At 41.0% G+C, this 67,636-nt stretch overlaps 5 protein-coding genes across 6 annotated transcripts in view; 1 reads left to right on the forward strand and 4 right to left on the reverse strand.

Moving 5' to 3' along the window:
• Positions 1-7,002, reverse strand: part of LOC145391656 (cytochrome P450 2U1-like) — a 9,390-nt gene extending 2,388 nt beyond the window's left edge. The window contains exons 1-6 of the mRNA XM_080266204.1: positions 6,839-7,002; positions 3,274-3,437; positions 2,480-2,619; positions 1,082-1,272; positions 653-852; positions 273-435 (exon numbers count right to left, since the gene is read on the reverse strand). Of these exons, the coding sequence (XP_080122330.1) occupies positions 273-435; positions 653-852; positions 1,082-1,272; positions 2,480-2,619; positions 3,274-3,437; positions 6,839-7,002 (1,022 nt within the window). The remainder of the gene's footprint in view (positions 1-272; positions 436-652; positions 853-1,081; positions 1,273-2,479; positions 2,620-3,273; positions 3,438-6,838) is intronic.
• A 25,635-nt stretch (positions 7,003-32,637) lies between these two features.
• On the reverse strand, positions 32,638-38,120 carry LOC145391657 (ELMO domain-containing protein 3-like). Its single transcript, XM_080266205.1, has 9 exons — positions 38,000-38,120; positions 36,171-36,274; positions 35,763-35,832; positions 35,445-35,663; positions 34,915-35,038; positions 34,472-34,593; positions 33,537-33,745; positions 33,182-33,309; positions 32,638-32,859 (listed from the first exon to the last, which is right to left on the reverse strand). Exons 1-9 carry the CDS (start codon positions 38,000-38,002, stop codon positions 32,744-32,746), a joined length of 1,095 nt encoding a protein of 364 aa, XP_080122331.1. The 5' UTR covers positions 38,003-38,120; the 3' UTR covers positions 32,638-32,743.
• Positions 38,121-38,693: 573 nt separating this feature from the next.
• mRpS18C (mitochondrial ribosomal protein S18C) lies at positions 38,694-40,961 on the forward strand. Of its 2 annotated transcripts, none has more exons than XM_080266206.1 (4): positions 38,694-38,788; positions 39,096-39,295; positions 39,500-39,707; positions 40,411-40,961. In XM_080266206.1, the coding sequence occupies exons 1-4, from the start codon at positions 38,704-38,706 to the stop codon at positions 40,500-40,502; spliced, it is 585 nt and encodes a 194-aa protein (XP_080122332.1). In that variant the 5' UTR covers positions 38,694-38,703; the 3' UTR covers positions 40,503-40,961. The 2 variants fall into 2 exon arrangements, with proteins under 2 accessions (XP_080122332.1, XP_080122333.1); XM_080266207.1 differs by having other exon boundaries at positions 38,696-38,788; positions 39,099-39,295.
• Positions 40,962-42,683: 1,722 nt separating this feature from the next.
• LOC145391659 (ADP-ribosylation factor-like protein 16) lies at positions 42,684-60,527 on the reverse strand. Its single transcript, XM_080266208.1, has 3 exons — positions 60,347-60,527; positions 58,096-58,244; positions 42,684-42,952 (listed from the first exon to the last, which is right to left on the reverse strand). Exons 1-3 carry the CDS (start codon positions 60,522-60,524, stop codon positions 42,770-42,772), a joined length of 510 nt encoding a protein of 169 aa, XP_080122334.1. The 5' UTR covers positions 60,525-60,527; the 3' UTR covers positions 42,684-42,769.
• Positions 47,079-55,112, reverse strand: LOC145391600 (peroxisomal ATPase PEX1-like). The gene is made up of 6 exons (XM_080266143.1): positions 52,256-55,112; positions 51,671-51,906; positions 51,272-51,336; positions 50,461-50,666; positions 47,473-48,469; positions 47,079-47,418 (listed from the first exon to the last, which is right to left on the reverse strand). The coding sequence occupies exons 1-6, from the start codon at positions 55,110-55,112 to the stop codon at positions 47,079-47,081; spliced, it is 4,701 nt and encodes a 1,566-aa protein (XP_080122269.1).
• Positions 60,528-67,636: the final 7,109 nt, after the last annotated feature.

The following is a 67,636-nucleotide window of genomic DNA, read 5'->3' on the forward strand; positions in this document are numbered from 1 at the left end:
AAGAGCCTTGTAGTTACGAGGTGAGTCGCCTTGATTACTAGCCAAGTGGACTCTTCAATCTGACCATGTTTGGTGATCAACGAGGCTGAAAAGAATTAGGTATTTCTGTAAGGTTAAAAGATGCCTCAACCACCACAAATACCAGATAAACCAGAACAGTAACCATAACCACCATCACCATAACTATCACAATCACCACACCTACCACAACCACTAGCGCACCATAACCACAACCCCCACCACAGTACCACAGCTACCACCAATATACTCACGTAGGGAAGTTATCAGTCCCAATCGTGGCATCCAATTCGTCATGCAGTTTTTTTTGGATCTCCGGATGTCTGACGAGGAAGAGGAAGCACCAACGCAGTGTGGTAACGGTGGTGTCCAGACCAACGATAAACAGATCACTGACTAGCCACATGAGCTGGTTATCTGACGGGGGAGAGAGAGAGAGAGAGAGAGAGGAAGACGAGTGAAATATAGCCCTGTTGCCTTCACCCTGGTGCAGTTTATTTCACGTAGCTCAGTGGTAGAAAAAGACATTACTACAGTTCTACACCCTTTCCACAGCACTTCCTCGTGACTAGCACCCCATGCTGATGTGAAAGTATCGTTTACCTAAATATGATGGATATAAACAAACTCTCACCGGTAAAAATAGTGTCAGTCTTGCCCTGGCGCAGCTCCTCCCGCTGGTGGAGAAGGTACTGGTACATGAAGTCGAACTCGCGATCGGGACTGTCCAGGGTTTGTTTATGTTTTTCGATGAGGGAGGTGAAGTAGTCGAGGCGGTGCTTAACATTGTAGCCCACTTTGAAGGCCTTGGGTTTGAGGAAGGTACCCATGAATCTGAAATAAAAAGAACAGGAAAATAAGGAAAATGTTCACGTTCTTGTGCATCATGTTCTCTCTCTCTCTCTCTCTCTCTCTCTCTCTCTCTCTCTCGCCTTAACGTCACAAACTTAAAAATAAACATAAAACAAATATACCCAGGCATACATAATTATACGTAAAACATAATACAAAGACACACAGAAATCCACGCAAAAAAACACACACACACACAAGAAAAACTCACTGCAAAAACGGCGTATAGTTCAAAAATCCACCCTGTTCCACCAAAGTTAGGGACATTTCCAGGGAGTCTACGATCCACTTCAGGTTCTTGTCTCCCATTTCGAACCTCTCACCCACGAACATATGCCACACGATGTTCAGCACGGAGGTGGCCAGATCGTAGTGAAAGTTGTACGGCTGGCCAACCTTTTTCTGTGTGTGTGGAGGATGAAGAGGAGAGTAAGCGACAAGGATAAGTGCTCTAAATTTTAACGAGCAGATGGAACGTTGCAAACAAGGGAAACTACTCTAGACTATAACATGCAACCATCGAAGTTATATCTAGGTCCCCAGTGTCACACGATGCTCAACACTAGTGTCCAGGGCGGGTATTCTCGTTGATTAAGGAAGCCCCCTAATACCTTTTCCTAAGCGACTCTCCCAATCCTACCCCCAACGTTCACACTTCTCACTTTCCGCACCCACTGTCATCCCTCATCCTCTCCACATGCCCAAACCATCTCAATCTATCCCTCCTCATCTCAACATTGATATATTCCAGTCCCATTCTTTCTCTCTGCTTTTTAGTCGTAAATCAATCCCTCTAGGCCTCGCATTCAAGGACGCACTACACATTCATCAAATCACTGAACTTTCTGTACGTTTGAGCCTACGAATGTCTTCTTTTGCTGCCCAGGTCTCACTATCATACAGCAGTACACTCCTAACATATGCCGCATACAAAGATCCCAGAGCACAGAGGGAGAGCCCTCTCAATGTCAGGAGAGGGAACAGCTCCCTGAACTTCCTCTAACCACTCCTTACCCTAGGTACAGAGCTGGTTTCAGTCCCACCTGCAGCACATAATTTGTCCCCTAAAAAACGAAACTCTTCATACGCTCAAGAGGCTCACCAGCTAGAACAATTCGTTCACGCCTGACAATCTTTATATGCTCCCTGTATTACAGTATATCGCAGTCTGTCTCTAATAACACTCTATCTCTTATGCACCCAATTGTTACGAATACTGCCGTGGACACGCTGCTGAACAGAAGAACGGGAAAAGAAAAGAAAAAGAAAAATGGGAAAGAAAAGAACAAAAACGGGGAAGAAAAGAAAGAAAAAAAATGGAAAAAAAGGAAGCACTAAAATGGGGAAAAAAGGAAAAAGAAAAAATGGAAAAGAACGAAAAAGAAGAAGGTATGAAAAGGGGGTAAAACAAAAGAGAGGAAACAGAAAAAGGGAGAACGTAAAGAAAGAAAACGAGGGGAAAGCAAAGAAAAAGGGGAAACAGGGAAAGAAATGAAAGAAGGAAAATTTGAAAAAAAAAAAAAAAGGGGGGGGGAGAATGAAAAGAACAAGGAAGAAAATGAAAAAAAAAAAGGGGGAAAAGAACAGAGAAAAAAGCCTCATCACTAACCTGCGTCACCTCCATAAAATCATGAATCTCTCTGTTGACATAGGCCTCCACGGAACTCCTGCCCATACCAAAATCCCTGAGGACGTGCAGGGTAAAGCGTCGTGACTCCCTCCAGACGCGGTCCTCGGCGTCAGCGATGCCTGGAGGAGAGAAAGGGAACGTGACACTGATGATGGCAAAGTTACACACGTCTTCAAAATAGTATATACCTCTATGATTTGTAGATTAATAGCTACAGATGTATACAGAGAAATACGTACAATATATATTAGAAACAGAGGAAGACCTTCAAGTTAATGACAAGCCTAAAAACACACATAAAAAAGATATATTTAATCTGAATGACCTGCCAATGCGTCATGCTCATTTACACACACACACACACACACACACACACACACACACACACACAGCTTACATGACTGGCAGATATAAAAAAAACACACACATTTATTATTAGATACGAGGTGGGATCCCTGACATCACACTAGGTCAGTAAGTATCAGAGTGGAGGTTGTGTCATACAGCCTTCACAAAGAACGAAGTGTGTGTGTGTGTGTGTGTGTGTGTGTGTGATGGAGTAGGGTATGGGAGAGAGAGGGGAGGGGGGGGCATCGTTTTTCTTCCATACTTGAGTGAGAGGAACATGAGCAAACAGATAGAGAGACAGGCAGACAGACAGAAACGTGGATAAACAGATGGAGAGACAGAGATACAGAGAAGCAGCTTGACAGACAGACAAATAGGTAAATAGACAGACAGACAGATAGATAGATCCACAGAGGAGCACTTACCTTTCCCGCCCATGATAAAACTGAGCACCGTTCCCCTAGGCCTGTGGTTGAACATATCGCCTTGCCTCACGAACGCTTGTGTCAGCCATTGGGAGGAGTTTAGCACCACTACGCGCCTTAACCCCAACTGCACGCTGTACAGAGGCCCGTAGGTTTCTGCCAGTCTGTGTGGAAGAATGAGATTATGAAGGATGAGACGAAGAAGAATAAGAAGACGAAGAATATGAATAAGAATAGAAATAATAATAATAATAATAATAATAATAATAATAATAATAATAATAATAATAATAATCTATCTGTATATATACCTAGGCTGCCTCCCACAAAGAAAGGAGGGTAGCCGAGACAGGACGACACACTCCCAATTCACTCATCCACACACACACACACACACACACACACACACACACACACACACACACATATATTTATTCGTATCTTAGCCCCAAGGGGAGAAGGGACAGATCCTCACAGCACCACACCGCATAAGGGTCAACTGCTCAGTGCAATCAACGACATCCGCAGCAGGGCCCGACAGCAGAGCTGGCTTACCCCTGCCACATCATAGTGGACCCATCCCCTTACCCACACCTGACCTGATCAGCTGATCAGACCTAATGCAGGAGAATATCCCCTCAGGGCTGCGTCATCATTTATTCATTCGCAATTTCTCTCAAGTCATTCCTATCACGCGCAGCCATTCTTCCTTGCTCTACAGGCATCCCTCTTGCATCTAATGCTCTCTTCACACTGTCCATCCATCCTATTTGTGGTCTTGCTCTCAGCCTTACATCTCTAACATCCGAGCCAGTTACCTTTTTCACCAGTCGCTCTTCATCCATTCTCTCCATATGCCCAGACCATCGCAACACTCTGTTCAACTCGATCAGCCGTCTCCCGCATAACTCCAGTTCTCCTTTGCACTTAATTATTTCTCACTCGATCCATACTCGTCACTCCACACATGCTCCTCAGACACCTCATCTCCATTACATGCAGAGTTTTCCTCTCTGGTATTTTCTCTCTCTCTCTCTCTCCCTAATAAAATCTTTCCAATAAAAATATTAGATTGGTTTTTAATCTCATTTAACTAGCTAACATTCCCAGAAGCGCAAAAGGGGTCATTAGTGAGTGTACAATGACCGGGCTGGTGTTGGAGAGGGGCGCCTTCACGAGGAAGCACCGATATGACTGGGTGGTGGAGCTGCCCGATTATACAAACGTCCCTTAGTCCCCTCCCTATCCCCCAAGAGAAGGATGGTGAAGTGTGGAAGAAGAGCAGTTTCGTCTTGCAGTCCACTGGGTTCACATTCAGATGAGCCTGGTGCTGCAACTACTACTACTACCACTACTCCTACTACTACTACTACTACGACTATTACTACTACTACTACTACTACCCCAAAATAAATACCAAAGTGTACCCAGTAACAAGTGGAAGGTCAGATATAACTCATCCTTCAATCAATCAATCAGTGAATCAGATGTCTAGCCACGGCGATAACAGTACATGATAACTCTATTTGTAAACAGAGAGATAACCTCATTTTTAAACACGTTATCGGGCTGCATCTCTCACTCTTGGATGAATGAAACCGCCTCAACACATACTAAACACTAGAGTTGTCCCGATGATGAGAAGGTCAGTGATACCAGTGTTGACTCTTGAAGGCTCCTATGCCCACTCTGAATAAAACCGTCTGATCTCAAGTGGAATGTGCCAGAGCTGTTCCAACCATGAGAGGGTTAATGAACGCTGCATCTAATCCCCTTAATTTGAATAGTCTACCAAGATGTCAATAAACTAGTCATGAGATGGCAACTCTCTCTCTCTTTCTTTCTTTCTTTCTTTCTCTCTCTCTCTCTCTCTCTCTCTCTCTCTCTCTCTCTCTCTCTCTCTCACACACACACACACACACACACACACACACACACACACACACACACACACACACACACACACCTTCCACTCACATGCAAGAGTAACATTAATCTCTCTCTCTCTCTCTCTCTCTCTCACACACACACACACACACACACACACACACACACACACACACACACACACCTGCCACTCATACTCAATATGCGAGAATAGCAATAAAAAAACGTTCTCAGTCCATAAGATAGCAACATTCCTTATCTCGTACTGTAGATTAATAATTGTGTTTAAGTGACACTGGAGAGATAAAAGATAGTTTTGTATATATGATCGGTGCACCAGGTCATAACAAGGACAAGTGGATAAGAAACATAGTACTGTAGAGAGATTTCTTTGGGTAATAGTGGATTTTTTTTGTTCTTTTTCTCTGGCCTATCAACCATTGGGACCGAAGCCCCTGGTCATTAAGGCCGTATATATATATGTATATACATATAAACATATATACATATATATACAAACATATATATATACATACATCCACACACACACACACACACACACACACACACACACACACACACACACTTCCATGCATACATGCAGACACTCATGCACACGTACATACTGTATATATATAATAATTTTTATTTTATTTATCTATTTTTTTTCTTGGTTTTATATATTTTATACCTTATATTATAAAGAAAAACCTAATCTAAAGACCCTAAAACTAATCACCTAACAGACAAATCGCTAACCTATTCTAAATCCTACAGAGACAAATAGCTAGACCTACACTAACGGTAAAAATACCTCGACTAACAGAACACCATCGACTGCAGATATGTAATGCCTTTCTACCTTACATACCTGCACTCATCACCTGGTGACTGTCAGTCGAGGCACAACCTAATATAGGGGACATCAATATATGAAAGGGAACCAGACGAGTCAGGAACATTTCCATATACGTCAGCTGTCGGCCCTACTTAGAACAACTTAAGCAAGATGGTATAATATATTCACATAATATGTACACAAGTGAAGAACCTCGCCCAACAGACCACCATCGACTGCAAGTGCCCAATACCATTCTATATTGCACACTTGCACTCATCAGCTGGTGACTGTCAGTCGAGGAACGGGGTTTAATGTAGGGGACATCAATATTAGAAATAGATCAGTAGGAGGAGGAACTATTTCAAATATGTCAACTGTCAGCCCTAATTAATAGTACAATATACACATATTTACAGTCGGTAAAAACAAATACCGTATAGTAAAAAAATCATATCACTCTGATCAGTCCGGTCTCTCTCAAGAAGCCATCAATTTATCAGTCAGAATAGTGGAGTCGCAAGAGTACTAATTATATTATTAAGTCGAAAGAGTACTAATTATATTATTAAAACTGAGTACTCGAGGGTGTAAGAAAGCGCCTTATTTGTGGCTTTCTTGGCACACATTGATGTGTTATCTGAATCATATCCCTTAAAATCGAATAACAATGAAGGGTAATATGTGGACCTCCCTGTATATTAACCCTCTCAGGGGTGGGACGATTCTTGTATTCCATTTAATGCCAGAGTCTGATTTGCGTGCACACACACACACACACACACACACACACACACACACACACACACACACACACACACACACACACACACCACTTACCTGGCGAAATAAGTGATTGAATCCTCCCACAGAAGGTCGAAGAGGTTTCCAACAAGCGGAAGTCCCTTTGGGCCGGGCGGCATCCCTCGTGCATCTGGCTGATTGAAGGCTAAGTACACTAAAAACACCACCAGCCCCAGTAGTATTAGAGTCAGCCACGTCATTGTGTTGCTGAAACGAAAGAAGAATGAAAGTTATGTTATGAGTAGTGGAAACTTTAAGATTTGCTGTCTAAAAAGGGAGAATGGCTTATTGTCTTCTGTTTAGATAGGTACAGCAAGCTTATGGTTTCCTGCTTAAAATTATAAACACTGAACGCCATTAGACACAGCTTCCCAGGATTAACTACTTCACTGATGCTGAAAGGAATGAGTACAGAGGTTTATTATTTGCTGCTATGATATATACGCCAGGTTTAATTTCTTGCTGGAAACTCTAAAAACATTACCAGTCTCAGAGGTATTGGTGGTAGCCACGTAGCTGTCGTCGTAACAAAAAAGCACTGGACGTTATGCTATACAATATATATATATATATATATATATATATATATATATATATATATATATATATATATATATATATATATATATATATATATATATATATATATATATATTTATATACCTACAGTGTTGCTGATAGGGAAGGTTCCTATTAGTGTGTATAAATAATTATTTGAACATTATGGTAGATGCAAATTTTCAAACCCCTTGTGGTATTACATTCTAATGAAGGCCCATTGTCTTCCAAGTCGAGAACACTACAGATAAAATAAAAATCTGAGTACAGGCATTGAAAAAAAAAAAATGCTCAGAAGATCTAACGAGTTAATTAGCTTGTATAACAATGACGTCACCACTAGCTAAGAGGTAACATCTTTACTAAAGTGATGTCACTGCCATCGAAACATAAATAAAATGTGAAATTATAGTAAAAGTAGACAATTCTGGTCGCTGACAGGCATAGACTTCAAAAATATATCCAGTAAATCCAGCCACACCCAAAGTCATTGCAGGTAACGTGTTCAGAGAATTGTGAAATCAGGTCACGAAATTGTGGTATGTTTACTGAGTTCATCACATTACTGGTAAGCTGTTTACGGTATATTGTTGAAATGTCAATTGAAAATTATGGTGTGCGGGTTGATGGAGATGTTGCTAAATTCGGAAGAGGGAGATCATAATGTGCTGGTTGAAAACTTATGATTTGCTGTTTGATACACCGAAACTTCGTGGCCTGTATTCTCGACTAACACCTTTTCCTATTGTATTTTATTTATTTATTCATTATGCTTTGTGTCCTGTTCTGTGTTATCTAAGACCATCTAACACTGCCATACTCTACATAAATAACATACAAAAGGATATTAATCAGCCATATCCTACTATGAAACGATCAGGAATAGGTACTGGGGGGACTTCTTACCAAACGAGAATACAGGCCCACGATTCCTAGCATCATCAAAGACAGCCACGTTTTTCTGGGAGAGAGAGAGAGAGAGAGAGAGAGAGAGAGAGAGAGAGAGAGAGAGGTCAGGGTAATTCTACTGAAGTGATATGGGAAGGAGAGATGATTGATAAAACCAATGAGTTAGGTTCTTATCTCGAAGGTCAATGTTCAAAGTACGGTATCTAAAAAAAACATCGCTTATCTGAACGCCTTATTACCGACACTGACCTATGTCTTAACCCCTTCACTTCAAGTACCTGTTTTAAGAGGTGGAAGCATGTCTAGGGGCAGCTCAGTCCGTTTGTTTCTCACTAATGATTTTTCGGACTGAATGGTCTTTAGTCCTATAGACTTTAGTGACTTTACCACACCACACCACACCACACCACAGTACACTACACCACACCACACACACCACACCACACCACACCACATATTAAGGTTCATTAACCGAATGGGATAAACTCCTGTATCAAGTAATTTTATGTCATACTTATTATTCTAATCTTACCACCAAAGGACGGTATCATTCAACGATTTAATCCAACTTTAGTGAATAAGGGAATGAAGTGGGATATATCAAACCCCTTAACTGGAAAAAAAAGAAGCTTAAATTACATAAAAACATCTGAAAAAAAGCAAATAAATGAACATGCGTCATGGGAGTGAAGGGGAAAAAACTGAGTGGGCTAAGGTGTAAGGAAGACCCTAATTTGAGAGAGAGAGAGAGAGAGAGAGAGAGAGAGAGAGAGAGAGAGAGAGAGAGAGAGAGAGTTTACTTCCAGCTGACCACAGATTTCGATACTGTGTCCTTGAGAATCACCTCCACTCCCCACACTCACACATAGTCTAGCGCAACTACACACACACACACACACACACACACACATATCCCTAATTCTTTCATCCCCAACGAGTCTACACTTCTATAGCTGAATCAGTTCAACTTGGTGGAGATTATCAACCTCTTGTGAATTACTGAGAGAGAGAGAGAGAGAGAGGGGGGGAGGGGGGTCTGTAAATAGCGCTACGCCAAATACTCGCCTTCTATCTCACATATTACGGGAACGGCTCAGTCTGCTGGTGTGGGCGTGGGTGTGGCCGTGGACAAGAGATACATTAAACCGACCAAACCGTTCCCGCAACACACAATCGCCCTCCGGAGAGGCAGAGCAGCGATATATATGAACCACCCTCCCCACCCTGTCTAACTCACCACAACACAGGGGTACACAAACTGTCTCCCTCAGATCATCTAAAGGTGCAATCGAGACACAAGGGCAATGAACTTAGCCGCACGTGTGGCCGGGTCGAGAAACGCTAACCACGCAGCTGAGATAATAAGCGTAACAGCCTTCATCCACGAGTCTGGCCGGATCGTGAAAGGAAGACAAGTTATGGTTCCTTTACCTCAACTTGGTCTGGATTTTCGTCTTTAGCTTTTTTACTTATTCTTTATTTTTAACAGGGTACTTCCAGCGTGTTTAGACATGGTTGAAGATAGCAACAGTAGTAGTAGTAGTAGCAGTAGTACTAGTAGTAGTAGTAGTAGTAGTAGTAGTAGTAGTGGCAACCTCAGGCTCATCTGAAGGTGATTTCCTGGACTTAGAGGAGAACTATCCATTTCTGCAGTCCACAGCCCTCTTTTCGGTGGATAGGAAAGGGATTGACGTTTGTATTGACAGGGCAGCTCCCACCGACGATATTGATGCCACCACGTGAAGGCGTCCCTCTCCAGCACCATGGCTGGGTGTAAAATTCTGATACTATTTTCGAGGTCTAAATGCTTTAAGGGAACCCAGAGTGTCGTAACATCACGTTTTGATTATTCACCGAGAGCATGACGTCACGCCTTAGCCAGCAATGACGTCACATAGCAACTTGACGTCACCACTATATCAGCCAATCAGCGGTTGACTTGATATTTTAATTATCTATTTATTTATTTATTTATTTATTACATTTATTAATTTATTATCGCCTGAAAGATCGACATGAAAACGTGAAGCTGGAAATTTTCAAGAGGAATATTTGCAGATGGTTTAGTCACGAGAAGGGATGGAGAATGAGAGACTGACTGGGAGAGCATGTGAGTGAAATGAAAGGGGGAGAGGGAGGCGGAGACCAAGAAAGAGATTAGTAGCATGGGGGGAAGTATATGAGAGGTGGGGGGGGTGAGTTGGAGGAAGGGCACAGGGCAGAGGACAGGATACTGTGGGGGAATTTCGTTTGTTGCCACCCCTTACGAGATTATGGCGTCCGGAGATAGATAGATAGGTAGATAGGTAAATAGATAGATAGGTAGATAGATAAATAGATAGATAGGTAGATAGATAAATAGATAGATAGGTAGATAGATAAATAGATAGATAGATGGATGGATAGATACATAAAGATAGATAGTGTGTAATCAAGGAGGGTTTTAAAACTTGTATGTAGTCTGTTTGTTGCGTTGTTGTCAAGAAAAAATTGTTGGGCGTTCCCTTGTCACTCAGTTGCGTCCCCGTGAGAGAGAGAGAGAGAGAGAGAGAGAGAGAGAGAGAGAGATACCTTCACCCTTCTACCTTCCCTCCGGCTCACATACAAAACATCCACCCTGACACCACGTACGGTACAGACGGAACAAAAGTTTGCCTACTATTTCACCTCTCCACTCTTTCCTCTGCTGGTTAATACCTCTAAGCTGAGAGAGGTATAGTATATTAACCCTCTCATGGTCGGAGCAACTCTAGCATTCTTTTCCAGCCAACGCCAGACGATTTTTAAAAGCTGAGAGTGAGTCGTAGGAGCCTGATTGTTATTATTGTGCTGTTCGGGGTGAAAGTTAGCCTAATATTTCACCTTCTAATTCTATCCAACTGCTGGCTAAATTTCCTAGGTTGAGAGAGGCTTGCTATGTATCTTTGCCTGTGTTTCCTTGTCCATAGGTGTATATAGAGCTGAAGACAAAAGATTTCCTAATGTTTTTCACCTCTTCTGCTGGTCACATTCACCTCTTCCTTAGTTATTTATTTCTGAATTTGGTTGGTTAATATCCTTTTGTACGTTATTATATACAGAGTTTGGTGATACGGGAAGAATTATGTAACACAGACGAGGACAGACAGGTTTAATGGACAGAATAAATCGCTTAGGAAATGGCGTTAGGGAGCTTCCTCGACCGATGAGAGTACGGCCATAGTATGTGTCCCAGGTCATGGATACAAATAGCTCACCTACTTTCACCTCTCCTACTTGCCGCTTCCCTCTGCTGGCTAATGTTGCTAAGTAAAGAGAGGTTTGAAATGTTTTTCTGTCCATAGAGTGGTTCTGCCAGATAATTTAATATTGTTAGAGAGAGAGAGAGAGAGAGAGAGAGAGAGAGAGAGAGAGAGAGGGAGGGAGGGAGAGTTCCATGTCGGTCACCAGAGATCAAGGAATGCTGTCTGAAATCCTTAAATCATCCGTTCGAAAAATGTGACGTATTTTAAGCCAAATAAAAATCGTATGGAGGTAGTAAAATATAATATAAAGTAGCCATCAATATAGTGAGATCGAAGAGGTGCATCTGTTGGGGAAGCTGTAATGAAGATGTACAAGGTGGTCCACATATAACGCTCCTCTTTTACTCCGCCGGGATTTTTTTTTGTATTATCAGTGTCACGCCGGCAACATTTACTCACTTCCGACTCCCAGTGCCACACCCACATCAGCAGACTGAGCCGTGCCAGGTACAGGTAAGATACAGTCACGTGAGTTTCCAGTGGAGAGCTATTTACGGAGCAGCCTGTATGATACGTTTAGATCAGAAGAAGCCAGATATTTTTATCACCGTCTTCATCATCATCGTGACGCATTCTTTTTCCCTCGGCGTTGGAATGAAACACAAGAAAATAAGGAGTGTGAAGCATCTTTCATATCTGCATCCTATAGCATGCCTCATTACATCATGGGGGTCAGCCTCTAGTTAGCGGTAAGGGGGGTCAGTGTCAGGTGGGTCGGGTCTAATATTTCAAATGGGCATAAAATCGTCAATTTTCACCCGATTTACTCCAAATTTGATATGCGACATCTTTGACTAGATATCCTGTTGTGTTTATACGTCAGCACTAAAATGTCTGTCGGGAACGGGTTGGCCGTTCCCAGCACCGTTTCTTGTTGTAGTTTATTTCCTTGAGCTTACCGACGGAATAAAACACTACTACGGTCCAGCATCCTTCCCACAGACGTTTGTGGTGTAGCCAGAGGGGTGGCTGGGGTGGCCTGGCCTCCCCTGAAATATGCCTTCTCACCCCACTGGCCACTCCGATCTTTGAGGAAAATACATCAGCATACTCTAAAGTTTTCCTTCGGCCACCTTATATTCAGGCTTGGTACACATTCACCCTTTCACCACTGTATTTTCAAAATCTTAGCTACGTCCCTGTGTGTGTGGTTTAGAATTCTGTATTATGAGGGAGAGAGAGAGAGAGAGAGAGAGAGAGAGAGAGAGAGAGACCTAGACATCAGTGAAAGGCTACGTGTATGGTTTACATGACAACTGCCCTATTCTATTGTAAATGTCTAGTAACAACTCGGCATTCAAGAAGGAGAGATGCAGTATTACGTCTAACATGGTAAAAATGAGCAGAACATAACATATACACATTTAACCTATCCACAATCCTTCTCTCCACATAATCATGCCAGCTATCCACACACTATTCAATGCACTCTCAATAAACTACCATGCTCCACAGCTTTCGCTAAGCTCAGTATATCTCATCCCATTCTTTACGCACTCACATTCCTCACCCATTTCCATCTCCATTACTCATCTGACTTCTTTCCCACGCCATACCAAAACTTCCACACCCATACGTTAATAAAGAAGCTAACAGTGTCATGAAAGAATGGTTCAGAATAAAATACAATAAAACAGTGAGCGAGTGTCTTGTTATTGCGCTCCGATAACCATGTGAAAACAGATAGCATTCTTTTACGTAATGAAAATGGGTGCTTATATGCGGTTGATGTTGGCGCCAAATCATAAATAAAAACTTGCTCCCTTATCCTCTGAGCATAAATGAAAATCTACGCACGTCCTTGCCTTATTGGATGAATCTAATTGTGTGGATGCAAAATGAATCGAGTAGAATTATTGACGCCAAAAGAATAATTTGGCTATTATTCGATATCACACACACACACACACACACACACCCACCCACCCACCCACCCACCCACACACACAGTTAGAGTAGTAAACTGGCTAATATTCGACCTGGTTTGATTATGAGTTGGGTAATAGCGCGTATAAACGAAAATAAAAAAATAAATCGCACATACCTAACTGCTATGAAGAATTTCCGGGCAAGTTCGAGTAAGGTACGTCGGCGAGTCCCCAGGAAATATGGATTGACGAAGGATTTAAATGTACCTAGGCATTTTGCTCAGTTTAGGAAAATCCACACGTAACAGAGATTTATGGATTACGTAACCTCTCCAAATGGTAATAACACTTCTTGCTCTAATTAAAAACTAATGGTTGTTTCACGAATAAGGCAAAATAAACACGAAGGTACTAAGAGTAGAGATTCGTAGGTTGTAAGGTCAAATAAACAGGTAAAAGTAATGAAATAAAAATCTTACCCAGCAGCCTCTACGATCTTCCGTCCAGGTCAGCGATCAGTTGAGGATGGCGGGTCTGGAGGGAGTGTGGTTTTCTCGCACGAACAACGACCATCTCGGCTCCCGGGTGGTGGTTAATGGCAACCTACACTATCTCCCTCCCCCGCCTCCCCAGTTGCACCCATAAAATATTCCTACGACACCGAAGAGTTAGGAAATAAGACGATTCACTATGATCTTGAAGAATTTTTGTGAGTTTGAAAGACCCTCTCATATTTCCAATTGTATAGTGGTAAAGGCAACTTACACCGTCTCCCTTCGCTTTCCCCTCCCCATCTCTCTCACAAAAAAATTCCTATAACACCGAAGAGTCAGGAAATAAGACGATTAACTACGGTTTTGAAAATATAGGAACGTAATGGACAATCTTTTTATTTCCCTACCGTGTAAAGTTAGTAATAAATGACAACCATCGCCATCTTCCTTCCCCAACCCATCTCTTCCATAAAACATTCCCACAACACCAGGGTTACGAAACAAGGTGATTTAGGTGAAACTGGACATCATCTCCGTTCTTATTTATTTATTCATTGATTTATCTCCGTTTTCGTCAGGCCCTTAGACCGGTTTAGACCAGACCAAACCTCCCCAGTGGCTATATCGGTCCTTTATGCCTGAATCAGTGAAGTAGTAACGTTTGGGGAGAGGTGCTGAATTTGTGGCGTGTGTGTGTGTGTGTGTGTGTGTGTGTTTTCGCCAGGGAATGTTTCGTGTGTTGAGGACGGCTGTCAACTTCATCAGTGCCGTGCATCATTTATTCATTCCATACTCCCACTGCCACATCCACACCCACACCAGCAGACTGAGCCGTTCCCACCACACATGAGTTTCTAGTGGAGCGCTATTTTTGGACCATCCAGTACAGGGAATGATCGAGAGAGAGAGAGAGAGAGAGAGAGAGAGAGAGAGAGAGAGAGAGAGAGAGAGAGAACGGCTTTAGTATACCAAATTCCGCCAGATAAAAAAGATCGACAATAGTAACCAAGGAGACTGATTCCCACAATATAACGAAGGCTCATTGAATTTCACACTACCACATATTTGAGCAGAGGGAGTGGCCCAGTTTGTCAGGTGAAAATAAACAGACTATAGGCAATTTGTACTGATGGTGTTGCTGATCATTTGACCTTGGAGGCTGTCTGTCTAGCTGGGTGTACGGCAGTGGTTCCAGGAAGACTCGGTTGTATAACTCTCTCTCTCTCTCTCTCTCTCTCTCTCTCTCTCTCTCTCTCTCTTTCAAGCCCGCCCGTTAGCTGCACAAGTCGTGGTAAATTGTCATAAGATTTATAATTCTCTCTCTCTCTCTCTCTCTCTCTCTCTCTCTCTCTCTCTCTCTCTCTCATTCTTGCTTTTATCAGGCAAGCTACTTTACAGACCGGTTTAAGTTCGTGCGTATGTGGGTGTTGGTGTGTGCGTATATGTTTGGGGTACGTATGTGTGTGCGTGCTTGTGTGTGTGCGTATGTGTGTGTGTGTTTATGTGTGTGTGTGTGTGTGTGTGTGTGTGTGTGTAATATGCTTCTCAGACTCATTCTTACCTAGAAAAATTCTTTTGGAGTCAGCGGGAACAGATACTAGAGTTGTCTCTACCATGAGGGAGTTAACATATGTTAACACTGACGCAGTGGGAGTGACAGCCTTGCACTGGTAAAATCCCAAAGAGGTGGCAAGAGTTGTTCCTTTCATGCAATGCCATTAGGGGGAGGGGAGTAGGCTGGTCATCCACCCTTGTTGTTGTTGCTGTTGCTGTTGTTGTGGCCCCAGGTTCATCCGAAACGTGAACCCGGTGGACTACAGGCTGAAGTTACCCTCATTCTGTAGTGCACCATCGTCCTTTCGCGGCACGGAGGGTGAGGATGAGAGGCATTTCCATACCCGGGCAGCAGAATCCCCTGGTTATATTGATGCCACTACACGAAGGCGTCCCTCATCAGCACCAATCTACCCTTAAACATCTACCACACTACGTTATCCAAGCCCCAAGAGGTGACTGGAGGTTTTGGATTATGGAATGCGCTACCAAGGCGAGTAGTCAGGTCACATACCCCTAAAACAACGCCTCGAGCCTAGCCTGGGAGGGGGTAGTGGGAGTGACTTTAGCGGCATGATCTGGGATATGACTGGTTCTCTTAGCCCAGCATCTTAAGTGGCTTGGCAGATTACGTTTCATTTTTTCCTTAGCGATTCATTCTTCACAGTGGCGTAGGCAGGTGGTGATGCATGGAGAGGGAGGGGCAAGGTGGGGTGAAGCTCTGTTTTCGAGTGGGGAGGGGCACAATGCGACACACATATCCACACATTAAATAATCTGAAAATTCAAATGGGGGGCTAGTGGGGGCAGTGGGGGTTAGTGGGGGCAGTGGGGGAGTAGTGGGAGGCTGTGGGGGGCAGTGGGGGGGCAGTGGGGGGCTTAAAAGTCTGAGTGTACCCCCCAAGCTACGCCCGTGTTTACAATCCACCTCAATATCCTCTTCTATATTACTGATTCCATGTCGATATTAAAACGATATAAACAACGTACAAAGGAATGCTAAGCAGTAATATGCAAAGTAAATGTAAGTGGCTATGGAGATTTCCTAACACATTTTCCTTGCCGATTTACTTTGGGGTATGGCTAGTTGATATCCTTTTGAACGTTACTTACGCAGAGTAGGGTAATGCTGGAAGGATTTAGGTAATGGGATAGGATAGTAAAGTGTAGGAAGCAAAATAAACCGCTTAGGAGGAGGTGTTAGAGCGCTTCCTTAATAGACGATAATAAAGGCCAAGGATGGTACAAGAGAATTTTTAATAAGCAAAGTAAATAGCCAAAGAAAATGCGTTTGGGGCCTCCTGAAGACAGCCATTAGTGCATGACGTAAACAAAGGAGGATCTATATATATAAACAAGGCGTGCTGTTGGTGGCTCTGCTTTGGATGTCAAGCCTTCTTACTATAATGTTATTTTTTTGTTAGACATAATGATGGATCGACGAATATGACATCATTAGTAACCTTGGCCTTCCTCTCTCTCTCTCTCTCTCTCTCTCTCTCTCTCTCTCTCTCACACACACACACACACACACACACACACACACACACACACACACACACAAGGATGACAAGACACGCGAACCTGACTCAGTGCTAGAAAAACAGAATTAGATACCACTATGAACACACACACACACACACACACACACACACACACACACACACACACACACACACACACACACACACACACATACATACATACACACACACACACACACATACATACATACACACACACACACACACTGGAACCGTCTTTTTTCATCTATTTCCCTCTGCCTACGACCTCCACTTTCCATTTTTTTTTTTTTAGTTTGTCCGGGTGTCTTAATTAACTAATTTATTTTTTTTATTTTTTCGTGGTCTCTTAACCCTTTCAAATCGATGACGTATATTCCATCCATCTATTTATCTATCTATCTGTCTATTTATCTATCTAATTTTCTTTCTCCTTTTCTTCCGTGTTTCGTTGTTTTATTTCCTCCTTTCTTTCTTTCTTTTCCTTCCTTTCTTTCTCCTTTTACTTCTCTCCTTTTTCTATCAATTTTTTTCTCCTCACCAGAGATTTTTCGAATTGGTGGGGGGCAGATTCAGCCTTCCTTAATCCCTCCATTACCAAAAAAAGAATAAGAAAAAAAAAGTCTCCAAGCTTAAATCGAATCTTCTAGACACTGCATAAATAAATAAATAAATAAATAAATAAAGGTAAATAGATATACAGATACAAATAGATAGATATACAGGTAGATAAAACGCGTCATCAGAGCGAAGTGGTGGATAAGGGGCTGCTAAACCGGTCCTGAGGTGGTTCCAGGAATTCAGTTAATCGTCAGAGTCGTCCATAAATAGCGCTCCTCTATAGAAATCCTCCTGGTAGCATCTTGTGTGTCGCGGGAACGGCTCAGTCTGCTGGTGTGGGCGTGGGTGTGGCAGTGGGAGTAGGAAATTTATAAGTGATGCAGGATAGACGCTGATATCGTGGGTGTTCGGAGTATGGCTCATTCTGCTGGTGTGGGCGTGGATGTGGCAGTGGCAGGAGGAAATAAATGATGCAGGATAGACACTGATATCGTTGGTACTGGGAATACGGCTCATTCTGCTGGTGTGGGCGTGCATGTGGCAGGATAAACATTGATAATACTACTAAGCCGTCCCCGCAACACACGAGAAATGGCCCAGCGTAGTGGAAACGGGGTATACTGAATCGGTATGATGAAATGGGTATACTGAAATAGGGTATTCTAAAATGGAGTATGCTGAAATGGGATTATACTGAAATGGGTATACTGAAATGGGAGTATACTGAAATGGGGTATATTGAAAACGAAATATCGGACGGAAACTGCCCATGGATGCCTCTGAGTCTGACTTAAACGAAAATAAATAGCCTACTGTCAGACGTTTGGGGTGTTCTGCTCTAAATGAAGCACAAGATCGACTCTTTCAAACTAATTCGAAGATTAGTATCGTTTTCCCTCTACCTTGGCCTAAAACTGCCATCTCGCTATTGTGAATGCGAGTTGTAGCGATAGGTTAACACTAGACTATGATGCTAGTCACGAAGAAGTTCTGAAATATCGTCCTCTGTCACTGAGCTACGTGCAATTGGCAAAGGAAAAAATCTGGACGAAGGGCAGAGGGTACGGATTATCAGAGTACTTAATTTCTACCAGATTATGACTTAATGTTAAATGGTTGTATAGATGCTGCCCATTCATGTGAGATTCGGTGATAAGTAGGGCAGAAAGATTAAGTAATGGCAGGGGAAGCTTAATGTTGGTGTAGGCATGTGAGTCCTATCACGTCATCATCATCATCAGCCTTGTCATCACGTTCATTAGCATTGTCATCATCATCACAGTTATCATCATCCTCATCATCATAACCATCATCATCGTCGTCGCCGTCATCATCTTCGTCATTATTATCGTCAGTACTATCTTCGTCATCATATTATCCTGGTCATTATTTGTTTATTATGATAACTGCCATCTTCTTTATCATTATTATCATTGTATCATCGCGATCATCATCATCATCATCATCAGCAGCAGCAGCAGCACCATCTTTTTCTTCTTTATCATTTTCATCACCACGGTTATCATCATCATCATCATCATTATCGTCGTCATTATCATATATCATTATCTTCATCAATTTTATTACCTTCGGCATCATCATCATCATCATCACTGTAATCATTATCGTTATTATCATGAATCATTATAATTATTAAATTTTCATAACTTTTCTTGTGTTACCTTTTTCAGGCACGGATTGGGAGGGGTGGATGGGAGGACACACGAACATTACATCCTATTTATGGCAGACCAATGATTATTAAAAAAAGCAAAAAAAAAAAAAAAAGCAAAATGAACACACACAAAAAAAAGAACAATGTCAATTACCAAAACATATACAACACCTATCTCACCGCTCTTGCATTTTTCATATTCTTGTACTCCTGTGATTAACCTAAGTAAAATAAATGCGCATTTTGATTTTTTTTAAATTGCTCAAGTAGTAATGTTGCTGGGAATTACGACCCCCCTTTTTCCAACCTGCTGGATCCGGCTCTGCTTTTTCTTAATTTCTGGTGATGTCTGCTTCAATTTACTCTTTTTTTCCTCGAATATTAATTGATTTCTTATGAATCACTGGGGAAAGTATCGTGCCAGTCGCGTCCAGTGAATGCTTTAAGTCTTACCCTAATCCCCTCCTGCCCCGCATCCTCACTCACTCACTCACTCTCGCTGCTATGTCCTGTATTTCTTTCTTGCTGAATAATTTGTCTGGTTTTTATCCCTTGCATGAGAATGATGTGTTTTATTGGCTTAGGGCCAGAAGATAGATCCCTTCACGTGATGGCACCGACATGATCAGGTGGCTAGAGTGCTTGGTTATACAATGCCCCTCAGCTCCCACCCTATCCTTCGAAAGAGGGATGGTGGACTGTTGAAGGGTAAGCTAAGCCTGCGGTCCACTGGGTTCACGCTTCAGATGAGCCTGGGGCCACTGCAACACCAAATACATTCTTGCTTCTTATGGACATTCATTTTCCATCCTGACACACAAATACTGTGGGCAAAGAAACATACCAAGCCTCTCTCAGCTAAGGAATATTTATTACCGAGAACAGTGACAAGTAGAAGTGAAACATTAGGCTAAGTTTTGTTCTCATTTAAAATGTTTGGGTATTACATTACTTTCAACAAAACCATCTTCATAACCCTAGCCCAAACTATAATGCCGAGGATGGATGCCTTCACGTAGTGGCATTGGCAGGCTTGGTGCCCAGTAATACAAATGTCTCTGAACTCCCTCCCTATCCCCCCAAAAGGAGAATGGCGGATTGCAGTATATGGGCATCTTTAGCCTGTAATCCACCAAGTTTATGTCTAGATGAATATGGAGCAACTACAACAGCAGCAGCAGCAACTAAGGCAACTTAATTCAGCCTGCGGTCCACCAGGTTCTAGGCTCTCGTCTAGGTGAACCTGGGACAACATGAACAACAAAAATACAATAATAATAATTCCAACTTATTTTTGCCGTGTGACTGTGAAGCAATAAACCTATACTTAGTGACGGTGTGACCTGATTTCTTGGTAAGGGATTACTTATGCAGGAGCTGAGATAGCGTCACCGATTAGATGTACCGTCAGAGGGAAAAAATGCACCCAGAAAATAATCTCCTACCAATACACACACAAATGAATAAATCAATCAATTAATTAATAATGATTCCTACTTGAAAAGGGGGCATTCACGTGGTAGGTCAGATATACAGTACATGCAGCATATTACTCTATTTGCCACGCACCTCACAGGACGAATAGTTCTTCAACCTGCCTTCCACTAAAGGTGTCTAACATGGTCATGCTGGAACTGTCGTAGCTACGGGGAGAGGGGAGCTGGGGAATGGGCCAAGTCTCCCCCCCCCCTCCCACGCCAGACTTCTTCCCCATTCATTCGAAATTTTGGATGATGTAATTTGTAGTAGTGCGTCACTCCAGAAAAGGACTTGACCTCACCTTGGCTCAGGACCGGGTTTAAACATAGTGAGGCCCTAAGCTACGGGAAGCTGTAGAGGCCCTATTTGACAATTAATTATTAACAAAGAATTATGCTGTGTAACAACGGAGCTTGACAAGAATGTCGCCAAGATGCATAGCAAATTAAATATAAATTACAATAAAACTGTAACACCGTTTAAAAATCTGATTCTGAGAGACCCCTTCAGACAGTGAGGCCCAAAGCTGTAGCTTGTTTAGCGTATGTCTAAATCCGGCCGTGCCTTGGCCCCTTCCATTTGTGAGAACTTAGCTACGCCATTGAGCTGAAGGAAACTTGCCATGATCAGTTGGATTTAGGCTCGTATTAGTGGTCCTCCCGAGAAAGCCTTAAACTTAACTGCCTGGCTTTAGCTAGGGTGTCAAAACAGATGTTCTCAAGGTATCCTCTTCAGCTCAAAAACAAACGCAATTTAAAATGATGTCGTCGAATTGAAGGCTCTTACAAGAACAGACATAGTAATATTAACCTCTTCAATCCAGTGGCTTGCTTAAAATACTGTTCCCGTTACCCGAGATGATATTATTGCCAGTCCCTGTTAGAGGCAGAGACTGGCCTACTACCGCATTAGTTTCCGGGTCACGCGTTTTAACCAGGAGAGTTACTAAATATCGCCCGCCTTTACCAAGGCGGAACGATAATGTTTTTGACCGCCTGTGTGTGTGTGTGTGTGTGTGTGTGTGTGTGTGTGTGTGTGTGTGTGTGTGTGCTCCAATTATATCTCATGAACGGCTTGAGCTATCAACATGAAACCTTCAGGGTATCAAGATATGGCTAATGTCTTGGACGAGTTCGAAAATGGGCAGTCGGGATCAAGGTCACCAAAATGGCTGCCAAAGGTCAAGTAGTTTTTATCGACCGCTTTTAGCACCATTATATTTCATGAACGGCTTGAGCTATCAGCATGAAACCTTCATGATATCAAGATAAGTCCAAAATCTGCCGGCCCCCCAAGGGGGCCGCCGCCCCCTGGAGGGGTGGCCCCTAGGCCCCCGGCCCCCCCAGGGAGGGGGGCGCCATCCGTCCTACCCCGAGGGGGCTGGCCGCGTTTGTAACTTGTCCAACAGCATATTCTGGTAAGCGATTAGTATTCGGCTCCCGAATGCTTTTCTTTCATTTCTGGGAGAGAACTGGGCCACACTGGAGCCCCCAAGGCGGCTACAGCAATCTTTCCTGTGTCTAACCAGGTGCTAGGCGGTTTCCCTGGGACCATTTTCACAAAGGATTTTTAGTTGAGGATATTTATCAATTCATTACGATTCGTTATGAATACGAAGTCTAATTCATGTAATGACTTCTTTAGGATCATCTTAGGACCATTTTTCCTTTCTAAGCCAAGAGCCTCCAAGGGTCTCGCCAAAAAAAAAAAAAAAAAAAAAAAAAGCTTGTCTGTTCTAGTTCAGCTAAGGAGTGCACATTGGCGATGACAGTGTTAACGAAGGCAGTATCTACCCCTCTATAGTTCTCTCACCCTACCTTGGACCAGACTTCATCCTTTTGAATCCTAGTTCACGCAGATCAACGGCAGAATACGACCATGTGGTACTAGGGCTCTACAAACTCTCCATATCACTTCTGAATGACTAACACAATATTCTAGTGTTAGTCTACTGTTACAACTCAGCATTCAAGATGGAGAGCGGACAATATAAAGCCAAGCTGCAGTAAGACGGGTATAGCAAATAAAGTCTCTACCAGGTTGAATAAAATCGTCTTTAGCTAGTTTATTTTCTTCTGATAAAGATCCCTAGCCCCTCTCAGTTTGTGTGCAGTCAGACTGGAGGACTGATTTAACCAGTAACCAAGGAGACTCATTCCTACCTCACAACTATGGCTTGGTATTCAAGATGTGAGAGTAACCCAGCTTTATTAGACGAAAAGAAACTGTTAAAGTAAAGGACATAAAGGATTTAAAGTTTCAAGAATAGAATACAGGTAATAACTAACACATTTTGGATTTTTCAAAATTTCGAAATTACAAGCATCAACCTCCTATGTGGCCCTACAATCACACAAAATATGGGAAAATTCCAACAATAGGTTTCCGAGATACTGGGAGGAACGGACGAACAGACACACAGATGGACATGACCTAACCCAAGATTCCACTTCGTGAGGAACGATGTGAAATAAACAGTGCCTAATTATGCTGTAGGGGGAAACGATGGAGAATTAATTGTATGAGGGAATAAATCAAAGTCCATTAACACGGTGCCTGTGATGTTTTAATATAAAGGTGGAAAGATAGAAGTCCATGTGTTCTGTCATCGTGATTCATCCTGATATGACACAGTTACTATACTATGCCAACATGAAAAGACTGGCTTAAATATCTCCAAACACCAAAATTCCAACTATCTATATTGACTATAGTTCATTCACTTTAACTTGGTAGAGATTTTCATCCTTTTGCAGCTTATTTTCATTCAGTGTGAGGAACAAGAAAATACTAAGGCTCTACGTCCTTTTCAAAGCACTTGTCTGTGTCTAACACTATTTTCTAATATTTTGTTACAACTCAATTTTCAAGATGGAGATACCAATTTTTCACCTAGTTGATGTGAAATGAGTATAGTTACTTAAGATTTTCCAGTTTCAAAAATTTTGGATATTGTAATGAGACAGTGCAACCAGTGACCATTTTCTTTAAACTTTTTCATCTTCTAAACTTACTGAGGGCCAACAGCAAATACTGTTTTATACACCACTTGCAGTATTATGGCTGTTCAACTATTTCAACAGTCTAGCAGTTGAGACAAAATATATGAGCCTGTTTGTATTCCTGTCTACATCAGTAAGTGTAAACTTGGTGAAAACGTCAGTAATACACAAAACTATACACACAGCACATAAATCATCTGAACCTCATTCTGATAAACCAGTCTATGTATTTGTCTGTAGCCAGATGCCTTAAAATTTTTTAAGGAGGGGCCACAAATAAGTCACCTCCATGTCACCCTGTCTTCCATCAACAGCCTGCCCTCTCACCTACTCACATCCCCACCCCACTCTCTATAAAGCTTTTGTAAATTATGATACATTACTGCCTTTGCTCAAGCCCTTCAGTGCAATGGCCTTACTTTATTCTTCCATCTGTCACTCTGCTTTACCTATTGTGCTGAAGAGGGACACCTTCGCATGGTGGCACAAATAAGAATGGGTGGTGGAGTTGCCCAGTTATCATAAACAACCCTCATTTCCTACTTGCCCCCTTCAAGAAGGGTTGTAGATTGCAGAAGGGCAACTATTCCTTACAGTCCACCACATTCACAATCAGATGAACTTGAGGCTGCATCTACTGCTACTACTACTACTGCTGCACCACCTTTGTCTTACTTCAACTTAGGGGACCTCCACAAATTAAAAAGATTTGTCATGATCTCCATTAGCCTTTCCAGTACAGAGAGGTACTGAATATTTTATTGCAGGTATAGTTAGGGAAAAATGCGTGCCAAATACTTCACTTCTTCTACTTCTCACTTCCCTGTGCTAGCTGAAATTTGTTTACCAAGAAAAGCTTGATATGTTTCTCTGGCCACTAGTGATTCTTTTTCAAATAATGTGTCAAATACTTTACCTCATCTGCCTCTCACTTCTTTCTGATAGATTTCTAAACTGAGAGAAGCTCAGTATGTTTCTCTGCCCACTGATGATTCTTCTTAATATGATGCATCAGGGAGGAAAGCAACAGGCATGCAGTAAGTGTGAAGAAGACAAAGCAACAGAGTGGGTGACATTTTGTCCCTGACTACCATCATATGAAGGTGTTACCAGGAAAATCATTATGAATACATATGGATTCTCCTTGGTTATCTATGATAATTTTGAATTTATTCTGACAAACAGTAGTAGTACAATAATAGTAATTAGAGCCTCAGGTTCATCTGAAACGTGGATCCAGTGGATTGCAGACTGAAGCTGCCCTTCTCCAACCATCTACCATCCTCCATTGAAGGATTGGTAGGGAGTAGAGGCAGTGGAGTCACATGGTTACTGTATACTGGTGGCATTACATGAAGGCCTCCTCTCCAGCACCATTTTGGCAAGTATAGCTCAGATAAGCTATGGGCTCTGTGTACTGTATTTATAACATGAATACAACTTTAACAACACTCTACAAGTTATTAATATACTGTAGCTGTACAGAACTATCACAGCGAACGTTGCAACAGTGATAAAATTTGTTCACATCCAACACTCACAAGACATTAAGAATTTTCACACAGTACTAACAATGGCCCCATTTTAATAACAGCAAAATATTTAACTAAAGACAGCATCTCACAGCACTTACTACTTTGTGTATTCCCCACTTCATATCTGTTCATGAGTCACCTCACAGTGTGCAAGTATAAACATATAAGCAGTATTATTGTTCATGAGTCATCATACAATGTATACATGTGCCTAAGCAGTATTATCATATGGCCACTACATGATGTGAGCACACGACTGCACAACCAAATATATAGATGAACTCAACTGGTAACATGGTACACTAGAAAGCAACAATCGTTTATCCCTCAGCAACGCCAGGTCCAGTGAACAGTTCATTCATCATAAGGCAAAACAGATGCCAAAAGAGGGTGAGAGTTAGGCTGAGTTCAAAGTGAGATGGTGGGAAGATAGTAGAAGGTCTATCTCAGTTGATACCAAGATGCCTTAATCCTAAACAGGTGGCCACAGATAAAGTGCCCCCATGTCAGTCTGTATTTTGCCATCATGTTGCCCCCTCTCCATCTCACACCACCCTCTCTCATAGACCTCTGCACCCCATCCTTCCATCTCATCCTCAGTGACGGATAAATGTTTCATGACTTAAGGCTGCTGGAGAGTATATCAATTATTGCTTTTGTCTGTACCTAAATTATTCTTTTATCTATAACTGAATATCATTACAGAAACACAGGACAGTTAGCATTACTTTCATCAAACTAAGGAGCTACTTCAAATAAGGAAACATAAATTAAAAAACATACATAAGACTGTCTTTTCTTTATAGATTCAACACATGCCTTTCATTTCCAACACAAATTTGTCTTTTTATTTATTTACAAAACATGCGCCAATCTGTATAGTAAGACCCTTTACTTCAGCATCATAAGCCTCTCATAGTCAGGGCACCTTGTGTTCTACTCTAGCTAATGAAAGACACTTTTATTCAGCTGAGTCATAGAAGCCTGATAATAAACTCCCTCATGGTGGGGACAACTCTAGTATTGTATTCACGCTAATGCCAGATGACTATATTCAGGTGAGTCAAGGTAGCCTGAGTTAACAGTTCAGTATTTACCAGTAATTATTCATGCCTCCAATTGTTCCTGTTTCTCATTACTGTAGTACTGTTATTCCAGTATTTCAAGCTAGGTACTGTAGTTCTAAATTCTTATCCTTGAGGTAAAAAATACTGGAGAGGGATGCATTCATGTGGCAGCACCAACATACAAGAACTGGCTGGTTCTGCTACCTGGTTATATGAACATCCCTAAACTCCCTCCCTATCCCCAGAAAGGAGACTGATGGACTGCAGGAAAAGGGCAACTTTAGCTGGCAGTCTACAGAGTTCATGTGCAGATAAGTCTAGGGCTACAACAACAAACATAATAAACTAAATGAGTGGGAAGGAAAAAATATGATGGAAATAACAGGGTCTTACTACACTTAAAAGAGCCATTAATCACTAAAACAATGCTATACACCTTAAAAAGAGTGGTAAAGAATGCAATTGTACTAGCTAGGGTGAACGCCAACAACACAGAGGCAGCTGAGGAAAGCTTAATGTGTGTACAGCGAAGAACTTTGGTATGAGAAACGTAAGAATAGAACATTAACACTAACTGGGAGCATCTGTGGTTCTGTCGTACTAGGAGAGAGAAGAGGAGGCAAGGAAGAGTGAGGGAGAGGAGAGGAAAGGAAAGGAGAGGAGAGGAGAGGCAAGGGGAGGGGAGGAGAGAGGAGGAATGAGAGAGAAGAGGTGGGGGATGAAATAGGAAAAGAGAAAGGAAGATAAGTAGATGGGAGAGAGATTATAGCCTGTTACTAAATACCAGGAATATGAAAAACAGTGAACAAAATTCCCAACCTCAGTGTAACCAAACCACAGATACCCCCAAAAGTAACCCTGCACATATCATTCACTCCACTAACCTCACTCTACCACCATCGCCATTCATACATCACTCATTGTCATTGGTTATAATTCTAACCATTGGCTAGAATTAATGGTTTTAATCTAGCATCAATTTTAAACAAGATTCTTTTATATTATAGAAATAGTATTACCGTAATGGTCCCAGAGACAACACGAGCTAGCAATATAGTGTATTTCACATGTAAAATACCAGATAATTAAACTTACCATCAGTTTGTCCAAAATCCAAGTTTTATCTGCATTAATGACTAATAAAAACAAAGGACATAAAAATAATGCCAAATATACTGACATTAAAAGCCATAACCAAAAAGGAATAGTAGTAGTAATAATACTTGTAATAAAATAAAAATAATCCTGAATATTAATAAAAGCCCTCCTTTAGAAACTAAATGTGTTGCTCTGCACATGTTATGAAAAAGAAAGCTCTGATCACCTTAATTACAAAAATAATATCTGTATCAACCATAATTACAAAACAATTCAACAATGCATACTGGTAAATCCACACTGTTCTGCATTGAAAAAGGGAGAATCATTAGGTAGAAATTATCTGACATTTTAAACTAATTAAGTATGATCACGGGTAATATTATGCATTGTCAGTCTGGTGCTATTCAGATACAGCAACACTAATGAGATGTGAGAAAAGTGCTGGTAATATCTCTTTAGTTTGGCCACTGGATATACCATTTTATTTCACTCCTTCTTCCATCTACAGTCCATTTGTCTTCACCTGACAAAGCTCCTCAATGCCTTTCAACTATGACGATGGACAAGTGTAGTCAGACTGGAGGACTGATTAGACCAACAACCATGAAGACTCACTGAATTTTATGTAAACACAACTTACTATTCAAGTTGTGGAAGAAGCCCAATTTTGTCAGATGAAAACAAGCCAACAGATGCCTTTATACAGACGATAAAGAGTCCCCGATCTTACAACAGGATTCTAATACTATGCAGTCACAACATGGTTTCAATATCATAAAATAACAAAATTCTAACATCTGGGCATCCCATTACTTCAATCTATCAACATGATTGGGGACAACATAAAGAGATATTACTGTAAGCTATTAGTGACATGGGGGATAAGTACAGTGCAGCACCAGATGTAGCACAAATATAAGTACATTACCGTTTAAATATACAACAATTCACCAATGGGATGTAATGCATTGAGTATACTGAAAGAAAATATGAAAATGGAACTGCCTAAAAATAAACACGCGCGCACGCACGCGCCCACACACACACACACACACACAACTTCAAAATGCACTCCTTCCATATACTCGGCAGTTTATCACCTACACTCCTATGCCTATTCATATAGGAAATGTCTTATTGTACAGCATAAGTATAATCAAAATTGCTTCAGAAAAATTGTAAATGCCATTCCCATAACACACATTTTACATCACCATCATCATCATAACCTTTATTCCCACCTAATGATCAAAGTATAATTTGTAAATGCAACTCAAATCACAATCATCAAAACTGTCATCACTATCATCACCATCTTAACCCTTAACTAAGGATCATAAATTAGTTCACATACAGTATGTAACTCTCACACACATCTGCATCATTATCCATCTCACCTAATGATCAAAAACAAATTCATAAATACAACTCTTGCAGACATCGCAAACCATAATCATCATTTTCATAATCATTTTATCTTACTTAAGAATCAAACATTACTTTGTAAATATGGCTCTTGCAGATAATTCAATCATCATCATCATCCTGACCTTCTCTCTCTCTCTCTCCCTCTCTCTTCACCATAAGTCATGCAATAAATAGTCTGATACTTGCAGAAGGCTGAGATGGTACCATTATCAGTATCATCATCATAATGCTATGCAACTTACAAAACATTTTCCACATCTGATTAATGAAAGAAAAAAGTTAGGAAAAAAGGTCAGGATGAATATAAAAAAAAAGGCACACAAAAAGCACAAAGGAGTATTAACAAATCTAGTCATGCTAAAAATGCCCATACATATAAAAAATATCTACAACATTAGCCACAGAACTCAAAATGCAAAACTAGGGCTAAAATGAGTAGCTAACCATACTGAATTTGTAAATACTAAACATTAAGGTTGTACACACAGGCAGTAGCGATAGGGAGGTGGGTTGGTAAGAGATGGGGAGGGGGAGGGGGAGGGAGGGGAGGGGAGGGGAGGGGAGGGGAGGGGAGGGGAGGGGAGGGGAGGGGAGAGGAGAGGAGAGGAGAGAGAGAGAGAGAGAGAGAGAGAGAGAGAGAGAGAGGAGGGTGAGAGGAAAAGGCAGGAAAGGGTGAGGAAGAGAGCAAGAACTAGGGCAGAGGCGATAAAAAAAGAAGGTAAAAAGAGGTATGCGAGGTGTGGGAAGGGAAGACAAGCATAAAGGACAAGAGGTGGAATGGAGGAAGGGAGGTGAGGGAAGGAAGCATAAAAATGAGAAATAAAAGCAAGTAGATGTGAGGAGGGAGAGGGGTGAATGCAAACAGAAACACAGAATACAGAAAGGAAAGCATGCATATTGTACTATACCCAATACCATTCGTTTAACCACTACGACTAACACTTCATTCTAATACGGTATCTTTAACCCTGTGTCTCATACCATTTTCTTTAAATCACCATAAATACTACCATGCTATCTGTATATCAAGTCATTAAGAAAATCAAAATACAACACTTTTCCAACATACACCTTATTAAATGCTGTGTCTTGGATAAACATCTTTCACTCATTATATATAGTATCACCTTCACATTTAGTATCATGACATAGGAAATGTATGATCATCAAATCAATCAAGAAACAAAAACTTTTTCCAACATATATCTAACAACCTCACCCATTCAATCATTACAAACACTATCATCTTCATATTAAGTAATTGTGAAACAGAAAGTGTACAATCTTCAAATCAATGAAATACATTTAAATATTCATGTGTGTCTCGCTGAACATTTTCTTTCAACCATTATAATAAATAGTATCACCTCCTCTCACAAGCAAGTCACTAAAGAGACAATGTATCTGTGGAAATTTAAAATATTAGAGCATTATTATATCAATGTGCAAGGAGGAACAACAATACATGCTCTAGCTTGGTGATATGCATGAAATACCTCTGTGCAGAAAACAAAATATACAGATACCGGTGAAAACCTAAGATAATGACAAAAGCTCAGTGCAGTGATCAGTAATACCGGTAACTGTAATAAAGTACTTCTGGTGCATTGTTAAACTAAAAAAAAAATATTAGTTCAGTGCCTTCTTATACTAACACAATTAAGTCAGGTGCAACTAAAATAGAAACTGGTGAAAACACTCCAGCTGACTGATAAATAATGAACAAAAGTAGATACTGATAAAATTCTCTTGTAAACTGGAAAATAAGGAACAAAATTAGAAACCAATAAAACTCTCCTGTAGACTGGTAAATAATGAAGAGATTAGAAACAGATAAAATTCTCCTGTAGACTGGCAGAGAATGAATAAAGTCATGTGCAAAATTAAATTAGTGGTGGACTCAGTAATAACTAATCCCTTGTAATAAATAAAGTGGTAAACAAATTAATATGCACAGGACAGTAAGTACACAATTCAAGTAGAAGTGAACAAAATCTTATGTGCACAGTTGAGTACATTATCAGTAATAACAAATGTACAAATGAGTAAATTATTTCCCACACAGTTGCGTTAAGTATCTGGGATGAATGAACCCCTCCAGTCCATTGATGTACTTTTATTGCATTCTAGCTTTCTTCAGATGACTTTATTCATCTTCGCAGAGAGAAGTTAGACCCACGCACGTACGCATGCAAGCACGCACATGCACACACACACACACACAAAAGGAAGGATTCTTATAAGCTAGAATAAATATCACCTGGTGTCGGCAATCATAAACCAGCAAAAGACATCACTGAACTGAAGGGGATTAAACAAGACTGAGGACTGGAGGGGAAAAAAAAAAAAAGTTCTACTATACTGAAATTTAAGAATAACAAGTCCACTCTATTACTACAAATAATCTAGTTTTAGGTAACTGTCATCATACTATTTTTGTAAATAAGTTAAACCAAAAAATTCACAGGTACACAGTTCATTCTTGACTGTCTTTTCTGAGCATTATAGGATAAATAATGAAAATAAGCCTATCTACATAACAGAACAGAACACTGACAAACTATGGGTTGTATACTTTATCTCTTCCATGATGAAATTAGTTTATCTTATTCTGGATCCCAGTGGATGATTTTATTTAAGCTGGGAAAACTTTAGTAATGGAAAGCTATATCCAGCCTCTCCAATTTGAAAAGTCTCTCCTAAGGTGAATAAAACAATCTGGAGATATCTGTACCATCAGCAAAATACTGTAAAAAGTTGATAACCATGCTCTAGGGGGTTCAGTTTCATGATGGCTTATTGTTCCAACCAAAAGAGAGAGAATATATACAAATACTGTATGCACTTGCCCTTCACCAATATTGCACCAAGGTACACTTTTGCACTGTAAACTGAGCATAATATGAGTACAATTTGCACACAACCATCTAATTCTGAACTTCCATGCCAGATACCCTAACTTTTCTTCTATCACCAAATGCCTAATTCCACAGTTCATCACGGTTGGTCACGAGAACATAAAAAATGCAGAAAATAAAAATTGCAACACAGGATTCAGGACATGACAAAAACACAAAATGAATCACAAACCCCAACAATCAAATGAGAATGCTTAGTTACCATATTCTCCTCAGTTAAGAGGGTCTTCCGGCACCTCTTCCTTACTTAAATATTTCATCATATTGGTCGTTAACCCCTTACTCTCATGATGTATTTTTGTTTTATCTCAGGGCTGCTGCTTTCTAAAGCTTTTATTCAGCTTGGAAGAGGCTCAAACTGGAGTTCTTTTTAGCTTTCAATAACTTCTGTAGTGTATTTATGGGGTGAGTCTCCCAAGCTGAATAAAATTATCATGCAGTGGCAAGAATGAATTACACATGATGTCTTCAGAGAACAGGTATTGATATTCCCTGTTATGCAAACTGTCAATATTAAAGACACAAATAACATACAAGAGAGTGGTAAGAGATATTCGGCTAGTTGCTAAGAAAAGGTGCAAGAAAGTCCCCTAATGTCAAGAGTATATGGGCCTTAAGACACCATAACCTAAAAGTATGCTATATGAGATCCTTGGTAAATACACCTAAAGGGGAGTATATAACACAGCCAAAGGGGACTTGGGGGGTGCGGGAGGGGAGACAAGGAGAGGGATGGAGATGGTTGGGACTGGGAGGAGAAGGAGTAGCTATGGAGGGGAAGGAGGGGGGGGGGAGTATGGAAGTAGAGTAGGAGATGGAAAGGGGATGAAGAGGAAACTGGAAGAGGGAATTATGTAAAGAAGAGTATGGGAATGGGAGGGGAGAGAGTGAAAAAGGTTGAACAGGGAAAAGTGTGCAAAGAGGGACTGCGAGGGATCTGGTTTATGTGTGGGGTGAGGGAAGGGATAAGGGTGTTGGGTTAAGGTCACAGCATCTCTCCATCATCAAAAACATCATCCTGGTGAGGGTTGTACTTGCGAAGGTGGGCTTGAAGCTTCTGTAACACTGTCTTCACGTTGCGTTTGCAGTATGCCTCGGCATCTGAAAGAATTCCTATCTCAGGGCTTCAACATTGACAGACCTTGTGGTGCCTCTTTATTGGCAATTTATTTATTACAATAACATCTAATTCTTCCAGACATTTTCACTCAACACTAATATAACTGGGTAACTGGGTCACACAGTTATAGTAGTGCTATTACATGACAGCATCTCTCTTCAGTACCTACTAAGAATGGAAAAACTTAAAAGAGATACAATACTAAGCAAAGGAATACCTAAGCTTCCCCCCCTCCTAAGACACTGAAGAAAATGTATGATTATGCTCACAGCAAACACTGGAAAAGTACTGGTATTACTTTACCTTTAATAATGAAGCCAGAGTCCTTGATAGTCTTACACTCAGTCTTCCAGATCCAGAAGATGTGGAAGAGTACAGCAGTGAAGAACTGATTCAGGACGTGTCGTACATTGCCTCGACTATTGCACTCCCTGTTAATACAAATAAGTGGTAGGCTAATCATTAGTTTGCCAAGCAAAGACGATAATTCTATCACCAAGAATCTTTTAGTTCTTATATAACAGATATGACTAAAAAGTACTAAGATCCAAAGGGTGACTAAGGTTTCTGCCCATATAATGCCACTCAGAGATGGCCTTTTCCCCCGTGCTCTGAATTTTAATAACAGTACCTACAGCAGCTGTGTATCATGACTCACTTATTTAGGTGTCCTTCTCTAAGTGCCTGCAGTGATATGCGTGTGACATTGATGGAGAGGACCATGAGAGGAAACTGGCACGTGGGGTGGTGGCTGAGCTGGTAAACCTCTCGTGCAAAGGGCAAGAGAGGGTCGTGTGTGAGCAGGTACAGTGCTTGGACCAGGCCAAGTAGACCTGCACCTCGTAGGTCTGTCGCTGGGTCCGTTCCCTAGGTGAATACAAATATAACATTAGCAGACTGAGATTAGCAAGGTATGACAACAATAAAGAAAAAGTAGGCTAAATTTAGTACTGTAGTTCCATTTCACACTGTGTATACTGTACAGAACACCAACATCTAGTGTGTCTGTAGTATTAGTAATCTGCTCCATGGGGTGAAGAGAATGGAAAAAGAAATGTCATATTATTGGGTTTAAAGTCAGCAAAGTAGAGGAAGGAAGAGGGCGTGGGTAAGAAGTTACTGTACAGCATTTGAACCAGACCTAGTAAACCTATATTTTACACAGCTGTTGTTGGATCTGTTCCCTGGATGGCGACTGAGAAAAAAACATTAGCAGCTTGAGGTTAGCACGGTACAATCAATTTTTTACCCAAATGATGCCATGCATCCTCTTAAGGAAATCGTCTTCATTAAAAAAAAAAAATAAAATAAAAAAAAATAAAAATAATAATAATAATAATAATAAAATTCTGAAATTTTGGAATTTTCAGAGAAAATTCCACAAAGTTATGGCATCTTTCCTCTGTCTCTGTGCAAGGTGATATCATCTTAAAGAACTGAGACTAGCAAAGTACTATACATGAATGCAATAACTGAATATCCAGTAAATAACGAAGGGGGGAGGTTATTAAAGAAAAATGCTAAGACAGCCGAGCATAAATAAAAAAAAAAATAAAGCTAAAAAATTAATAATAATACAATGGTAATACACACCTGGAATCCTATAAGATCCCAGTGTGTGCCATAGCGAGGGCAGTCGATGGCAGTGGCGGTGAGGACCTTGTACACTGTCTGCAGCATCTGTAAGTGTAGTGGCTCCTCGTTTTTGAACTGACCTGTGTAGGGAAGTGAAAGTTAGATGTGCTCTGCAGAATGATAAAAGAAACTTTTATACTGTGCATAACCATCATTATCATCAACACATGCCTATGCATGCATAAGGGCACAAACATATGCCAGTTCACAGTTTACACACAACAGCTTGCTTGCCCTCTTACACTCTCTCTCTCTCTTTCTCTTGTTCTTACGTAGCTATACACAAAACCTTTTTCTCTCTCTCTTCATCACACATACTGTATACACATTCCTACATTCTCTCTCTCTTATTCACCCATAAACACATTCCCTCCTTCTCTCACACAAATGCATCAACTCACACTGAGCGATGGCAAAGAGTAGGTTGCGTTCCTCCACCAACTCAGCCTTGAGCTTCTTCGGCCCAAATATAGAACGCAGGAGTCCATTAACTCCCCGTGGCTCCACTGTTGGCTTGATTGAACCCTAAGGTGGTTGGAAATTAGGTTAGTTTCAGGAAATGTTTCATTTATATACCGGTATACAGCGTCACTGTCATGAGTGTGAGGAGTGGAAGAACTAGACTATCTAGGAGGAAAATGTGAAGACACAAATGAGGAAGTTATACAGTTTTGTGGTGCTGATATGAATGTGCTGGAAAGCATCTGCACATTGTCTGACCATGTAAAAAGAATGGAGGATGAGGGATTACTTAACAGAGTTCATGTGAGTGATATGAGGGTTGAAGATAGAAGATAGGGTGAAACAAGAGCAACCTGTATGTGGCCACCCCTTCTAGGATTAATGTCTCTGGCCGTAGACAGCAAGACTGACGCAAAGGCTCTACTTTACCCATAAAAACAGTCCGACCCAAATCAAGTCAAGAACTCACCATAACATCGCTCATATCCTGACGGGTGAAGAAGTCCCACACCTCATCAAAGTCTGTGTGTGGGGTGATTCGCACGCCTGGTGGAGGGTGTAAGGGCGGGAGGTGCGCCTTAGGGTGCGGAGGCTGTTTACAAGGGGGGGACTTAGCGGGAGATGACGACGAACTGTTGATGAGGTGTTTCTTGGGGCTCAAGCATGGATCATCCTTCAGGGGGGAGCGGTAGGAGTTGTCCTTGTGCGGGGAATGGTAGGAAGGGTCTTCTTTGTGTGGGGAGCGGTAGGAAGGGTCGGCTTTTGGGGGGGAGCGTAGCGGGGAGGACAATATGGGCTCCACACATTGCACTGAATCCCAAGCTTCTCTTGCTGCTGCTAACTCTTCCTCATGGCTGCTTGGGACAACAATAATATTATTAGTAGTAGCACTATATTTCTCATATATTTAAGGAATAAGGGACATAAGATGCTTGAAGGCAGGTACAATAATAAATCCCCTCAACAGTGTACACCAGAAAGCAAACAGCACTCAGGCCTAATGGTCCATTAAGGGATGTCTGTTACAGAAATGACTACAACTAGCCATGGCATCTAATTCTAGAGCTAGAGATAAGGACACACAGAGATACGGTAAAGGTATTTATCTGTCTCACTGTGTATAATGCATGTCAAAGCAGACAAAATCTACCATAATTCTGACAACCCACCCCTTCGACCTCTACACCCCTCCCACACTGACCTGAGCCGCCGCAGACCATGTGTCTGGTTCTTGCGGTTCCTCTCTGCCACGTCCACAAACTCAGAGGGCGGGTCCTTCTGCTGCACACTCTCCAGCATCTGACCAAGGTTGGAAAAGATTGCTGATTTAAAAAATAAATAAAAATAATAATAATAATAATAATAATTGAATTATTACGATTTAAATCAATTTTTTTTTTCACTTTCATGAAGACATTTTCTTGTACTAAACCTTTGCCAATGATAAGCAAAATCATATTTTGGTTGCTATCAATTTTGGGATTTCTATCAAAAGAGTAGCTACCATACTGGGTCTTTTTTCCTTCCATTTGTTGCAATGCGTCCATCAGGTACCGGTATGATTATACACAGTACAGTATATCAAAGTTCAAATAAACAAACTTGCAAACTTATAAAATAATAATGTGAATCGGAAGTGGGGGTAAGCAAATGCACCACAGGCTAGCACTCCTTGGTATTGAGGAGGTTACTCATGCTGCTGCATCACTGTGTGTCAGATACTGATGAACGCTGCCAACTTGTCTTTTACATTTTGTCAAATCTGCATCGCAATCATTAGACTGAATCATGTTACTGTGTATTCAAAGAAGAGCTGAGCTCATTATGTCAACATTGAACAAAATCACATTTATTACTATCAACAAAAGAGCCTTCTTTCCTGTGTTAAACTTCTGAATATTTGCCTTATAACAGAAGGCAGCGGTTCACTGGTGCCTGACTTGATACAGGATCAATACAAGAAGAGTGCAGGACAAGCAGACTTGTTGAATCTGTACAATACACAATGATCACATTCTCTAACTTCTTCCTTATTACTGTATTTACAAAAAAAAAATCCATTTTAATGTAAATCATTGTTTTTTGTTCTGATTTAAATAAAATTAATCACATTATTTAAATCAAAACAACACTGCATCTGATTACAATCACAATACTATAGTCACTGTCAAAAGATCCATTACATGGTGTCCAAAATGTGTAAATCCTTTACAGCGCTCAAATGAGGAAATTTTTAAATCACTTACACAATGCAGCCACAGTTTTAATCCCATTAACTGAGGGAGTCTCTCTCTTTTTCCTTACATATTTAGATGAATTTAAGGTCAATTTTCCGTTCATCAACATATGGGAGACCTTTTGTAAAATTTATATCTTTTAATGAATTGTCCACTACAAAGGTATACCGTACCTTTGTAATCCTGGATGAACGCCATCAGGTACCTGGCAACAGAGCAAAAGAAACTATCATGACAACTCTGTAATCTTCCTTAATGCCACCCTAGATGATCTCTGGAATTAGGTGTCTGGCAACAAATCAAAATATGAGGCAGGCAGATAAGTTGCTGTAAAGGAAGGTTATCATGGGAACATTCAGCCGTGTCTCAATTATCACCATATCTTTTAATTTACACAACTGACTGGTCTATCCCCAAACCTAAATATGCTCTGGAGGGAATATAAATAGAACCAATATATACCGCATATATATATATATATATATATATATATATATATATATATATATATATATATATATACTGTATATAGATCAGTATAAATACTGTACAGTATCTGAGCGATATCATTAAAGCTCATTGACATTTCGCCTCTCACTCCCCACCATAACTCTGCTTTACAGAAGTGACGGGTTCATCCTCAGTCCTAAGAAAACTGTGCGGGTGGGAAAAGGTAATAGATAAATAAAACAAGACATGCACGAATGATAAACATGTAGGGAAGATGAAATGTATGGGATGATACTGTACCATTTAAGCTCTGGTCGTTTCGCCTCTCATTCCTTACCATAGCTCTGATTTACACAACTGACGGGTCCATCCTCATCCCTGGGCCTCCTTGCTGGTGGTGGGCGTGGGCGTGAGGGCTGGCGGGGGACGTGAGGGAGAGGAGGGAGGGCGGCATTGACAAACCTCCTCCTTCCCTTCAAACCACAGAAACGCTACTAGAGTTAACTGAACCCAATGCACGAAGGGATGGTAAAAATTCACCCTTAGTTATACCATTATTACAATTCTGCACATCACTACCGCTAAATTGCATACTTTTTCACAAAGAGCTTATTAAAGAAAAGATAATTTTTTCAATATTATGTACCGGAGTATCCACAGAAACATAGGAAAGGCAATAGTTTTTGAGGTAATAATAGTGACATTTGTCATTGAGGTAACTGAGCTTTGTTTTGGTAATATTACAACCGAGTCAAATGAGCTCTAACACTGTTGATTTTCTAAATAAATCGAAGGATAATGAAAGAATAATTGACGATCCTTTTTAGGAAATTTGGTCAATGATCGTGTACACAGATAGGAAATTCCTTTAAGTATATAAAATTCCTGCAGGAAATAAATCCTAACTTCAGTATTTCTCGTAACAGATAATATTAATTCAATAATATTTATAATTTACACGTAAAACGGCCTACGTATGAAAGTTTATCTTATGTTTCAAATAACATTATACTTGTAAACAAACTGGGCTACGGTAGCGTGATGGCGGTGTGCAGACGAATTTTACTTTCGGCGAATAAAACCCTGATACAATCTTTTGTCTCTCCTGGGAGGCTGAATGGAATGCGTAAGATCATTTTTATTACGTAACTAAGAAATACGAGTGTCAGAAGTGACCGTATATTATTTGACACGTGCCTAGAGTGTAATGTTACATTTATCATTTTTAGGATTACAGCAGTGACAAATGGCCCTTGTTTTCAAGAATGTGATTGAGGCTTTTCTAAAGTTTATTAAAACCTTTTTTGGCTTCATATACAACATTAACGTTAATCAAAAGCGTTGGGGCCTTCCCATACCCATGTCTCATCCAACCATTCATTATAGGCTAGTTTGGTTGCAAATGTCATTCTCTCATTTTGTTCTTGTTGCAGCAGGTGTAGTAGTAGCATGGTGCAGCAGTGAGGCAGGGACGACACACACTCGACCCTCACACAGCCTTGAAACCTCTCCACCACTTGCCACCGACACCACTCTAACTGACTCCCCAACACCCGCCACTGACACCACCTCCGCAGGCTGGGATGTAAGCAAGGTGGAACAGATGCTGCAGGAGACTTCACAGCAAGATATGGTAGGAAGTGTTTTATTGTATAGTCTAGTACCTTTAAAGAATAGATGACCAGTCTTCTTCTATGGTAAAATTAAGTACTGGTACCATACAGTGTCTGTAAGGCACGGTTATTATTACTATCAAGTTTACTAGTAGCTAACATGTATTGTGCTCTAAAGTGAACATTCTGTGTGGTAGATATCCTCCTATTGCATCTCCCCACAGCCAGTGGAGATGCATAACCCTTATGAGAAGGAGCGTGTGCTGTGTCTCCTGTGTCAATACAACGTGCAACTGGACTACAAGAACCCCCGTCTGCTCTCCCAATTTGTGTCCCCATTTACTGGCAGACTGTATGGTCGCAATGTGACTCGACTGTGCAAGAAACAACAGGAGGAGCTCGAACGTACTATTAACAAAAGTAGAACTGCAGGTAGGTGGAGAGTAGGAGCTATTATGAGTTAACTAAGAGTCAGTAACGGTAGCTTGCTTTATTACAGTGTGCTAAGGATGAGATGGGGGAGATGGTGTGGAGAAATATATTAGAGAGGGTGGGTGTAAGTTGGAGAGAGGGCAGACTAATGGCAGAGGATGGTGACCTGGAGGCAATGTATTAGTGACCACTCCTTAATTGGTGGCAATGCCCCGTATATTGTGATCTTGATCAGTTTCCATGCTCAGTTGCTGCACATTATGAAGGCTATCTTTTGAGCATGGAAGCATGCTGTATGTTTCCTTTTCTCACCCCACAAATCTTGATTGAACCACTTTTGTTCTAATGCTAGAATGTATGACTATGAGTGTGGTAGTGTGAGTAGAAGATTACTTTATACAGCTTAGTGGGTTTTCATGTTGCATTTCCTCACGTCCGTTGCTCTGCTTTTCCCTTCCTTTCTTTATTACCCCGCCCCTCGTTGCATACAGATTTCCTTGGTGACTCTTACTTTTTCTGTTTCTAATATTGTTGCTTTTCTTTCTGCTGTGTCTATTTTGCATCTAATTTAATTGTCCTTCCTTCTTTGCTACCTTAGTGCCACACGGCCTCTCTAGGCTTGGTGCTAGCTTTTCTCATTATTTATTCATTCATGCTACATTTCCCTTGCAAACAACACTAATATTCGCTTACTTTCCCACAGGTTATATGCCAGTGATGCTGAAGGATGTTAAGTACCTGAAGGACCCTAAGCTGTTTGACCCCAACAACCCCATCAGACCACACAACTTTTAAGCTTCACAACTCTAGTCCAGTCTGCTGAGAAGACAAAGGGGTGGTCTCTAGGTGGCATGGGATGAACCTCTACTTGGCGATTTACTTTGCGTAATACTCTTTGATATTCTCTTACGTGCTGTTTAAATTGTTGTTGTATTGATATACTTTGCATCAGTGGCATACAAAAGGATATGAAGGTGCAATATGTAGAATAAATCACCAAGCAAAAGTTTGTTAAGAAAACTCCAAAGCCACTTAAATTATGACTCAAAATTTCTTGCCAGTACACTCCTAGCAGTAATAAATGAGGTGAAAAGGACTGTGAAGTGCTTTTGTTGTTTATAGTAGACTTTATAAATTTGTATAATAAACTATTAATAACATGTCTGGTAATTTTGAATGTTTTATCCTTAAATGCAGTAATCCACTTGAGATATTTAGCATCTGTGCCACCATCAAAATGATGAAGTCTTACAGTGCCACATACTCTACTGTAGATCATCATGGTAATCATCATCATCATCACCCCAACCTTTATGACCACTTAAAGGGTTGGGGTGATGAAGGATTCAGAATCAGAAAGCAGAAGTAAGAAAACAAACAAGGCTAATGCCTAGTGAAATGGACCACACAATTGGGTTGATGAAGGATCCAGAATCAGAAAGCAGAAGCATGAAAGTAAACAAGGATAATGCCTAGTGAAATGGACCACACAATCCTTCAAACATCCAAGTATTCAAAATAAAAAGGCCTCCACATTTTATTTTTTAGATGCCCTTCCATACACACCTAAGAAAGAGGCGATCTGTTGACTGCCAAGTTAACAGTTGAATGCAGCCTTTGTCATGCCTACCTCTATACTGACATCCATCAATTTTTATTTTTTCAATCCTTTAGCTCCATTAACTTCCATATCTCACTTTTTCATGCACTAACAACAGCCATCCTTTTTGACTCCTCACACCTCTAACCTTCAGAATTGCTGCAGAAATATCATGGAGATGAATACAGTTCCATGAACACAATTCTGTACACAGTGTCATTAGTTTGAACTGTAACACAAAAATGAAGTTTAGTTAGACATGCAGCTACTGGCTTACATTAATTCTTGAACAATGAGACAGTCTCCACTACCATATGTATTTGGTGATGGATATCTAGGCTAAGCATGGACTTCCCTACAAGTTGAATCACTTCCTAATGAAAGAGCAATACACAGTCACTGTCAAGGGAGAGGAAAACACTCATAGTTAAGTTATGGTATATTTCTGTTTTATTAGACACAGAAAAATACTGTTCAAGAGAAGAAGAATATAACTTCAAGATGTCTTTTTTAGAGAAGAAAACAGAGTTATATTTCTGTATTATTAGACTAGTAAAAATAATGTTCAAGAGAAGTAGATTATAACTTTAAGATGTCTTTTAAAATAAAGTAATTGTATTTACCTGTAAGTAGGAATGTAATCTGAACTGCAGAAAAGGGACCAGATAAAACTTCTGGTTCAGTTTCCAAGTAGAATGTTTGTACAAAGCATTACAGCACATCATCCTTAATTTAAAGCTGAACTACCCTTCCATACAGTGCCAGTCTGCTTTCAGGTTATTACACCTGTGAAAGTCATGGAAACTAGAAAACTACAAATATGCATCCTTCAATATTTTTGTATTTCATTAAAAATTTTCCTCTGAAAATTTTTCTTATCTTGTCCATCTTCAATCCCTTTACTTCCTTTCCTACACTGCTGTCTCTAGCTTAATTATCCTGTTTCCATTCCCCATAAATCTTACCTTTTCACATACATCCTATTTCACTCCTCTCTGCCTTTCCTCATTCTTCTTTCTTTCTCTCTCCTTTGTCCTCCACTGTCCTTATTTTCATTCGTTTTTACCATCCCTTCTCTCCAGTACAGGTACTCTTACTATTCCAGTCTGCTTTCTCTTGTAGCCTTCTTTCCTCTAGCCTTCACTGTCCCTGCTTTACCTCCTCAAAGACAGACCTCACAAGTCAAAGCCATCACCTACAACACTCTGCCTATGTCCAGGGCTCTCATTCTAAGGGGCACAAGAGACTTTATAGCACCTCTCCCTTACCAGTTTATCTTGCATTTCATACTCTGACATTTTCTTGTATGTTGTTTACACTATTTTGCTGCCAGCACAGTTTGCATCAGGAACATGCAAGAGGATACTGAAGTGTAATGTGAAGAATAAACTGCTAAGGGAGAGGGGTTACAAAATCGTCAAAGCCACTTAGAATATGATCCTATGACTAATCCAGGTGGGAGTTACTCAATGCCACGAACCCATTTCAAAAGTGGCCTGAGACCCTTGGCAGCCATAGCACTGACTTCAAAGGTGAGAATGCGTGGACGGCCATACTTCTGCAGGGCTGAGAGTTGCATCACATTGTGGATTTCCAGGGCACTGCGACTTAATGGCAGTTCATTCTTATTTAACACCAATGCCACCTGGGGAGATATGAAAACAACACTGGGATATTAGCTTCATCATTATTATTGTTATAGTCTATTATTATCATTATCACTGACCATCATCACCACCTTCATTACAAATTTACAGTACAGTATGATATTAAAATATTTCAGTACATATCCCTGAATTATAATGTATACTGCCTGTAATTTCAAATGGTAGCCACTAAAACATCTAAAAACAGTCAAAATAACAAGACACTTACCTTGGAACTGGATATAAGATGATACCAACAACAAAAGCTGTTCTAAAAAATAATAAAAATAGGAAACAAAAACTAGTCCTTCAAAAAATAAAGGTTATGAAAAAAGCCAAAAATAAATAAAGCAAAGCCATATCAGTGTTGTACAAAGTAAACAGACTGGTGGTAGCAAGAACAGTAGAGGTATACAATAATTACTGTATCTCCATATTGAGAGGGTTAAGGGGGGCTGTCTGTAACCCCTCCAGCAACAGACATCTCTCCAACGATAAATAATATTGTTTGGTAGCAGGAAGAATATGACACAAGATGAAGCACTGAAGGTGTTATAAAATTTGCCTACCTCTTCACGTGATTTCTCTCTTATGATACATTAACTATCTGGCAGTAGTACAAAATGGTAGCATTACAAATAAATACAAATGCCATCATTTCACTGAAGGGTTTAAGATTGGGAAATTATTAGCACAGCATTAAAAAAAAAAAAGAAACTATACTGTTGAACATATTTTTATGATATGTAATTAAACTGTGATAGTAAGAAAACCTAGCATATCTAGCATGGAACATAAACCATTTAACTTATCATATACCACACTGAACATACTTGAAATTTTATTCATGTCACCATCATTATTATTGTTATCCAGACTTTTTTCCACCTAAACATGAGGTGAGGTTTATCTACATCAGGACCCTTTCTGGTACCTAAAAATAAAGTCAATTCCCATAAGCATTAGGAAAAGTCAACATTACCATCATCATCATCATCATCATCATCATTACAGTCATTCTAACCCATAATTCTCATTAAACACCTGCTGGGTAGCTGGTTATCATAAAAATCGACATACAAGTACGGTACCATGAAACAATATACTGTACAGGTACACGTAAAATTCATGTACAGTCAGTCCTCATTATAAATCATGTATGTTTAAAAAATATATGACTTTTTCCCAGGTGAGCAGTGTGTGAAGAATGATGAAAGACAGGTAGTGGTGAATAGTGGGGATATTAAAGACACCTGAGAGAGCGCTACAACCGGTTGTTGAATGAGGAGTCTGACTGGGACAGGGTAGGTTTTGGAGCCAGCACATCCAGTGTTTAGCCCTTGGCCTTTGATTGATGCAGCAACTGTGAGCAGGGCAATAGGTAGGATGCAGGTGGGGAAGGCAGCAGGTGTGTCTGGGTTGACTATGGAAATGCTGAAAGCCTCGGGAGACATAAGAGTGTGGTTAGTAGATGATTTGATAAATACGGTTATACATGAGTGTTTTGTCTCAGATGACTGACTGAAGAGTGTAATTGTAAATGTGTACTTGAGGAAGGCTGATGCCCTGGAATGAGGAAATTACATAGGCATAAAGCTTTTGGATCAGATGATGAAGGTGATAGAAAGTGTTCTAGCAGGTATGATTACAGAAGGAATGAATACTGATGAGATGCGGTTTGGGTCTATGCCAGGCAAAGGGACCACTGATGTTATATTCATTGTTTGACAGCTTCAGGAAAAATATATAGGAGAGAAAAGTGAAATGTACTTTGTTTTTGTTGATCTGGAGAAGGCCTTTGAGTCCCTTGAGAGGTGGTGAAGTGGGCAATGAGAAAGCTTGGGCTTGAGGAGAGGCTGACTAGGATGGTTATGGTCATGTATGTGGGTGCTCACACCCAGGTAAGGGTGAATATTTGAGTAAGAAGTTTTCTGTGAATGTTGGTGTGCATCAGGGGTCAGACTTAAGACACTTGCCGTTTTATTCTGGTGCTTGAAGCCCTCTCACATGACTTCAGAAATGGACTTCTGTGGGAGATGTTGTATGCTGATGATTTGTGTGATTGCAGAGAATGAAAGGGAGGCGGAGGAAAGATTTAGGAAAAGGAGATATACTGTATTATGGGGCACAAGGGTTTAAGGATAAATGCAGATATAACAAGTGATGGTATCTAGGGCTGGGGGTGGTACTGTCAAAGAAGAGGGGGAGTGGCCATGTGCAATTTGCCACAAGGTCATGGGAAGTGATTCCATCTTGTGCAGTGGTTGTGATGAGTGGGTGCATACGAGATGTAGTGGTATTAGAGGTAGACTGCAAGATAACACTGATTTCATTTGAGTGGTGTGTCAGGGACATCACGTGGAGATTGCCAGGCATCAACGGACTGAGCTTGCTGCTGAGTCTCTTGAGTGTGTGGAAGAGTTTTGTTATTTGGGAGATATGTTATGTGCTGGAGGTGGGGATGGAGCTAGCTCTGTGGCTAGAGTGAGGAGTGGTTGGAAGATGTTCAGGGTGCTGTTGCCTCTCCTGACTTTGAGAGGGTTCTCCCTCCATGCTAAGGGATCTCTGCATGTGGCATGTGTTAGGAGTGTAATGCTGTATGGTAGTGAGACCTGGGAAGTTATGGAAGATGATATTTGCAGGCTCAGATGTAGAGAAATGGCAATGATTAGATGGATGTGCAGTGCGTCCCTGAGTGCGAGGACTGGGGGAGAGGGGGCTAGGTTTACGATGGAAGAGTTAAGAGGTAGGATGGGACTGGAGTGAATTGGCGTTGTGACGAGGAGAGGTAGATGGAGATGGTTTGGGCATGTGGAGAGGATGGAGGATGCTAACTGGGTGCAGAAAGTGAGAAGTGTTAATGTTAGGGGTAGGGTGGCAAGTGGTAGACCGAAAAAGACCTGGGACGAGGTCACTGAGTGCAACCTCAGGGACAATGGACTAAATAAGAAGTTGCTGGAGATTGAGCTGCAAGGAGAGCTGCCATTAGGTGACCAAGGCTGACGCATGCAAGCATGTTGGAGCCTTCAAAAATGAAACAAAATAAAAGATATCTGGGAAATTTTTATATTACTTGCTATGGATTCTATACCACTGGAGAAAAAAAAAAGAAAAGAAAAGAAAAAAAAGAGGTTTGTAATGTGAACTTAATGTACTAGTTTTATTATATCCTTATATTACTATTATTATATTTAGTCAACAATACTACTAACTAGATCCCATTACAAGAACAAAAAATTATAGTCACTTTGTTCTCACCTGACAAGGATCATTAATCCCTTTCAGTTCAACTGATGGCCAAATGTAGTCAGATTGGAGGCTTGACTTGACTAGTAACCACCAACTCATTCCTACCTCAACTAAAAATCCACGTAACTAAAATTCATCAAACACTATGCAACTCTGACTTATTATTCAACTTATGAGAGTAATCCAGTTTTGTTAGATGAAAACAAACTGACTATAGCACCCCATGCAAAAAGGCTCTAAAAATTTGTGTAGCTAGCTGAACAACACAGTCATTATCACAGTTTCCATTACATATATATTGCACATAAAAATGGAAAAGGCAACACAGGAATTGATGATGAATGAATAACTGAAAAAACTGGAAAATAAAATAAAAGAAGCAGATGACTATGGCTATAATAAAGTAGAAGCTCCTTCATTAACTCACTGCTGAATCACTTTTACCAACATTGAAACTGGCATTCTGTTTTCTGCTATTTTTTTTCTTAGAATGGTAACATCCAATCCCATATTATCCCCTTTGGGCTTCAACAGTCTACTACAATCAACTACAAAAGTTTGTTCATTTCAGCATCTCTTTCATCACTGAATTCATACACCTGAATGCAATACAGTGGGCAATGGTGCATGTGATAATCAATACGTAGATGATAATATGCATCTCTGTCCACTATATTTCACTGACGCATCTACGACTCCAGAAATTAGTGAGGCAGGACAGGGAAATGGACTTTTGTATCTGAAAGTACAGTAAAAGGTAAAGGACCAGCCTAATTCCCTTTGTGTCGTTACATCTATAACTTTAAATCTGCAGTACAGTAATTTTTTGAGAACTGAACCTAGGCATTGCTATTATTCTAACCACTATACATCTCTTCATGCCATAGTTGTCCTCTTTCCTGGTGTTGGGGGCCCAAAGCTGCCCTCTCGTGACTTGGTGAAGTTTGCATACAATCTCTCGTACTTCCGATGATCCTCCGCTGCAACAGAAGGCTGCACTTCTTTTAGTGCCATGTCAATGTGTCTTCGGTAAATCTTAAAATCTGGCTCCTCTTCTTGGGTTTTACTGGAGCTTTCTTCTGGTTCTGAATGGTTTCTTGCCTCTAGTTTTTGAGACATACTTTTTGTGTCTATGTACTGCTGGTTCAGACTATCCATATAACTGTTTACTTCACTTTCTGTTATTTGTTCATCAGCTGAAGTTTCATCACTGTCACTGTCCATATTATTGTCATTATTTTTTTGTGTATTAAGTCTGTGTGGACTGTACCTAACCTTATGTTTCTCTATAACAACCTTTTCTTGAATCACACTCTGAGTCTTTGGCCTAGCACCTGTCCTCTCACCAGTAACATCAAAGTTAACATCAGTACCTCCCACAAAATCCTCCTTACTGCTATTTCCAACATCACTGCCTCCTACATGATCCTTCCTATTATTCCCTTCTGTCCAAGTTTCCCAAACATCCTCTGAGAATGAACTACTGCGTGAAACAACAGTGGTGTCTTTTCTACCAGTTCCTATGCCCTTTCTAGTTGGCTTCACACAAGGTTCATCTTCCCTGACCTCAACTTTGACAAAATAACTGCTTGAGGAATCACTAAGACTAGCACCATTTCTTTTCTCTTTCTGACTCTGCACGTTCTTTCTATTCTCCAGCAGTACATCATTCATGCTACCCTGTAGGTCCTGAGATTGACTGTCATTGGAAGATCCGATAGTCTTTGGTAAATCTTTCTGTGAAGTAGCTTTTATTCTTTGTGCATCTTCTTCATGAACATTTTTACCTTTTTGGGGGTTATGTATCCCAGTCTGCTTCATATTTTCACACTCTTGATAGTTGGTGAAAGATCTAACATTCTCAACCACATCCCCTGTTTGTGGACTGGCTTTCATCTTGTGTGTGAGACTTGTACCTTCCTGTATTTTATGATCCGAAGTTTTTTCAAAGTCCTCTAAATTATGACTCTCAGTTTCAGTCACCCTATTTTCAGATTCTACTTCATGGGCCTCAGTCTGGTCTGTCTTGGTGTCTTCTGGTATGACACCCTTGTACAATCCCTCACCCAGTGCCTCACGAGCAACTGTGACCTGTGCAGTGGCCAGGAGACTTTGTAGATCAGCCCCAGAGAAGTGGACGGTTTCACTGGCTACCTCATCCCAATCTATGTCTTCCCCTAATGGCAACTCCTTGGCCAAGACACGAAGGATCTCGGCCCGATCTGATTTGCTAGGCAGGGGACAAAGGACGCACTTGTCTAGTCGGCCTGTAAGGGAGATTAAAATGCAGTGTAAGAAAAGAACACTGTTATCATCCAATCGCTATGTAAGTATGTATCTATGTACTGCATTATCTGATGCCTTGAATTCCAGAGACAAATATTGGCGGAGAGAGTTCATTGAGGCCCTATGCATCCCATGGGGTGCCACAGGAAATGATTGATTGATTGATTGATTGAATTCCAGAAGGGATGGTTACAGATGTCTTTAGTTACCAAGGAAGTGTTATATCTTTCTAGGTCCTCAAGTTTGAATTCAGTTCTTCTATGCCAGCTGACATCCAAGGATAACAAGTCCAGCCTACTCCAGGAAACATTCTTTGGCTGCAGAGAAGACTTATGTTCAAGCACTATACATATTTTGTAGTTTCAGCCTGAAATTTGGAGCTGTCTTTACCTCATATGCTACCACTTCCTGGTTCCCTCAACTCTCTCCCTATCCCCCAGAAGGAGGATGGTGACCTACAGGAGGAGGGCAACTTGAGGCTGCAGTCCATGGGTTCATGTTCATATAAGACTGAGGTTGCAACTACAACTCCTGCTGTACATACATAAGATACTACACTTACAGTCATGGACAGAGAAACCTGGACAGGTGAGGCGAGGCAAATGTCATATTTTCTCTTTTCCCCGGCTTGTCTGTCACTCTTCGTTCACGACTCCTTTCCCCCACCCCCCATCCTGTTTACCCTCTCTTCATAGCACCTGCCAGGCTGCACTCTCCATCCCCCCTTCCCTGCCCTCATACATGCCGATTCACTAATCCGCCGACCTTGAACCGTGTGTGTGTGTGTGTGTGTGTGTGTGTGTGTGTGTGTGTGTGTGTGTGTGTGTGTGTGTGTGTGTGTGTGTGTGTGTGTGTGTGTGTGTGTGTGTGTGTGTGTGTGTGTGTGTGTGTGCGTGTGTGTGTGTGTGTGTGTGTGCGTGTGTGTGTGTGTGTGTGTATCCTTGACACAAACAACTCCCTACATTTTTCCGATCACAACCCACCCCTCCCTCTTCCTTACAGCTACTCTACCACACACACACACATATGAGAAGCTCATCTTCAGCTGTTCTCTCTCTCTTTCTCACTTTCTTTTTCAAGATTCTGTACCAGTGAATAGTAATGTCAGTGCAAAGTATGCCTTTATTATTGTGATATAAGTATTATAAAATAAAACTTAAGAATATATTTAAAGAAAACAACTGCAGTAGGCTGGTTGGCCCATGCGAGGCAACTCCTGATTTTGGATCTGCATACGAGAGAGAGAGAGATGTGAGGAGTGACCACTTGTCCCCTCATCTCTCTCTCTCTCAATATTCTGGAGTGAATAATAATGTCAGTGCAAAGTATGCCTTTACTGTGATATAAGCATTACAAATTAAAACACTGGAACATATTTAGAGGGAACAACTACAGGAAATCCTCTCGAGACGTCAGCATGTGGAACTGTCATTATTTCCCTGTGGGCCAATTAACGTCCACCATCATACTTGCCTACTCCCTTCTGCCACCATTTTCGCCAGTTCTCCTCATCTTTACTTTCCAATTCAGAGCATGCCATTCGTTATGATAATAATTGCACACACACACACACACACACACACATATATATATATATATATATATATATATATTTATATAAGACAGACAGACAGAGACAGAGAGATGGTAGATGGGGGAGGGAGGAGGGGGAGAAGAAAGGATGAAAGCAAGGGTTTAGATTGAGAGAGAGAGAGAGAGAGAGAGAGAGAGAGAGAGAGAGAGAGAGAGGTGAGGGGTGTCTACTTGTCCCCTGCAAATGACCAGCCTTCCCAGGTCATATGGCTAGGACGGAAAAGAGATGAGGGAAGGAAGGGGATGGGGGGGTACGGTTCATATGGACGAAGATTTAGTGGAAAAATCGAAAAGGAAAAAGAAACTATCAGCTCAGCCCCTGAGTGTCCAGGTTTCTTTGTTCATGACTGTACATCTTTAATTGAATTACTGTACTCACCAGGCCTAAGAAGTGCAGGGTCTATGAGGTCTGGTCGCGAGGTGGCGGCCAAGACAGACACTCCGACCACCTCCTCAGCCCCGTCCAGTTGAGTAAGGAGTTGGTTCACCACACGATCAGTCACACCGGTGCTGTCTTTACCTCGTACACCACCAATGGATTCAAACTCATCAAAGAATAGTACACATGGTCGTGCTTGGCTGGCTCTGGGAAGAAAAGGCATAGTAAAGCAATGATTCAGACAACTTCTGTAAGCTAACTACAAAAAATAATCTGGTGATTATGAAAATATACTGCAATACAAAAGACAACACTGAATTAAAGGGACCAACTCCACAACACATCACAGACAAAAACTGGTATTAAAGTTCCACTGCTAGCTACAGTGCACAGCCCATCTATCGGTTTCCAATTTACAGTACCTGTTGCATGAAAAGATTACAAGGTACTGACATGTGCAACTTATCTAATTTGCAGTCTACTGTACAGCACTAATTTACCCTCTTTTGGCCCAGCATGCCAAATATGGGACAGAACTGGCCATTTTCGAGATTAAATAAAGGAAAGAACCCCCCAGCGGGACCTATGAGCTTTGCAACTATGAGCGGATGGAGGGACATCCCCTAAGTACCAGCCCTGCCAAATCCCACACATAGTAACCACGGTCTACAAGAGGTTAGGAAATATTACTGTGTATATACTGCACATTGCACAGTATTCTGAGGTCCCCCAAAAGTAATACAAGACTGACTGTTGTTTCATTTTTTTCTGACATACATTCTGAAAGGTAAACATGACAGGATGGTCTCACCTTTGAAATGCATCCCTCACAGCTGCCTCACTTGCACCAATGTACTTGGATAGTAACTCAGGGCCCTGATGAGTAATATAAACATTACACTGACAAAGTTTTCTTAAAGGAGAGATTACGAAGATGTACGCAAACCTCTGATTTCTGACAGATCTGAAACCCAAATTTAGACAAATGTTTGTCTTCTCTACCTCTCAGTTCAATCATTTATGAAATCCTCATGAAGTTATGCATATCTGAAATTCATCTCTACCCTCTACAGCAATAGCTGATTTGCTAGTTTCCCTCAATATGTACACCAACTACTGTATATGGAAATACAAGTACAACAGTTGTGATGTATTGGAATACAATCCTGACAGGTAACAAGGAAGAGGCACTAAGGAGCCTTCAATGTACCTTAACAGTGATGAAGTTTAGTTTACATGCAGCAGCTACTGTGTGTGCAAGTAGAGTTTTTCCAGTACCAGGTGGCCCATATAACAACACCCCGGCCCTCAGCCTAGACCGCACTCTGCCCATCACCCCAGGGTAACGTGCTGGCCAGCCAAGGGTCTCCTCTAGGGTTTGTCGAGCTTCATGCAGACCGCCAACTTCTAGGATCATTTCTTGGGGCTCCTCAGAAAGTGTAACACCTAGAAAGGAAAGTTATAGGAAGTCCTTATTATGTGTCACTTTTTTTACTATTCCAAATAATATTAAACAGTATTTTCAAACAGTGTCTTGCAAATGCTGGGAGGTAATTGGCTGTTTCTGGGACTTGATTTAGCTTTTAATCCACTGAAAACATCTGCTGTACCATGGTCAACTTCAATATAGGGATTCCTTATGAGGGAGCTCAACATCACGTAATCTGATCTTATATGAGCTGCCTATAAAACTTATACTGCTACTAAGCCTGTAAAAAATTACAGCACAGTATAGCAATGACTGATACAAAGTTAGTATTTTGCTGTACTAAAAATAAAATAGAAATCCACCCACCTCTGAGTGCCAGTGGAGTGTACCCAACCAAAGCTGCTTCAACGTCCTCTGTCAAAATGGCTGTCTTATCTACTTCTGTTGCACAATTTAAAACACCACCAGCTTCAGACAGTGGTATGAGTGGGCCTTTTCTTGGACTTTTTATACTGAATCCTTCCTCCTGCCACTGCTGTATGACTGATGAGAAGTTCCCAGCACCCTCAGCACTGAAGAGTGGCAGGAAAGGTCCTTTTCTCCCACTCTCATTACTATCTTTAACAGCTTTTTTCTCTTCCCGCCATCTTTGTTTGGCATGGAGGAATGTTCGCAGGGCCAGGTGACTCAGATCAGGCAACACAAAGTTCTCCATGCGCCGTGACACTGCTCTTGGGTCGATTTGTATCCTGGATGAGTGTATGCTGCCAGTTTCACTCTCTGTGCTATGTTCATTTAGAAGACATTCTTTCATTTGAGATGAGATCTGTTTTTCATTGTTTTTCATTTGAGATGAGGTGTGTTTTTCACTAGAGTAGTCATGTAATTCAGAAAGGATTTGTTGTCCACAGGTTTTTGTCCGAGCCACAGTTTGCTTTTCATTAAAGGAGTTTTTCACTTGTGGCAAGCTTTGTTTTTCATGTGCGAATTTTTTCAACTGAGTCACTGATCTTTGGGGAGATTGGTTTTTCTTTTGAGACATGCTTTGTATTTCTAGAGAGTGATTTTTCAAGTGGGCTTTCAACATTGTCTTCAAAGCAAACAGCCGGCCACTGGAGTCAAGCGGAGGGATAAAGAAGGTGGTGGGGAAGTAGTGGTGGCCTTGAGGATTAACCAGCAGTGGGTGAACACCAGTTCGGGCAACACAGGTGGCCAAAATGACAATGGGGCGGCTGTTTTGGAGTTGGCATGGGGTTGTTTGGTCTGCTAAAACCTCCGCAAGTTGGTCAAGGAGACCTTGGAGTATTGTGACAAGCTGGAGTGCATGTTCGTGTACTGGACCAGAGTCTTGTTCCTGCTCACTGGCCAGAAAGTCAAGGTCCTCCAAGATGATTATGGATGGGCAATGGAAAATTGCCTCACGGAAGACCTCCTGTATTCGTTTCTCCACTGTCTCTGCTTTTTTCCCCTTGAGTTGTTTAAACTGGATGATCTCACAGTGGAAGAGATGTGGTGTGGATGAAAGACATGCCACCAAAGATTCCACCAAACTGGTCTTCCCTGATCCTCTGCTTCCATGTATGAGGGTGTTGAATCCACTAGAACTTGGGCTCTCCAGGCTAAGTAAAACATGATCCCTAAGCTTCTCAAACACACTCTGATCCCCAAGGTAGGTAAACTTGGCATGGAAGAAGTCATTAAGTTCACTGACTGTTCCCTGAACGTGTGGTAGGTCGGAAGGGGTATGCTTGAGTAATGTGATGTCTAAAAGAGCGGCTGATGTTCTTGTGAGCATTAGTGGTTTGTCATCTCTGGTTTTAACAAGCACATCAACACTCCCTTCACCACAATCCACTGCAAGTAATGTATTCTGATTCACAACCACACTGCATTCCTCGGCAATTTTCCTCAACCTTACCCTGGCCCTCTCACATACATCCCTAGCCATGTTGTCATCCAGGGGAACTAATGGCAGGGCAGTTACATTCACTGGCATGCTTACTGTCAAAACACTGCCTGCCTCTAACTCCACAATACTAAATATACTGAGTTTTAGAAGCCTGCGAAGTGAATCTGTTACTACGCAATTATTTCCCCGTAGTACCATTCTCAGTCTCCTTAGAATATTTTCACTCACATTTTTCTTAATCACAAAGTTTTCCCATACCAAGACAGTACATGTCACCTGAGGAATGCCACTTGGTTTGCTGTTTGGTTTGCTTTCATCACTCGCTTTGCTCTCCTCTCCTGAATGACTCTCTACCACATCCCTCGGTGAATTAATCTTCCTGAGTTTGGCAAGGAAAGTTGAGCTGCCTTTGTGGGCAGTGTGTGAGATGCTCAATTGACTGACTATGACTAAAGAAGGGTGACTCAAAAGCAATTCAAACAAAGACTCCCCTGTTTTCAGACAATCAGGCACTGGAACAACCCTAAAGCCTAAGTGTACATGCTTTCTCAGTGGAAAATTAGGGTGAATCTTGTGCTCCTTGAGTTTATGAAGGAGGTAAGAGAATATTGATGTATAAAAAACATCAACACTGTCCTTTGGTTTCTGTGAAGTATATGAATCTCCCTGCCAACCAGAAGTGTCTGGATGTGCTGGCTTATGGGAGGGAAATGAAGAGGGGGATGAAGGTGAATCCTGGTGGGCATCAGATGGGGTGAAAGTGACGCTGGGTGAAGTTTGTTCCCCTTCGCTTTCATCCGGTGGGAGAACTTCCACACGCGTCATGGGTTGCAGAACACCATAGGGCAGGTCTGGGGTGAGGCTGAGGACTTGGAGAACTACACATGCTCCTCCATCCAGCCACAGAGGCACCCCTTGGCATGCCCCAACCACTCGAACCTGGGAGAGGAACGCTGACTGTGCCCCCTCGGCATTTAGTGCAAGGTCTTGCCACTGATCAATTCCATCCACTACCACAGTTAAATCAGTTATGGGTGGTGGTGTGGGAACCTGCGTTAGTACCCCTGCCTCACCCTCCGCTATACCACACCCCCTAAGCACCACATGGCCAACAAAAACCTCATTATCATCTCCGTGGTGCATCTCCCCAGCCCAAGATAGAGCAACACTGCGGCCATGAGATGCCTCTAGGATGAAGGTCGGGGTGAGGGCTGGCTGGACAAGAGCAGCCCAAGGGCGGGGGAGGGAGAGGAAGCAGTGGCGGGCGGGGCTGGCTCGTACCAACACAGCGCGTGTTAAGCCTCCACTGTGCATGTTGATAAATTTCAGTTTGACTTTTGCATTAACAACTCACTGTTCTTCCTTATTGGACAGCCCACTGTACTACACTTCAAACTGGTCCATCTCTTACAAAAAACTACTACACCTTAAACTGCCCTTCAAATAGAATACATCTCCAATTTTATCAAAAACGATGCGTTCTTTTCTGGCTTTGTAAGTTTTCTGGCAGAAACTTTAGTGTCATAACGGCCAAAGTTTCACTAATCATCTAACTATTTTTTCCATTAAAATTTCACCGATATTGCAAATTACTGTCATCTCCTTAAGATATACCTGTAATACTTTTCTGCTGCAGGGCATTTAAAAATAAATTTCAAAAAAATAAATTTCAATGTAAAATTTTCTAACTAATGTTCTATTAAATATTTATGATCTTTTGGGTTCCACTGGAAAACAGATTTTTTATGCTGTACACAAGACAGTTAGATACACATATTCTTAACCAGTACTGCATTTGTGACACTGATTTCCTATACTAGTGTGATTTTAGTAATGGTATATACCGAATTTTCTGCGAAGTGCAATTTCATAATTTAATAATCAATTTTCAGGCTTCTCAGCACAACTCAACAATGTTCAAATCATTCACTGCATCAAATTCACTAGTGTACAGAAGATAAGAATGGCTGAGGATGTGATGAAGAACTAAATAAGCTTGAATAAAGGTGTGTTGTTCTTGTTCTGTTGGAGAAACTTATAAATTTCTGCATATAGCACTTGGGCAAAATGACAGACGGATAAACACTGAACTAAGTAAACAGAAGGATGAAAATACAGTAAACTGACACATATACAACTAGAGGGGCACTCAGGGTAGCTATCTCTCCGACAAAAGCAATGTAATTCTGGATCCAGAATCAGTAATACGATCCGGATCGGTCCAAAAAGTTAATCGATTGTTCCCTGGGACATGGGCTATCTACCCACCAAATCTGGCCCAAATCACTCTTTTAGTTTTTGAGTAATCTAGCTAATAGATAAACAAAAAAATAAACAAACATACAAACATGTGAAAACACACACTTCTTGTTGGAGAGAATAGCAGCTGCACCACATCAGTTTGTACAGATATTCTTTATAAACAGTTATTGTACTTAATTTTTAAACCTCAGAGACAGTTTATCTATTCTTCCGTGGTTAACGTTATAGGACTAAACTGTTGCTGGGACACGTTCCCAGACTTGATGGTTTAAATCCAATAATTCCTAAATTGCTTGTTAATTAGCCTATGAAGCTTCACTTACAACTCAAAGTGTGTATCACCTGAAACCATCTCACAGAATGTGAAGCTAGGCCTTAACAAATCTTATATATATTGCAGTGAGTAGCTATTTGTAATCCTTGAACACAAATTGTCATATGTCAGAAAAAAAAAAAAAAAAAGTCACTTTGCCAGAATACATGCTAAGCATTATAGGGTGTTTATATACTTCTAACACAAATTTTTGGACACTTGTTTATGCTGACAGAATATTATTTTTCATGACCACATGCTGAATGTGTCAGGAAGGATTCCAACAAAAATTCCTGCCATTTTTCTAGGCTGATAAAAGTAACATTTTAGCTGAACACATCCAACACATTACTCAGCGAGTGCCTATATTTCTTTTGGCACAAATCCTCACACTTTAACAGAAACTTAATGCTGTATGTCTAAAATAGGCTATACTCTTACAATTATTTATGCATATGGAGTATTTTTCCTCAACACAGTCCATATAATATGGCAGTAATGTCTGTTTACTTCAACATAAATCCCAGTGCTTATTATGTGCTGACTGCCACTAGATGCCCCACTACAACCACTACCATGGAGCAAATTCACATTGGGTGCACTGCAAGGAAAGACAGAAAGACGTGTTACAAGAGTCCAGAAAACAAAAGAAACAAAAATAAAAAGCAAATTAAAACAAGAGCATTCAGAGAGTGCATACCTCTGCCAAAGGAACACTATTCCCCTTTTGACACTGACCTTTGGTCTTTTTTGTCCCAAACTTTATCACTTGCTCCTCTGATAGCTTTCAATTATTATTTAAAATTTGGTGAAATTCCAGCCAACCATTTCTTCATAATGTTGCTAATAGGCAGACAGACAAAAAACTGAGTTAAAACATTACATCCTTGGCTGAGGCAACCAAAAAGAGAAGCAAGCTTAAATCAGACACTTGTGCAACACAAACATAACAAGCTGATGTTAACTTCTTTACTACAAGAGACCTATCCCAAACTGAATAAAATCAGTTGGTTGTAGAGAGAACAAAACATACAAAAATATGAACAGAGAAGATTATGGAAGAGATAACAGAAAATGATGCAAACCTTTTCACTGTTTCAGGTCTCTAGTGGTGTGGCAAAATGATGTATTGATGGAGTTTATACAGATTGCTCCTGACTCCTTCACAAAAAGGGTTCTCCTATTTTAACATCAATAGAATTCATCTGGCAGAAAACAGACTGAAATATTAAATCATGACACCATACTGAAGGGGTTAAGAGGAAATGCCAACTGCACTAAAAACATGAAAGTATTGTACATGTGCTGTGCAAAAACAAAACTGAGAAATGTGCTTAGGATCCAACCGGTGACATTTTATTGCAGTTCCCTACACATTTTGTAAGACACAATTTCATGCCTGTGTGGGCCCGCCTCTTCTTAACCTAAATGTTGTTTTCCAAGTTGCAATGTTTTCTTCAGTATCCCAGTCAAGTTCATCACAGTGGAAACGAACATCTGGCTGACTAACCTGCTCACTCCCCGGTACAATGATGCAGTCTGTGTTGTAATCCTGTTATTTCCAGATCATTCTATTTAGACTCGGAGAGATTTCCTGACTGAAGTGGTAGGATATAGGCTGATAGTCTTTCCTATTTAAAAAAAAAAAAAAAAAAAAAAAAAAAAAAAAAAATCTAAATCAGACTTAGCCAAAGTGTTTGGCCTCTGTATACATGGACTCACCTGCTCAGCCCTCATGCTGGGATGGGCCAGGAGGTCTAGCAAAAGCAGTGTAGCCTCGGCCAGCTGGGTCAGGTTAGCCATGTCAATTACAAACATGACTCGACGTGTTCCCCAGTAGTAGCTTGGCCAGATGGGGGCCATACTACCACCTAATGGGGTGAGGGTGAATAGGTCGTCAGTATATTGTATTAATGAATGACAGTAGTAGTAGTTATAACCCCGGGCTCATCTGAAATGTGAATACAGTAGACTGCAGGGTTAGGCTGTCCTGCAGTCCACCATCCTCCTTTCAGAGAATAGAGAGGGTGGTGAGTGAAGATGTATAACTTTGCAGCTCCAACACCCAGCTACACTAGTGCCACCACATGAAGGTATACCTCTCCAGTGCCTTATGATTGATGAAAATAATCCCTCAACTATCTTTCTATCTATCTATCCACTGCCTGATTCTACATCCTGTGAGGGGTGACACTGACAAAGACCTTATGATTCCATATTTCCTCTGAAACCTGGCCATCATTCCAACTATTAAAAACTGATGCAAACGAAGCTACATGCCATGGAGTTTAGTAATGTTAACACAACTATATCTAGCAATTCTAACCTGACAATGATACAAGTACCTAACATCTTTCAGTTCAGTTGGCAACCAAGTGTAGTCAGATTGGAAGACTGATTTGATCAGTAAATATGGAGACTCATTCCTACCTCACAACAAAGGCTAACCGAATTTCAAAGAACCACAACCTAGTACTGTATTCAAGTTATGTGAGTGGCCCAGGTCTCAGGTAAGTGACGATGGTAGTAAACCAGCTATGGTATACTGTAGGCCACTATAAAATGTAATGAATGTTCCTTAGGTCTGAACATCTACAACTAAAATAACAGTGCAAAAGCTGAAAAGTACCAGTAAAATATTGGTATTTTAAAACAAAATAAGCACTATACAGATTGATCATTTACAATAATTCTCGTATTTACTTGGACGCCAGGATCACCTACGGTAAGTGCAATGTGGAAAGCCCATTATCTAATCTCAGACATGATAAGGAAGAACTGCTGTCCTTTAATCAGTAAATGTAAAGTATTGCTCATCTAATGCTGCCTTAACAACTTCAATAATGCAACTTCTGTTTACTTTGCCCCACCCTTAGATAGGAAAAGAGGTTTGGATAATTAAGGTGATTTTCTTTTATTCTTGGTATTTCCAGATAGTTTCATGCATCCTGGGGGAAATATTTCAAACTGGATGGGTTAGAGGTAGCATTCACTAATGCTATCACTTCAAGAAGTATTATCTTCCTCAGTCAAGTCTTCTGAAATCAGCAGTAAAGAAACAGGATAACTGGATTCAAGGGGTTACAGTTGTTTTATTATTGCTGAACTTAAAAGGCTTGCATGATGACAGAACTGATATTTGGCATATTTCAATGGCCAATTCTACTTTCATTTCTATCTATCTATCTATTGCCAGACGCCTCAATCCCGTATGGAGTGGCCTCAAACAAATCGCCTCCACATCGCCCTGTCCCCCACCATTTCACTGCCCTGCTCCCAACTCACACCCCTCTCTCTCATATACCTCTCCACCCCATCCCTCCATCTCATCCTTAGCCTCCCCCTCCCTCTCCCCCTTTTTTAAAATTTTTGACTCAATTCCTTTCACTGCAGCTGCAAATTGTGTAATGTCTTGATTTCTCATAAAGTCACTCAATATCAACATCCCGACCAAAATTCCTTCCTAAGAGAAGAGGTGTATAAACGACTGGATGACAACAGAAAAGCTATCAAACACCATAGGGCAAAACTGGCCACACAATCACGCACACATCATCCAGTATAGTAGAAGTTTTCATCAGATGTCAAGGGTAGGTTCCAATACCGCACAACTCTTAGTATAAAACTAGCATTTAAACCGGGAAATTTGGCAAATCAACATTACAGGCAGCTAATCTCTGATCTCAGGTTTATCAAGGCCAATAATATTGTATGGCATTAGTCAGAGTAAAACAGTTACCAGAAAGTCATCAGCCAAGGCTTAGGGGTTCACAAAGACTTTCCTAACCCTCAGACCTTGGAATGTTTCTAGTGGTAAATAAAACTGCTTGGCATTAGCCACAATATAACAGACATGGCAACAAATGAGGTTTCAGGGCTAATTTCCTGGAGATGCCAAAAAGGCAATTTATAAATGAAGATTTACACCAAAACATAAAAAAAACTAAAGGAACCACCACACCAAACAACGCACCCAGCTCTCTGATATGAACAGGTTGCACTGTGGGGTCATCAGCTGGGGTTGGGATGGTGACAATGTTGAGTCCAACTGTGGGCACAGTTGTGAGGCTGAGGTCGGGCTGGGTCAGGTGGGCCAAACGACGCAGCAGCAAAGTCTTACCGCTGCCCTCGGGTCCAACACACAGAGTCATCACACCAAAGGCTGAAAAAAATGGGGTGTTAGGTCTGGTCATGCTTCATATATGGTTAAGTTAGGTTTGACCATATTTGGTTTAAAATTAAGTTAGGTTTGCTTGTGTTTGGATCATGAGTAAGTTAGGTTTGGTCATGTTCAGTTTGTTCATGCTTGGATTATGATCAAGTATGGTAAAAAATGCTATAACAGAATGTACCGGTATGTTATTCTGCACATTTACTCAGATTTGGCACAGAAGACACTGTCAGGTTCAAACTGGTCATAAAGACAAGTAAATTTTGCATATCTGACCCACTTTATTTAAAAAAAAAAAATACAGGGGGGGAGTACTGTACTGTAGCCTAGACTCTAGAATAAAGGTTACAATTGTGCAAGCTCATTATGATTTAAAAAAAAATCCATCATTTTAGCTACTGACTTTTGCCAAATCCAGACATGGGTGGCTATGAGAAAAGGACCTCTAAGGCAGGCATTTTTGTCCCTACTCAACAACGAAAACCTAATCTGCCTTCGTATTGGCTACTTTTTATTAATTCACCCTAACTTTATTGACAGCCGCCCATAACGAAAATTTCTGCATTTCTTTTTACCCTTGCCGGCTCCCTTATTATACCTGGCTGATTACAAGCTTCCTTCGACTACAGTACTTCCACTAGAAAAGCAATGGTGATACGATAAAAGGAATAATAATGTCAATATGCGAGAAGTGAAACATGGCAAAATTCCCGTATTTATTCTTATCTAGGCTACATCATCTCCTTCTAAAATTACTTCATGACCATTTTAGGCAGTGCTAGTACTATTTCAGCATTATTTCACCCTGCAAACAGAAGTCACGTGTACTTACCACCTTCTATGTTGACCTTGTGGAGTTGATGGCCACGTTTCTATGGCAACTGAGGTAAGCAAGATACAGCTGATAATCTGGAGCGTTCGCATAGGAAGAATCCGGCTAGCCTAACCTGGTCGTAAACATTAAATTAAAGGTAATTTTAGTTAATACGCAGATAAATAGATGAGCTAATAAATAAATACATAAAAACAATAAAACTTGAATTGTCAAATCTAATTAAAAAAAAGTATTCATGGTTAGTAAGAACAATAAAAAGCCTAGTTCATCTGAAACGCAAACTCGGTGGACTGCAGGTTGAAGTTAGAACTCGGATAGTCCATCCACGATATATATCGTGAGTCCATCATTCTCCTTCCAAGGACAGGTAGGGGAACTGAGGGACGTTTGTATTGTGGACAAGGAACAGTTCGAACTGACTGATTGAATATTTATCGTTGGAAGATATACAGAGTACTTACACAACGAAAGGTGATAGGTCTTGCCACACGCCTCCTTCAGCAAATACAGTTTTTTTCAGACAGTGATTATATAATCGTGGGTGTAGCCACAACCCCTTTAGTAAATATCAGCTATAGTATGTGCCATGAAATGTAAACGGATTAATAAGATATATTACATACTGTACAGGAGTGAGGAGAAGAAAGAGAGTGGTAAGGAAGAACAGCATGGCATAGCGCCGCCTTATCAGTGGGCTGTAGGCCTATGGGGTCAGTAGTGATGACCAACTCGACCCCAATCTCTCCCTCACGCTCTCTCTCTCTCTCTCTCTCTCTCTCTCTCTCTCTCTCTCTCTCTCTCCTGACTTCGCTGCTTTCTAGTCATTTATAACTGTTTAATACAAGTCTTACAGTGGTACACGCGTTTTACTTTACATTGCCTTGTGTAGCATATTTGTCAGCGTCTACGGCTAGGTTGTGGAAGTCGTAGGCTGTGCGGAGCCGCTCGGTTATATTGGTGCCACCACGTGAAGACATCCCTCTTTACCACCCAAAATGTCTAAAATAAAAGTAATATAGGCCTACCCACATATAGGAAATTGTTCCTTGGGATGATACATGAATTTTAGCACCATTTGATCCCTTTTCAGCAATGGAATGAGAGAGAGAGAGAGAGAGAGAGAGAGAGGTCCTAGTGTTGGTCGATAAACATTGTCAGACAAGTGCAGAGAGAGAGAGAGAGAGAGAGAGGTGCTGGTATTGGCCGATAAATATTGACATACAAGTACTGTACAGAGAGAGAGAGAGAGAGAGAGAGAGAGAGAGAGAGAGAGAGAGAGAGAGAGAGAGAGAGAGAGAGATGCTGGTATTGGGTATATACTGTACATTGACAGACAAGTACAGAGAGAGAGAGAGAGAGAGATCTTTACTCTCTCCCATAGGCCTACTTCCGCGTGGAGAAGAATCAAAGCCCATTAGGAGATAGGTCACACTGCCATAACCCTAACTTACACACACACACACACACACACACACACACACACACACAGAATCAAACACGTTCGTCGGCCACATAAAGAGCGTCGCCGCGTCATGAAGCAAAGAAAAAGGGATAAAAAAAAAAATGAGTGTGGTGAGCAAAAGAGTGGGTGGGATGGGCTGAAATTTCGGTGGACGGTGGAGCTAGAAAAGGAGAGTATACCCTGTGAAAATTAACGTTGTAGGATTAGAGGTTTGAGAGCAGCCAAGGTTTATTTCAAAATATCCTGGACGAACGAAAGTGCCTGATGGGGTAAAAAATAAAAGCGTCAGAGAAGATGAAGAAATGAGCATAGGGAGCAAAGAAATGAAAGAGATGAGCTGAAATTCTGGTGAGGGCTAGGGAGGGGTGATGAGAAAATACACTGTGAAAATTGATGCTGTGGGATGGATCATTTCTCTGACGATTTACTTAAACGTATTCTCCAACAAAAACAAGAAGGGTACGTTAGCGTTGCTCACATATACAGTACATGGCGTCTTGCTGCCTAGGTAAAGAATGTAGATCAATATAATGCCTGGGTGATAATGCATAGCAGAGAGAGAGAGAGAGAGAGAGAAGGAGGGAGGGAGGGAGGGAGAGAGAGAAGGGAACTGCCACGACCTTACCCTCATATAGAAGAGAGCAGGAGAGAACTATACAGTAGACCGACTCCGAGTCCAAGTGTTCAGTCAGTGTGTAGCTTTGGTGGCGTGAAGGTATCTCTCTCGCTCCGGCCCACTGGTGAGTTGGTTGATCTGAGTGTCGTGTTCCAGGTGGCTTAGGAGGCTTCGTAGTACATCCTTCTTGGCGATTGATTGTGTATTACTCATTCATCTTCTTTCATGGTAATTATTTTTTGTAGTCTTACTTGTTACAAATGTACTTGCACAGAAGAAAGATGGGACACTGAAGAATAACAGGTACAATAAATTACATCGGAAGATTAACAGCAAAACCAATGAGCAGAATAGATCACTAGAGTAAAACAAAGTCCCCTGTGCCAGTTAGAATGCTGGTCAAAATCGTGCGTTGTATATTTTTGCACATGAATAGCTAGATAACGGGATCTAGCAAAGTTTTGGATTTTATCAGGCAAAAAGAAAGAACTACAGGTTGCATCCTTGGAGGAAAAAGTTGTAGTTTCCAAGAGAACAGAGATCCATAATAAAGATTCGTTCATTGTGAGAAACCTGGACACATAGCATTTAATATACAAAGGTTCTCTGAGTATTTCATCCCATTCTACTTCTCACCTTCCTCTGCTGGCTAGTATCATGAGCTGAGAGAGGTCTGGTATGTTTTTTCTGCCCATATATGTATGTACAGATGGAGATAAAAGTTTGCCTAATATTCTACCTCTTCTACTTGTCACCTTCATCGGCTATGTACATTTCCAAAGCTGGGGGTCTGGTATGTTTCTCTGCCCACGGGCTTTTATGGACAGGAGGGGACAAAAGTTCATGCTTACGGCTTCATCTCTTCTTGTCACTTTCCTCTGCTGGTGAATATTCCATAGCTGCGAGAGGTTTCATACGTTTCTCTGCCTAATATTTCACTTCATCCACTTAACATCATCTGCTGGCTAATATTCCTAAACTGAGAGAGGCTCGGTGTGTTTCTCTGCCTAATATTTCACCTCTTCTACTTGTCATCATCTGCGGTGAGAGGCTTGCTGTGTTTTTCTGCCCATAGCTATTGTTTTTTTGGCTCTTTGCTGTGGTGGGAGGAAAGTAACAGACATGCCCTGAGTGTGAAGTAAGCACAGTACACGAGGTGAACTTTTGTAACTGTGTACAATTAGGGACCGTTGTGGATCGTGCTCCCGGTGCTTAGCAAAAATTAATTGTCTAGCTTAACCCTTAAACTTTATCGGACTGATTTATACGCAGACGATTTTATTAAGTTTCCTAAATCGTCCAAGGAATAAGGACTAGTAATTACTGTGCTGAGGAAGCGTATAAACTTATGCTTTATTTTTATACCACTCTTCAACCTTTAAATGCCATATCAGCAAGTAATGCGAAAAAATGTGATCATCTCTCTCTCTCTCTCTCTCTCTCTCTCTCTCTCCCAACTCAAATATTGTGTTTATTGTCATCGTAGAAAATTTTCTTGTTCATGATTTCTTCACCCTAAAATGAAAGAAGAAAAGATGCTCTCTCTCTCCCTCCTCATAAAGAGCCGTGTTCTCGTCATTTTGGGTTGCTGCCTGGGTGGGATTCGATCTTGCAAACCTTCCATCAATGTTTTTACAAGCGGATCCGAACTCTAACCTTCCACGCTGGCACCTACAGTACACACCCAGAAACTGCATTAATGAACACGACCTTGCCTGAAGTTACGCTCTCCTAAGTGACTGTACTCTTTTTAAGTTGACCTAGAATTATCATCTCTCCATCTTGAATGCTGAGCTGTAAAGAGGAATTAACACAAGCATGGAACGAAGGAGTGCTGTGGAAGGATGTAGAGCCGTAACGCTCTCTTACTGTGTCCTTACTCTATAGGAAAAGAGCTGTAGAAGGGTGAAAATCTTGACCAAGTTACAGTGAAAAAATTATACCAGACAGCATCACAAATTTTTCTTTAAGGGAGCTTTGGTATCTCCGACTCTGCTGGTATGTTATCTCTTATCATTATGACAGCTTATTAACGTTATTTTTGCATGGATTCTTCTATGGAAAGGAGACTGACCGTGCTGGGAGAGGCTCAGGGAAGAGGAGTGCTTTCTCAAGGTCTTTAGGGGGAATGCCTGCTGGGAGTCGAGGCCAGTTATCTAACATCGAGACATCAGGAATGCTCTGCGTTCATTCCAGTCAACAGCAAGAAGTTTATCCCACCGTTGCCACCATTTTTTTGCGTGCCGTTATTGAGGGAGCTTTTTACTACCCGGTATTCAATTGCCAAGCCTTCAATCAATGTTTTTACTTTGATCATGTGGATTTGAACTCTAACCTTACGCACGGGAGGCTGCATCGCTTCCATCCAGGCCACTCGGTCACCAAAAAAGATCCCGGTGTGGCCTTAGACATGCATACTTTCCTGCGTGGGGGTTAAATAAGATCACAAGCGGTATTTCAGGGGTTTCTGCAGCAAATTTGTCTACAGTAAAAGATAACCTGAGAACCGCATTATGTAGAATTTAATCATTTACCTTTCTTAACTATGACAAGCTTCCCCTCCCCAAATAAAAAGATATTAAGAACAAACATGACATCATCGTACTGAAGGGGTTTAAAGGAGACTGAGAGGAGGAAACGAACGATCAAGCTTTCCCAAAAATCACCCTATAGTTTCTTCACCATAACTTGGTCTAGATGTTCGTCCTTTTGCGGCTTATTTCACGTATCTCAGTGGTAAAAGAAAAAAAACGCTACGGCTCGGTATCCTTTCCACAGCACTTCTTCGTGACTAACGCAATTCTTATTACAAGTGAATGGCAGAATAAGAAAATACTACGGCTTTGCATTATTTCCATTGCACTTCTTCGTGACTAGCACCACTTCCCGGTTTCAATCGCAACTAGGCATTAGAGAGAGAGAGCTGGCAGTTTTTCGTAGAGTAAGGGGAAAGAGCCTATCATCTTTGCCCCTCACTAGCGTATGGGTGTGGCAACGCTACCGCTGCTTGTTTTCACGTGACGGAACTGGGCAACTCCCACAGCCTGAATACTATACCTTGTTAACATGAAATTCGATGAGCCTTTGTTTGAGGTTCGAATGAGTCTCCTTGGTTATTATTATTCTTGTTTTGTTTTCACCTGACAGAACCGAGCCACTCCCACACCTTCAATATGAAATCGTGGTAGGGATGAGTCTCCTTGGTTGCTAGTCAAATCAACCGTCCAATTTGACTATACACTTGGTTATCGACGGAGCTGAACGGGGAGAGAGAGAGAGAGAGAGAGAGAGAGAGAGAGGGAGGGAGAGAGAGAGAGAGAGAGAGAGAGAGAGAGAGAACCTTGGTCTACATTTCCATAACACCTGTCAGCTAGAGTACAGAAACAGCTTTCAATCAATCAATCAATCATTTCCTGTGGCACCCCACGGGATGCATAGGGCCTCGATGAACTCTCTCCACCAATATTTGTCTCTTGCCATCTCCTTCAGGTCCCACCAACACTCCTCTCCTGCTTCTTTTTTCATTGTCCTCAACCAGGTTTCCCTCGGCCTACCTCTACCTCTTCTTCCTCTAGCAGTCCACTCTGGCACATCCTGTATTAAACTACCTTCTTTTCTGTATATGTGCCCCAGCCACTTCCAGCGAGACAGTCTCACATATTCATTAACTGGTTCCACTCTCGTAATATCCCTTACTCTTTCATTTATAACTCTGTCTTGCCACTTTACCCCAAGAATCCTTCTCAGTATTTTATTCTCAAATCCTAATACTTTCTGATCTGTTGCAATTGTACTGTACCGTGACTCATGCCTATAAATTAAAATTGGTCTAACCATGGACATGTAAATTTTCACTTTAGTATGTACCTAAAGCTTATTTACCTTTAATAATAATAATAATAATAATAATAATAATAATAACAATAATAATAATAATAATGGTACTGAAGGTGATGATGTTGATGAATATGATAATAATTATGACTGACTAGTGATGGTGGCGATGATGTTAGTGGTGATGATGATAACGGTAGGTGGGGAGCTGACCATCCCCTCACTCGATGAAGTGCTGCCTTTTCCTCAGCACGGAATGGAAAGCAATGTGATTTCCTCTAGACCGCCTGGTGGTTTAGTGGGTTATGGCGCTCCAGCCAGATTGAGCCTACAGGGGTTTACACC

This window comes from Coenobita brevimanus, chromosome 19, assembly GCF_032717465.1.
Source record: "Coenobita brevimanus isolate Jiangsu-jjx chromosome 19, ASM3271746v2, whole genome shotgun sequence".
Classification (NCBI taxonomy): domain Eukaryota; kingdom Metazoa; phylum Arthropoda; class Malacostraca; order Decapoda; family Coenobitidae; genus Coenobita; species Coenobita brevimanus.

Bases quoted from the DNA above. Each gene is read 5' to 3' on its own strand.
- LOC145391659 (XM_080266208.1), bottom strand. From the start codon at position 60,524: ATGACTCTGTGTGTTGGACCCGAGGGCAGCGGTAAGACTTTGCTGCTG. The intron at 58,245-60,346 runs GTGCGTTGTTTG...TCACCCCATTAG, and splicing joins TGTTCATATCAGAGAGCTGG to GTGGTAGTATGGCCCCCATC. The intron at 42,953-58,095 runs GTGAGTCCATGT...ATATCTCCCCAG, and splicing joins CCAGCATGAGGGCTGAGCAG to GTGGCATTGGTGTTAAATAA.
- mRpS18C (XM_080266206.1), top strand. From the start codon at position 38,704: ATGGCGGTGTGCAGACGAATTTTACTTTCGGCGAATAAAACCCTGATA. The intron at 39,296-39,499 runs GTAGGAAGTGTT...ATCTCCCCACAG, and splicing joins AGACTTCACAGCAAGATATG to CCAGTGGAGATGCATAACCC. The intron at 39,708-40,410 runs GTAGGTGGAGAG...ACTTTCCCACAG, and splicing joins TAACAAAAGTAGAACTGCAG to GTTATATGCCAGTGATGCTG.
- LOC145391600 (XM_080266143.1), bottom strand. From the start codon at position 55,112: ATGCACAGTGGAGGCTTAACACGCGCTGTGTTGGTACGAGCCAGCCCC. The intron at 50,667-51,271 runs GTGAGACCATCC...TTTTCTTCCCAG, and splicing joins GTGAGGGATGCATTTCAAAG to AGCCAGCCAAGCACGACCAT. The intron at 48,470-50,460 runs GTGAGTACAGTA...TCTCCCTTACAG, and splicing joins CCCTGCACTTCTTAGGCCTG to GCCGACTAGACAAGTGCGTC.
- LOC145391657 (XM_080266205.1), bottom strand. The intron at 35,833-36,170 runs GTGGGAGGGGTG...TGTTGTCCCAAG, and splicing joins CTGCGGCGGCTCAGGTCAGT to CAGCCATGAGGAAGAGTTAG. The intron at 33,310-33,536 runs GTGAGTCATGAT...TTGTATTAACAG, and splicing joins AGAGAAGGACACCTAAATAA to GGAGTGCAATAGTCGAGGCA.